Genomic DNA, 72,089 nt, shown 5'->3' with positions numbered 1-72,089 from the left:
AGATTCCCTATTAGGGCGAGGAGTGCTTAGGGCGTCCCTTCCTACATGCCAAATTGCATCAATATATAGGAATGTTTTGTTACCGAAATGCGGTCGCAAAACATATGCATTTTACCACCTTCTTCAGGTAGGTGGTAACTCATTCGCAATGGGAAGGGGTCCCTTGGTGAATGTCTGTAAAAGCATCTTTTAAGAGCAGGCATTGGTCCCACGGACTACTGCCTGCTCTAAAAAAATGAAAGGAAACCTTTCCATTTTTATTTTTGAAAAGCAACCCATTTTCCTCTGAGGAAAATGGGCTGCTTTACAAAAAGAATTGCTTTATTTAAAACTAGCAGCCCGTCCCGACCTTGTCCGGGAGCAATCAGGCTTCCCCGCCCGCCCCGACATTGTCCTGCAGCCTGGGACCCGCCTGCTCCCACATTGTCCAGCAGCCCGGGCCTCCGCCCGCCACGTCCCGCGCCTGCCCCGACCCCCGCCTGCCCCGACATTGTCCGTGGGTCCCCCGGAGCCTTACCTCAGCCGCCGCTCCTCCCCCGCGCTCCTCAGTTCACCGCTCCGCCGCTCCTCGCCGCTCCTCGCCGCTCCTCGCCGCTCCTCGCCGCTCCTCGCCGCTCCTCACCGCTCCTCCCGCCTGTCCACCGGTCCTCACCGCCTGTCCGCCGCTCGTCACAGCTCCTCCCCCGGCCATGTCCACCGCTCCTGGACGCCGCTCCTCCCCGTGCTCCTGACATCAGCACGCAGGTCGCGGCCGGCGCTACTTCGAAGGGACTACTTTTTTTTTATCTATAGGGATAGATAAAGACATTGAAGAGCAACTTATTATTTTAGTAAATGGTGTTCAAACAAAGAGTGGAAAATATAGCAAGAGTTAGTAAATGGTAATAGGTCAAATAGGTCAAAAAAGCAACATTTTACCTTGCAAAAGATAATGTTTACTATACAAATGTTGATGTTGCTGAAAATGTAACTTGCATACAGGACAATACATTAGTTTCATGCAGACATATTGAAAAAGTGGATTAATGTAGATCAGAACAAATTTATTAACACTACATCATCCAATCCCTGCATTCTAAAGCAATCACTGGTGATTCTATTCAGCTGTTTCAAATGAAACAAGCAAATCAAGTTCCCTTGAATGGATGGTAAAAACGTTTGAGCCTCGCTGTTTTCCCCCAACTGTTTCTCACTGGAGCAGGAGGCCGCAATGATGACCATGTTGTACACATAACAACAGCTGAATAATGCTCAACACGACTATACTCAGAGGATCCAAGATTTCGTCAGTGCATTTCACACATATTTCATCTTCTGTTTGAAAGTGACTTGTCTGGACTTTCATATGGTGTGAATCATATACTGAAGACAGGTGTTAATCTTCAAAATCTCTCTACAATGGAATTTGTTGATAAAGTACAAGAAAAAGATGAAAACTTAGAATACTATAATTTAATGGCTTGTCAACGTGGCACCGGCAAGTATTGGTATTGTTGACATGGGAAACTCAAATGTATGCTGTGAAACCTGGGTGAGCCAACTTTTTATATTTTTGCAGTTTTATATAGGACAAACTCGACCCGAAGGTAGCAGAAGAATTAAAGAAAAATTGTGCCATATTTACATATATTAATCATTAAATATATGGTGTTGGCCCTGCAGGCTGCAAACAGCTTGAAGTGCAAATAAAATGTGTTTTGAAAAATGAATTGAAAAATGAAGGCAAAAAAAGAATCTATCCAAGGATGAAAGATAAGCTCTCAAATCTTTGCAGGTGAACTCAGCTATCACCATCAAAGCCGCAGACAAAGGCAGGAAACATAGTGGTGATGGATAAAGAGAAATATATCAAATAAGCTAACAGACAATTAGGAGATGGGAACAGCCATGCCAAGCTCACTCATAATTATGGGTCCCAGTTTTACGGTATTTCGTTTTTGGACATTTCCATCTGTATTTATATATATTTACTTTTTGCTCATTTTTTCTGCATTTATCTATTTGTATTTTGAGTTTTCTGTACAAATTAAGCTGCAATGGGTATTTTTCCACATTTAATCAACTGATAAATGTATACTCACATTTGACTGTCCCAAAGGTTTCAGCAGTATACAGTGCAACAGTGTTATCCGAAAACACTTGCATTGTAGAAAAGCAGAAATAGCTGTACATCTGCACTTAATTAAGCTTAATTAGGAAATCTAGGGCCATATTATCAAGAAAGGGTGATACATTATCGCCGCTTTTATCGGAAACTTCCGCTAATGCGGCGATAATGGGCTTGATAATATGCCCTTGTGAATTCCCATAGAAGCTCAGGTTAACACCAGAACCTGGGCTTCTATGGGAATTCACAAGGGCATATTATCAAGCCCATTATCGCCGCTTTAGCGCCAGTTTCCTGCCGATAAAAGCGGCGATAATGTATCGCCCTTTCTTGATAATATGGCCCCTAGTGTCTTTTTCGATCTTCCTACCTTCCAATCTGAACACCTACTGACCTGCACTCATGGCTGCCAGTAGAAAACATTATTCAAAGAAGGGCTATTTCCATATTTTTCTGTATTTAAAAATAAACACAGACAGGAAAATATCAGTAAACACTGAAAATTGGGAGCCCTACTCATAACCCAATAATGGTGATCAAATGATGAGAAACTGAAAGAATTGCACACCAAATTACTTATCAATGACAATGAACTTAAGTTCCGTAAAGTGGATCTCCCCAGAATGCCTACCATCTATTTCCTTCCTAAAATCCATATGAGCCCAACCAACCCTCGAGGAAACCTATAGTATCTGATTGTGAGTCTCTGTTAAAACATGTCAAGATACATTGACCACTATCTTGCTCCTTTGATACGAGATTTAAGTTCTAATATCACAGAAACTGTAGACCAGCTGAGGATTCTTAATGTAATCACCAAGCAAGAGTAATAACATCTCGCACCTAGTGATGTGGTACCACTGTACACATTGATTGGACATGAAGTGGGCCTCCAGGTAAGTGCTTACTTTTTGAAGCAACGTAGGGTGAGGGAGTTGGAACATTCAAAGATGCTTTTGGAAATGGCGAAAATTTGCCTGAACAACAATGCATTTCTATTCGACAAACATGTGTAATAATAGAAGTGCAGGACAACCAAATGTGTGTCATTTTCTACCAGCTTTGAAAATTTAACTATGGACTGGTGGGAAAAGGAAATTGCCTAGGTGAACACCATCAACGTTACATGGACAAAGTGGTCCTATGGAGTAGATACATTCACCATTTATATATAATTTGGAACAAAACCATCTGAGAATTCAAGTCATTCTTCAAAACTTTAGATTCCAATGAAGTGGGCCTATGATTCGCACACACAATTGACAAGTATCAATGTTTGGGATGTTGCTATTTACATTGATAATGGGAACCTGCAAACTACTTTATACCGCGAAGTGACCTCCACTAATTCCACATTACATTGCTCATCACTGCTTTTTCATTCAACAGTATTCTATATGGGGAATTTCTGAGGCTCAAATTTGCTCAATGCTAGCAAATTTTGAGAACAGCAACATTTCTTGGCAAAGAATCCATCCAAGAGGATATCAACAACAACAAATCCAAAGGGGACGCTAATCACCAAGAAATAAAAATCGAGGGATAGGTTCATGGACCAAGAAATCAGGCTGATTCTAACTTACAATAAAGAAAGCATGCAGCTAATATGTTAATTATCTACTGGTGGTCGCCAGTAGGTAGTCATAGTTTCCATAGGAAAATATTTTTTGACATGCCTATATCTTTGCCGCCTGTTGACAAATCTTCACCAAGTTGTCCCAAAAAGTGCGCTGATGATTCTAGTTGTGCATGGAAAGTGTCTGGTGATACATTTAAGCAGGTGCCGAGCAAAAGTGGGATACAAAAAAAGTGCATTTCCATGTTAATTCCCAAAGGGATTTTTTAACACATCTACAGCCCGAACCGCGAACAGAATTGCACCTAATTGTCCAGAAAGCCTGCTCTTGGTCCAGAAAGAGTGTTTTTGTTATTTGGTGTAACTCCATTCAGTAGTTTTAGAGTTATTAAAAGAAAGCCTAATTTGTATCTCTAAAGGCATGGATCCGCCGAGGATTTGATGGTCCTTGTGCTGATATTTGCAGCAGAGTCCCCCAAATTTTTTTTAAAAAGATGAAAAGGGGGCAGGGTAGGAACACCCTGACCCTCCAGCCCAGGTCCTGGTGTCTCTTGTGGACCCTGGCAGGGCAAAACAGCATTTTATTTCAAAAATTCGCTGAAATTCCCAATGGATCTGCAACTCCAGCACTTGTTTTGAAAAGAGCTCCCGGGTAGACAAGGTCCCTGGGGCATTTTTTCTAAAAAGGAGAGGGGCACACGGGTCCCTCCTCCTAAGGCTGTTTGAGCCCTGGGGACTACCACCTTCCTCAGTTTTTAATTTTGCAAATGGAAGATGGCTACAGGGAAACCCCCTTCTCAAATTTGTAGAAGCAACTGGGACCACCTCCTCCCCATGGCTTCATTTTTAGAAATGGAGGGGGGGGCTTGCGGACCGCCCTCCTGAGCTTCGGAGAAGCTCCAGGGATCGCCTCCTCCGCAAATAATACATTGACCAATTAAAGGGGGGCCGTTGGGATCCACCGGGCCCAGAAGACCACCACCTCCCCAACAGGGCCAACCCAAGAACAGAGAGAGGGGGGCACTCAACACCCCTCCTGGAACCATTAATGACCCTGATGACCACCACCCCGCAGGGCAGGCTCCCTATGTCCTCGGGGGTCCACCTCAGTCATAGCTGTTTGCTCTGATATGGCAGGAGCTTTGACAGCTTCTTCCTAGTCAGAGCAAACACTAATTCTGCTCCCAGTAAGCTGGAGCTGTCGAACCACTCCCGCTTCCTGGGAGGGGAGTTTTCTCCAGTGTTCCTGCCGCTGTCAAGTGGGCAGGGAAAAAGATGAAAAGGTTGCTATCACACTGAGGAAGCTGCATGTTTAGCAGCTGCCTGTGTGTGGGAGAAATGCAGACTCCCACTAGAAGTGGGTAGCCAGCAGGAACTGCGTGCATATAGGCTCCCCTTGTGGTCCCCAATGGTGCATTTTGGGTGGCCTGGGTGGGCTCAAGGGCACAAAGCGTAACAAGGCTGGGCCCCAGGGCCAAAATCAGCCAAGGAAGGGGGACCATGTGGCCCCTCTCCAAATTGAATTGTGTATTTGGCCCTGGGGATGAGGTTCCTGGGAATAAAAAACGGCCAGGGGAGGTGGGCCGTGTAGCCCCCATTTTCTTTAGCAGTATGCAAAGGTCTTCCTGCTTTTTCTCATGTTGATGGACAGTTTAACAAAAAGCCCTGATTGTGTTTCCAGCCAATTTTGGTGACTCTTTATTGATGCAGAGGAATAGTAGAACATCTCTACCAAATATAGAAGCACTTACTTCATTTAGTTAAGAGGCAGTACCCCTGTTTAATGAAGATACACCACGTTGTAGTTTTCTGGTCTTCTCTTGACAAGGATTCACGTTATCACATATTTAGGGATGAAAACGCTTGAGGAACAATCACATTATTGAAATTACATGCACACAAGGTCACTGGAGACATCACTCCGTGGTCCTTCATGCAACTGTAGTGCAGAATATGCACAAGACATTTACCCAATGAGGTAGCACCTACTTATTAACCAGATGAAAGTACTCCAGTTGGGTATTCATTTTTGGAAAAACTGGCATTCTTCTTCGAAAGAATGAGGTTCCAGTCTCACCCAAGTGCTCAATTTACAGAAATTAAACCTCGAGAGGAAGCACTTACAAATATAGACATAGCAGGTGCCCCAGTTGAAACTCCACTTTAGTAAAGTGCAAACATTCATAATTTCTTGGAATTGGCGAAGACAAATCAAATGTGTTTCCTCTCATATTCCACGTTGAAAAACAATCTGAAATCATTAATGGAGGTGAAAGCAAAGTTGGTCTAATGGAGCGCAATCCGACCTGTAGTGAATGTGATAAGATGATTCTTTCTTGTTGTCTTGTGGTAAATAAATAATTACCCTGGCTGAATTTCTAGGCATTAACAATTAGCATGCATCAAGTGAGAGGCAGAGTCCGTGGTATCTGAGTTAAAATGGGCTTTATTCCAATAACTCGAGTCAAAGGGAGAATATGTTCCATCACCTCTGAGGTTCAGGAAGAGTCTTCTAACATTTAATAACAAAACATTATATTATATACTTTTCACTCCTTGTACATAGGAGCAGGCGCAAGACAGAAAATGAGATAAGAACATGTGGGTGTACATGAGGGTGTGTACTTTGATGAGTCATAGCGAGGTGATAGGTAGGTGTCATAGGTGGGTGGGTACTTAGAGGAGGAGTTGGCATGACCAGCTCGAACTGTGCCCTAATTGTGCAACTTTGAGCATGACGTGCAATTGACGTGTAACTGGGAGGAGGCTGACTTTCAACCTAGCAGAGAGATCTCTTATGTCAAAGCGACCAGCACATCTAGTACAACTGATATCTAGAGTCAGGGGATGTATTATCTGAAGAAAAGGTTGTTCGTCACTAAAAGACAGAGAGGGCATATTTATTCGTTCATTGCATGAGCTTTCTATGGGTGCAAGCACTGTAATTCACTTAAATGGAGACAGAATGGCTATCGGACGGGTCTGTTTACTTTTCATCATTGGGCAGGGATGCCACTCTGTACAGCAGACGGATAACTGTTATTCATAATACTGTCTTGGCAGACTTCTTGCTGACGTGACTGCAGCTCAGTATGCCAAGAGTCATGTAAACATTAATTCAGAAAGTGGTTTCAGGCTCAACCAGTACAATATTTATTTAAAAGAGCACAATGCAAAATGCAAATACATGGGCCTTCATTTTAGCTTAACGTTTGGGAGACTTGATGACTTGACTTGCAGGACATGTTTGCAGAGGCCTAGTGATTCAGGCCACTACGGGAAAATATGCATGGGTGACATGCACATGACATGTAACATAGGGTATATGTAGTGGACATATTTGGTCAGGCAAAATATCATTTTCCTCATTCCCTCCTTGTCACCTACATAACCCTTCAGGATACATCTATATTCATGAGACCGTATAGTTGATCATACAGCATCATTTCTTCATCTTTTATCCTTTGTTTACGTGGATGTGGAATACAGGCAGTAGCACACAAGCCGCAAATCACCGGACCACACTGCAGACAGAGACAGCAACCAAATACCATAAGTAGGGCCATTTCTAGGAAGGACATAACTTTCCATCCCCATGCAGATATTACACCCCAGAACCAACTGGACCAAGTCCATGTGCCTGGATCTTGATGTATGGCATTAGCAATTTTGTGGAGTCTTGTTATTGCTTCGTACACAGATGGTGCATTATCTGGGATGAAAATGCAACAACTAGATCGGATGACTCTACAAGCTCCGCCCCAATCCGCCAAGATGACGTCTAGAACGAGGCGTTTTTTTAAGAACGACAAGTCTAATAGCAGACTGTTCCTGGGTTAAGTTCGCCAGGGCAGATGCAGTTATATTTACAACTGTTTCAAGAGTCCTTGTTAACCTGCGTATCAGTTTACTGTTTTGGACGGGACCTATGAAGAAAAAGAATCCTCTGTTGAAATCTGTATATTGCTCCCAAGCTGTTTCAGTCTGATCGATACCTGCAGAATCTGTCTCTCTCTTTTGTCTAACATGTTCTAGTCGTGAATCTCTGTGATAATTTGATGGGGCTAGAAAAACGGGTGGCAATAAGAATGCTATATAACAAGTCCCACCCCAGTTTAAGGGCAGATGTACATAGGCTGTCTGACCGCAAATGAAATAGGTATGGCGTGATGTTTTGAAAGAAGATAGTCCGTTATCATCAAACTCTACTACAGTGTTACACTTGCTGTGTCCCATATGTACTGAGCCTTTCTTACTAACACATAAATCACCTTTTGCTGGCAGGACTGATATAAACGGTGGGCCTGTGTTTTGCTTGGGCTGAACATTTAACATTATAAAATTAACAGATGCATTTCCCTGTTCGTACTCTTCATTCTCTAAATCGGTTCCCTTTCTTTGGGGGAATCCGTCTTTGTCTGGAAAGCATGATTCATTCATTACTTTATTCAGGTTTCCATATATACAGCCACCTGGATAAGCTATGTACCTTCTATCTATTGATGTCATTAGAGCAAACCATGCTCCACACGAACCATTGTGTGAGAACGGTAAAGGGTAGAAGGGCAGAACTCCCTTCGTTTCTTGATAAGGAGGCAGTTGGCCACATACCCAGCAGTCAGTTGCATTGCTGGTCTGATGAGAATGGTGTAACATTCGAATAAATGTATTGTTACGCAGTGCAAGTCGATATGACAGTTCATGGGGAGGCAGGTCACTAAATGTATGCTCTATGGTACTGTTACTGGAAGAGTGTATATGTGAGGAAATGGGAAAGAAAACATGTAGCAATAAACTAACACCAATTATAACAATGCACAGAATAAAAAGGATGATCAAAGTAACTATACATCTACTGCGTAATACCTTGCAGTACTTTTCCTTCTTATCTCTCTTCTTGCTATTCTCATATGTGATCTTATACATGTCAGAATCGAGTCTAACCGATTCACCACCGGGTGGGCTTAAACAATTAAACTACGTCTGACTTACTAGTTCTTGATCTAAACCTATACTCTTGCTGAGGGGTATTTTCTAGCAAAGGTCAGTGTTCTTTATTAAAAGTTTCAATGTTCCAAAGTTCCAAAGTTCCAAAGTGTCTTTTGTAGTGATGAAGGTGAGTTCGGCCTTTACGTCCTTCCATCAACTTCGGCGTCTTCCAACGTGGCTCAAGGGGACTTGAACGATCAAAGATCCGGACACAAGTATAGAATCCTCTGGTGCTATGGCATGTTCCTTGACCTGGGTGTTGTCAGGGAAGGCAGCAGCAACCTGTGAATGGAAAGAGAGTAGTGCAGAAATCAAGGAAGCCAGGTAATCTGTCAGCATGTTACTGTCAACATCAGTAATTTTATTTGGCATAGGCGTACCTCACATATATACTCCATATAATTATGTGGTAAATAAAATATAGTTCATAAGGAGATAGGCCTGTTCTGGAATGAGCTACCATACGCATGTAAAAGAGGGCAACCGGCAAGGCCACCATCCAATCCACGCCTTTTTCTGTACAGATCTCAGCAACTTTTGTCTTAATTGTCTGATTTTGCCTTTCTACAAGGCCTGCGGCTTCTGGGTGTCTGACACAATGGAATATCCATGTATAACCTAACAGAAGGGGCACTTGTTTCATTAATTCAGAGGAGAATGGCTGATCGTTGTCTGAATAGATCACATGAGGTAGATCACATGAGGTGATTCATAGCTGGGGAAGTACTGCGCCCTAATTGTCTGGCTGTTGTAACAGCAGTATAATCTGGAACTGGATATGCTTCTGTCCATCTAGACAGTGCACACACAACTACTAGGACATACTTGTTAAACCTCTACATCTGTCCATTTGGATATAATCCGTCAGGAGAACTTCAAAGGGTGGTCAGGAGGATGAAATCCGCCTTGTTCCACCGGGATGCCTTTACCTGGATTGAACTGGCAATAGATCATACATGTTCGCTGCTTGTTAAACCAAATGTTCTGTAAGCTGTCTAGCATTGCCTTCTCTCCTAAGTGTGCGGGACTATGTGTTGTGTTTATGATTATTTGTATCATAGAATCTGAAAGAAACCATGTGCTTTTCCCTTAGTCATCCAACCTTGGTCAGTCTGGATCCCTCCTTGTTCAGTCCAATTCATTATCTCATCTGTTGTGGCATGTGTCTGTATGTCAAGTACATCTTGAGTGGGATCCCTGACTGTCATACTTTATATCAGTAATGGTACCTCTGTCCTTGTCGTGTCTGTTGGTGTCTGTAACTTTGGTATGAGCTTTATATTTCAGGATAGAAATGGCTGTAGGTAAATGTATGGCCTCTAACGGGGCCTGAATAAGCTGGCTGTGCTGAATCTTGGTCCCATGGGAGGTCTCAAGAAACCTCTCTCTTTCTCCTCAGAACCCCGAAATCATGAACAACGTCAAAAGCGTATTGTGAGTCAGTATAAATGTTTGCTTAGCTCTTATGCAGGCTTGTGTCAGAGCAATAAGCTCTGCTGCTTGAGCAGACAGTGTGTCTGATTTCTGTGTCTCTATGACTTCTGTGGTCACGGCATACGCTGCTACTAAGTCTCCTGTACTTGTTCTCATGCATGATCCATCTACATAGAGCGTCAGGTCTGGGTTTAGAAGTGCAATATCTGTCAGGTCTTGTCTTGGTTTGTTCATTACTTCCACACAGTCATGCGGTGATGCATTTACTGTACTTGAGGGCAAAAGTGTTGCAGGATTCAGAATGTTACAACGTCTGATCTCTATGTGTGGTTGAAATAATGTCAGTTCATGTCCTGTCAGTCTTGCTACAGTCAAGTGTAAAAATAAATAAAAATAAAAAAGCATAAAATGTTTACTGTAACATGGAGTCGCTTGACACTGGCGCTTGACATAATGCTCTTTTTAATTCCTCAAATGCCAAGGTGTGTTCTTGTGTCCTAGGGAGAACAGTCAAAATGGCTGCCTTCTGTGTAGTTAACTGTATGAGCGGTTTGCTAGATATGCATACTGGGGAATCCATTGCCTACAGTAAGAAGTGAGGCCAATAAAGGCACGTACTTCCTTTTGTGTCCTGGGCTGTGAAAGGTTAGTAATGAGCTGTATGATTCTTGTGTTAGCTGTCTACCGTGTTAGCTGTATACCTGGTGTACCCTCCTTGGAAAGCAAGTGTTGTACACCACTTGCTTTACACAGAAAGTATAAGACTGTCAGAGATGCAATGTCACAGTCTGGTTCTGATCTTGCTGTAATTAGAATGTCGCTCACTGTCATCAATCTAGCAAAAATAATTTACATAGAAAGAAATAAATAAAGAAAAATGAATTTTCAATTCAAAAGCTCTGCAGTTTACAAAAAAAAGAAAAATCCTACTCTAGAACTTGGGAACAGTATGACCATACTACCTACAACATGTTCTCTAAATGTATTTGAATAAAATCAAAGTATTCTTGTCATAGACAGAAGGCCTAGGGCCTCTGTGAGAAACAGCCCCTCTCTCTAGAATTATGTTCGCGCTCGGAGCTTTGAATCAATTCCAAGCCGGGCTACACTGTGATCTAAAATTGAATGACTGCCAGATGCTGAACTCATTGCAAGAGCAAGACTCCTGCCAATGATTCTGTTTACACTTTTTTAAACTATACATTTGCAAGCGTGACTTATCTGTAAGGAAGAGCAACTATTTGTACACAAGTCAGAGGGGCTGGGGAGGTAACTTTGCTACGAACTCACTCCTTGCTAACCTACCCCTCCCCTCAGAGCCAGGAGCTGGCTCAGTGTCAAACATCACTAAGAGGAGACAAGCCTCTCACTCGTCTCTGCTTCTCTAAAATTGGGTCGCTGCCAACGCTGAGCTCATTGAAAGAGCCAGGTGTCTGCCAAGTTTCTTAAAGAGTGAGCTGCAAGCCTCCTCCCTCCACATGCGAAGGAAGCTAGTGTAAGTCTGATGAGCAGTGGCCCTCCCTTCACATAAACAAAGGGATCGCGGAAAGAATTGGGTTATGGCCAACAAGACAGGCACTGCTCGCTCCAAGAGGGAGTAGCCCTCCCTTTACATAAACATTTACTGGGAGCCAGGCCATCTCGGTCTCGGACGGACTGTCTCAAGGTTAAAAACACATTCCTTGTACGTCATAACATATCTCTTCCCAGGCCAGAACCATTATTCTCTAACTAACTGAAGCGAACTTTAAAACGTGTTAAAAAGTAAATTAATAAAGACATATATTTTTCTGTAACTGAGTGACATGTTAGCATTTTAAAATAATTCTGTACTGCTACTAGCTGCAAGGGAAAAAATAAACAGAACAAAACAATCATGGCATGGAAACACACCATATTTTACTTTTTTGAAAATAACATGTCGAACTCCTTAATTCTGCATTGCATAACCTATATTTTCATAAGTAAGTGTGCAAGCTTTTCTATTCTATCTATTAAAAGGGCCAGATTCATACTTTTTCAAAAGGCCATGTTTTCTAATTTTAGTGGGGACTGTTCTCTGCACATATCAATTGAAGCAGCCTGTCAAAGTACATAGGTGAGCCTTGAAACTAAATGAATGCAAATCAAACTAATGTAGGGGACTCTTAGCAATGCACTAACATGGTAGTGTATTGTAGCTATCAAAAAGGGCCACGTTCATTAATTTACAAATAGCCACTTTCCTAAGTGAGTGGGATAACTGTCACACGCTATTCTAAAGGGCAGCTTGCATTGGGAAAAATATTCTGTAGAAACATTCCTATTAAAACAAAAAACACTGTTGCATTACACTAATTTAAAGCACATTCTCTAATGATCGGTCTGTTCTATAATTTCTTCTCTACCGTGAAAACATTAAAGCACTCTTCGTGGTGCAAACCCTTATCTCACATTTCAGAAATACGCCCATTGGATAACATGGCAAATCGCACCTCCACACAAAACATGCTTTTTCCACCACTTCCACAGCTCAGATCCTTTTCAAATTTTGCATCACAGTAGTCCAAGCTATTTTCTAAATCGTCACCAAAAAGCAACCAAATCCCTCCACTGGAACGGGTACGAATTTCCGCTCAAAAACACGCCCCCCCCCCGCAAACACCAAAAAAAAAACACCAAAATTCCTCAACACCTTGTTAAAACAAATACTGCCTTCTCAATAAAAGATATTAACTCTTTGGCAGCCGAAGCACAAACATTCCCCAATGACTGCAGTGCATGGGAAAGTCATGAACTCATCTCTCCACGTTATCACATAACACATACGCATATCTTCAAAACATTTTCTCTAAGCACTTGAAAGAGATCCAGCTCTCTCCTGACTAACGTAACGGCTAGGGACCTGATGATAACATGCTCTGCACAAGCCATAACTACATGGCGCTATTCACAAGCCATATTTACAAGAAACTCAACAAGTCACAAAAATGACACGCTATTCACAAGGCATATTTACAAGGAGCTATACTTAAGAAAATTCAACAAACTACTCACAAGTCTTAATCACAAGGCGCTATGTACAAGGAACTACAAGCCACTCACAAAGCGTTACACACATGGATGTAACAAACTTATTCACAAGTCTTAAGCACAAAGCGCAATTCACAAATAAACCAACTAGTTACTCACAAGGCACTTGCGCAGTCCAGAAGGGACTTGTCTAGATACAAGGAAATGAACTCTTCAGATGCTGTCGACTTATTTTACATACTCTAAAGGGTACAGGTGGTGGCGTTCTTTACCTACTGGGTCTTTCTGAGGTGGTCACTTTAGCTAGTTTTTCTGACAGAACGGGATAAATACCAGTTATGACGGAATTTCTTTCTCTAACAGTCTGTTCTGTCTTGACCTGTTCCCCCTTATCCCGTAGTTCTTTTTCTTTGGCTTTATTTTTTCTCTGCTTGTTTTAGTTCTCTCTGCTTTATTGAATTCTTTCTCTGTTCTCCTATGTCACTCTTTGCGCCATAACTCAATGGCATCTTTCTGAGAGGGTCTTGACTTCTTTCTCCAAATGGCGTTTAGCCCATGCTTATTATATATAAAATGACCAGGTGTGTCTCTAGGCCGGATATTAACTGTCTATTCTAGTAAACCTCTTCTGGTCCCTATCTGACGTAATTTTGAAAACAGAAACCAATACAATGGAAACACAATACACAAAAATAGACTGTAACAATCAACAATCATTCACACTAAAACAACATAACATTGAAACACTAAAACAGATAAAATTACAGAGAGTTAAACATGTACTTGAAAAACAGTTTTGTGCACTGAAAATACAGTGCAACCATACCGGTCTCAAAAATTGAGACACGTCTTTACCGGGCCCACTTTTTACTGTGGACACGTCTTGACCGTTCTCATTTAAAATGAGCCCGTCTTGAAACTAGATACATTCCCCATAGTGGTACTCACCGGGAAAGCAGAACTTGAAACTTGAAGGCCTCGGAAACTTGACTTGACTACGCTTGCGCCTTGGAACAGGTGGACCTCTGGAGACCTCGGACCTTGCTCTCTCACGGGCTGGGCCTCTGGTTGAGACGATCCGCGATTCTCACCGCCTCACATGGATGCCTGGTCGCAGTCCGTCCTCCTCCGTGGGCCTGAGGGAGTGGCAGGAAGTCCTGCTGGTGCGCTTTGAAGTCCGTCACGGCTGTAGAAGGGGGCAAAGACTAGACCGACAACTCCGGCGAGTGGGGAAAGGGATATGTCCCTGTAAGGGCGCCAAATTATGTGGTAAATAAATAATTACCCTTGCTGAATTTCTAGGCATTAACAATTAGCATGCATCAAGTGAGAGGCAGAGTCCGTGGTATCTGAGTTAAAATGGGCTTTATTCCAATAACTCGAGTCAAAGGGAGAATATGTTCCATCACCTCTGAGGTTCAGGAAGAGTCTTCTAACATTTAATAACAAAACATTATATTATATACTTTTCACTCCTTGTACATAGGAGCAGGCGCAAGACAGAAAATGAGATAAGAACATGTGGGTGTACATGAGGGTGTGTACTTTGATGAGTCATAGCGAGGTGATAGGTAGGTGTCATAGGTGGGTGGGTACTTAGAGGAGGAGTTGGCATGACCAGCTCGAACTGTGCCCTAATTGTGCAACTTTGAGCATGACGTGCAATTGACGTGTAACTGGGAGGAGGCTGACTTTCAACCTAGCAGAGAGATCTCTTATGTCAAGGCGACCAGCACATCTAGTACAACTGATATCTAGAGTCAGGGGATGTATTATCTGAAGAAAAGGTTGTTCGTCACTAAAAGACAGAGAGGGCATATTTATTCGTTCATTGCATGAGCTTTCTATGGGTGCAAGCACTGTAATTCACTTAAATGGAGACAGAATGGCTATCGGACGGGTCTGTTTACTTTTCCTCATCGGGCAGGGATGCCACTCTGTACAGCAGACGGATAACTGTTATTCATAATACTGTCTTGGCAGACTTCTTGCTGACGTGACTGCAGCTCAGTATGCCAAGAGTCATGTAAACATTAATTCAGAAAGTGGTTTCAGGCTCAACCAGTACGATATTTATTTAAAAGAGCACAATGCAAAATGCAAATACATGGGCCTTCATTTTAGCTTAACGTTTGGGAGACTTGATGACTTGACTTGCAGGACATGTTTGCAGAGGCCTAGTGATTCAGGCCACTACGGGAAAATATGCATGGGTGACATGCACATGACATGTAACATAGGGTATATGTAGTGGACATATTTGGTCAGGCAAAATATCATTTTCCTCAGTCTCCTGGTGACAGCAGAGTCCATGGTTCTCCCTTTTAAACACTCAAAGTAAGCAAATTCCCAAGATCCCTCACACACCCATTCTCAGTGAGGAAATTATTCTTTTTTTAAACGTTGAAATTCCCTGAAAAAAACTTAGGTTACAGGTACGTTATAGTAAGGAAGTAGAATTTAAAAACCTTAGTCATAAAAAAAAATCAAAGGTTACAGGGACATTATACTCCAATTCCGATATCACTTGTACAAAACCACTGAAATTCAGCAGTTAGAGTTACCTGAGCTAACTAGAACTTATGCCCCTGCGATGCACTGCTTATGACCTCAGATATTACATCACTCATGACATTTTCAGTGACATCACTGATAACATCTCACATTACATCACTGATGGGTGTATGGGTCTGTGAGTGGGTGCATAAGTAGTTGTGTGGATGTGTAACTGGTTTTGTGAGTGGCTGTATGGATTCTGTGAGTGGGTGTGTGATTGCCTGAAATGGGTCTTTGAAGGGGCTGTATTAGTCTGTAAATGGGTGTGTGAGGGGCTGTACGGATCTGTATGTGGCTGTGTGAGTCGCTGTATGGGTCAGTGAGTAGGAATGTGACTGGTTATGTGGGTGTGTCAGTAAGTGTGTGAGTGGCTTATGGATCTTTGAGTGGGTATGTTCGTTGTTTTTTGGGTGTGTGAGTCGCTGTATGGGTGTGTGTGTGTTTGGGTGTGTTTGTGGTTTTGTGGGTGTGTGATTTTATGTGAGAGTAGCTGAATGGGTATGTGAGCTGGTGTCTGAGTGTCTGTGTGAGTGTGTCATTAACTGTGTGAGTGACTGGGCCAGAAATGAACCTCGCTTGCCCCTTTATCCGACCAGAGTCCACAGTTTTGCACAAAATGTCTACCCAACTGGAGTACTTTCTACTGCTTGAGGAGTCTTCTGAAAGCCAGTAGGTCCTGGGTCTGCCGTATGTCGGTGGGGAGTGTGTTCCAGGTCTTGGCGGCGAGGTAGGAGAAGGATCTGCCTCTTGCTGTGGTTTTTTGGGATGTGTGGAACTATGGTGAGGGCGAGGTTGGCAGAGCGGAGGCTGCGAGTGGGGGTGTCGAAGCTGAGTCGGTCATTGAGGTAAGCTGGTCCGGCATTGTGTAGGGGCTTTGTGTGAATGGATGAGGAGTTTGAAGATGATGCTCTTGTTGACGGGGAGCCAGTGCAGGCCTCTCAGGTGGGGTGTGATGTGGCTGTGTTGGGGGACGTCGAGGATCAGTCGTGCTGAGGCGTTTTGGATGCAGCCATCTCAGGTGCTTGGTTGTTGTTCCTGCATAGAGGGCGTTCCCGTAGTCCAGTCTGCTGGTGACGAGGGCCTGGGTGACGGTTTTTCTCGTATCAGAGGGGATCCATTTGAAGATCCTGCGGAGCATTCGGAGGGTGGTGAAGCAGGATGTGGAGATGGCGTTAACTTGCTTGGTCATGGAGAGGGCGGAGTCGAGGATGACCCCCAGGTTGCGAGCATGGTCGGTGGGTTCTCGGGCTGTCCCTACCGATGTTGGCCACCAGGAGTCATCCCAGGCTGATGGGGTAGGGCCGAGGATGAGGACCTCCGTCTTGTCTGAGTTCAGCTACAGCCTGCTGTCCTTCATCCATTCAGCGATGGCCTTCATTCCTCTGTGGAGGTTGGCTTGGGCAGTGTCGGGGTCTTCGGTGAGGGATATGATCAGCTGGGTGTCGTTGGTCTAGGAGATGATGTTGAGGCTGTGTTGTCATGCGACGTGGGCGAGTGGTGCCATGTAGATATTGAACAGCGTCGGGCTGAGGGAGGATCCCTGTGGAATGCCGCAGATGATTTCGGTGGTCTTGGAGCGAAGGGGGGGAGGCGGACGCTCTGGGTTCTGCTGGAGAGGAAGGATGTGGTTCAGGCCACAGCCTTCTCTTGGATTCCGGCATCATGGAGGCGTGCTGTTAGGGTGCAGTGGCAGACCGTGTCGAAGACTGCTGATAGGTCAAGGAGGATGAGTGCGGGTGTTACTCCTTTGTCCATCAGGATCCTGGTGTCGTCGGTGGCGGCGATGAGGGTGGTCTCGGTACTGCGGTTGCTGCGGAATCTGGACTGGGATGGGTCCCGGATGTTGTTGTCTTCGAGGTAGCGAGTCAGCTGGGTGGGTATCGTGACGTGCTGTTTGAGTTCGAGGTTGGCGAGGTTGTCGATCAGGGCAGTGGAGTTGGCGTCGTTGTTGTACATGAGGTGGAAGTTCAGGTCCCCGAGGAGGATGTAGTCCATGGAGGCGAGGGCGTGGGTGCTGATGAGGTTAGCAATGGTGTCGATGAACTGTGGTCGGGGTCCGGGTGGTCTGTAGACGAGTGTTCCTCTGAGGGTGGTGTTGGGGTCGGTGTGGATCTGGAAGTGCATGTGCTCGGCGGTGGTGAGGGTGTCGTCGGTGTTGGTCGAAACTCTGAGGGTGTCCTTGTGGATGTTGGCGATTCCCCCTCCCACTCAGTTGGTGCGGTCTCTGCTGGAGATCTTGTAGCCCTCTGGGATGGCTATGGCGATGTCCGGTGCCGAGTTGGCGTTTAGCCATGTCTCTGTCAGGAAGGCGTCGTCGGGGGTGGTTGAGTCTAGGAAGTCCCAGAGTCCGATGGCGTGCTTGCGCGCAGAGCGGGTGTTGAGGAGGATGCATCGGTGGTGGTTGGGTTCTCTGGTTGATGGTTTGGCTGGCCAGAAGCTAGTGAAGCTGCAGTTCCGGCAGGTGAAGGGCCCTTGAGTGCGCTTCGGGATGGCCTGGTAGCAGGGGTGATCTCGTCCGGGGTTGAGAGCATGGAGGGTGCTGGAGTCGTAGCGCAGTCTGGTGCAGTGGCGGCTTCGGGGTCCAGGGGTTCTGGCGCTGGGCGTAGTCCAGGCGCGCAGTCGGCGCACCCGCTGAGCGCGTCCACTGCGCGTCCGGGCAGCGATCGCCATTTAAGGCGGAGAGGGAGGGAGGAGCAGCTGGGAGGCAGGAGCAGGGCGGCGAAGGGGCGTGTCCGCAGGAGGCAGCAGCGGGGAAACCGATGGGGTACGGAGGGCAAACAGGAGGATTAGAAGGAGGCACAAAAAGTCAAAACATTGAAAAGACAAGGCAAGCACTTAAACAACAATCAGGGGGACTCTGGCAGATCTGGTCAGAAGCGTACTCAGCGGCCTCAAACTCGCGCAGGTGGGCAGCGGCGAGATGAGGTCAGGAGGAGCTGAGAGGCGGCAGGGGAGGCAACCTGGCACGCGGGCGGGTCAGGTCAGGTCTCACGAGCGCTCCCCCGCAGCGGTCAGCTTTTGTAGGGGAGGGGAGGGATGCTCAGCTGGGAGGCGGGAAAACGGGCAAATATAAATACAAGTCAGAGCAAGAATTTGGCAGAAATATGGCAGAAGCTCACAGCAGCCTTGAACCCACGAGGCAGGGAACCAGGGGCAGCAGCGGCTCACTGAAGCTGTCGGGGGAGAGCGGGACTGTGACCGAGGTCAGGTCTCACGAGCGCTCCCCCGCAGCGGTCTGCTTTTGTAGGGGAGGGGAGGGATGATCAGCTGGGAGGTCGGAAAACGGGCAGGAGAGCGGGCACAAGGAGTGGGGAGGGGCTGGGAGACCAGAGCGAGACAATGGGGTAAAATGGCAGAAGTAAGCAAGAACAGGGCACAAAATAAATGTAGAAAAAGATAAATACAAGTCAGAGCAAGAATTTGGCAGAAATATGGCAGTAGCTCACAGCAGCCTCAAACCCACGAGGCAGGGGACCAGGGGCAGCAGTGGCTCACTGAAGCTGTCGGGGGAGAGAGTGACTGTGACCGAGGTCAGGTCTCACCTGGAATTCACAGAGATGTACTCCACGGAATTCTGCTGAGTTACTTAAAAACTCCATGAGATTCTGCGAATTCCGCCGACCCCTGAAAATAAGTCCTTGTCCCCAAAAAATGATTGCCTGTGTGCCCCACCTGCAACCTTCATAATTCCACATGGCAGATGTGTGAGGTGAAGCTCGAAGGAGCTCTGTGCAATGCATAAAATGATTAATGAAAAGTTCCTGTCTCTGTTTCTTGCATAGAAGCCTTGAGAATGTGAAGAGAGACCCAGCGAAACTCAAATCATGGGCCCAAAAATAGAATACACTTCGCGTGAACACGAGCCATTCTAATCAAGATGAAGCACAACAGAAGCCTTAAAACACGTTTGTACAATTTGATTTTAACTGAAAGCACATGCGAGTAAGGCCACCACACTCAGAGAGAGTAAGCATCACGCTTGTGCACCCTCAGGCAACACGGGCCAAAACAGACCTTGTGTGTTTTCTGTGGGTGAGTAGACTCGAGTCATTTACCAAATGGATTCTGCATCCCAGATGAAGCTGATCGAGGAACATACTCATTTAGAGCAGCTGCAAGAAGTGATGCAGCTCTGATTAAAGAGGAACTTGTGGCTTTATCTTCCTCAATAACAAGCCATCCACCGGACATGTTTAATGACCTATCTACTCAGATGAGGGTATCCCTGTTAGCAGTCGGTGCAGGGTGGGGAGGGCTCCCAAACTGAAAGTAAGAGCGAACAAAGCTAGGGGTTGTGCTTTACCCAGGGACTTGATGGAGACCTGATGGCACCGAGAACCCAGACTGAAAGAAAAGGGTAGTTGTGTGCACAGTTAACCTGACAAATATGTAATAACTCTAAACAGCTGATGCACTTTTAGCCTGTGAAAATGAAATAGCAGCTTGCTATATAAAATACCTTTCAGAGTTTATAAAAAGTCATGGATATATGTTTATTAACCTCATGAAATGGAAAAATGAGAGTGAAACCACATGTAGTAGTATGAGCTTTATTCGATACATAAAATATCATAAAAGCATGTAAAAAAAATTTAAAAGTTAAAATATGAAAAAAATATATAACAATTTAAGATACGACTTGCATCATACTATACTATACACTTGTAATTTACATATTAAAATCCATTCATTTAAAAGGTGCAAACAACTAGACCATTTTATAAGCTGGAACACTATAGCAGAAACATAGCAGCAGTTAGGTTAAACATATGGCACTCTAAGCCCAAACTCTATTCTCATGGCGTGACAGAACTGGTAGGGTATAGTGTCTTTTTTGCCAACATCTTATTTCTTATCAGCCATGCACAGCCTAAAAACTTAGCCACCCCGCAAATCAGTGTCAATGAAGATGTATCTGTATACAGGATGCGGAGTGCGGCACGATGGTTCATTGGGCCAATCAATTGACAGACCGGTTTGAGCCACTTGGCTCTGGCTGATCTGTAGGCTGGACAGGCAAATAAAAGGTGCGCAGTTGACTCAGTTTGGTAGGCGCAACCTGGACAGGGTATAGGTGTCGTCACACTGTTGGTGGCAAGAGTCCCTAATCTCAGCTTCACATACAGTGCCCTATCCCTTGGGACCTGCATGAAGTCCAGGTAGGGTTCCAGTCTACAGATAGATTTATGTTTAAAGAACCCCTCAGTAAGTTTCCCTATTTTGGAGTTCAAAATCTCATGTGTCTGGATCCAATCCCAGTAGGCCCGCTTCAAATCCTGCCTTGTGGGGGGGACCTGGCTGGCTCAGGCCTCCCTAAGACCTATATCTGTTAAGAGCTGTCAGAGGTCAGTTATCCATTTAATTCTGCTCCCTGTGTCAGCTAATATCAGTTCATCAAGGGCTGCCACATAGTTGGGCAATTCAGCGTTCCTTCTTATATGTGCCCAGAAAATGAGGGGAGGCAGTCGTCCAATGTCCTGGATGGAACGCCTTCCCACATCATAAAATAAATGTTTCAAGGGGGTCGAGACCGGGAGGGAAATGAGATCTCTCATGAACGTATTTTCAGATTTGGCAAGCTCACTGACGTTCTCGAAGCCCCAGAGTTCGGACCCATTTACGGCCGAAGGGAGTGCTTTGTCGTCATGGACTGCGAGCGCAGGCGCTACTGGCCTACTCCTGGATAGATGTTGCTCTCTAACGATGGCCCCAGAGACCTGCTTGTGGCTTAAGAGCATCTTGGCTAGATGGGAGCCCCACCTCATATTCTTAGAGACGCGGATTCCCAGGTAGTCAAAAGACTCAACAGTGTCCAAAGGGGAATCATTCAGGGTAATGCTGTTTCTAAAACGTTTAGATGGGTTGATACTCATAAGTTTTGTTTTAGTCGTATTAATTATCAACCCCCGGGATTACAGAAGTTGCCAAACCCGTTCAGAAGTTTCTGGAGTCCCCCGGTGATTTAGAGATCAAAAGAGTATCGTCTGCGAACAGGAGGGTAGGTGTCTTCTCCCCCGCCAAGATGGGAGCGTCAGCTGGTTCTTGCCTTAAAAAATCAACCACCCCGTTGATGTATAAAGAAAACAGGGTGGGTGCCAGCACGCATCCTTGGCGGACCCCCCTGTTCACCGCAATCCTCTCTGTCAATTGCCCCTGTGATCCCCACCTGATTTTTGCATAGTTGTCGTTATGCAAGCGTTGTATAATATCAAGAACCAGGGGGGGAAAAACCTAGTTGTTGAAGTACATGCCAGAGTTTTTCCTGGGGTACCAGGTCAAACGCGGTCTTCAGATCTATAAAGGCCAGGTACAAACTACCTTTCCCTAAAATTACTGTTTTCCAGTAGATCATGAAGAATCTGAACACCTGGTCCATTGTTCCCACCTTTTGTCTAAACCCCGCTTGAAAATGGGACAAGACACTGCCGTCCTCCATCCATGTTCCAATCCTAGCGAGGAGGGCCCTGCCAACCACCTTCTGTATCACATCGATTAAACTAATCGGCCGATAGTTGGCAGGGTCCTCCCTGTTCCCCTTTTTTGAAGATTGGAACAACCTCAGCTCCTTTCCTAGAGTCTGGGACAGTTGATCCCCTCGCTATTAAATTCATTATCAATAAAATGCATGAAATATGGAATTGCAGACACTGAACTATACCGCTACATTCAAATCCGGCACGCGCTACAAAGTGCGATTCCACCAGGCACTAAACTAGCTGACTCATCTCCCCTTGAAGATAGACTACTCACTGATTATCTGGACAAGAAAGCTATCTCACAAACATATCGTAAACTAGTGAACAATCTCCCAGACCCTATGGTTGTCCTACGTAGTAAATGGGAAGCAGAGCTGGGTGACATAGAGGACTCGGACTGGATGGAAGCACTAGCTTCGGCTAGAGAGGCGGCTATCCCCTCACGGCTGAAATTAATTCAACTCAAAGTGCTGCATCGCGTATATTACTCGCGCACCTTACTCCACAAGTTGGGACGGCACCAGATCCACTCTGTCTCAGAGGTTGCGGCCTGGCGGGGACATATTTTCACACTATATGGGAATGTCCTAAAATACAAACATACTGGGAGCACATACTGACCGAAATATCAATGGTGGGTGAAGCGGATGTACAGCTAGACCCCGGGTGGTGTCTACTAAATATTTGGCCCCCTGCAGACTTCAGCCTGGGACTACAGACCTGGGCGACGCTCGGATTGGCCATCGCGAAGAGGAACATTGCTAAAAATTGGGGTTCCGGGATAGTGCCCAAGCAGACTCAGTGGGAAAACTATATGGATGTGGCAATGATGGCAGAAAGAGCGGTCTATACCCATAGGGGATGTCCTAAGAAATGGTCCAAAATTTGGGAGAAATGGAATGAATCCAGGGGACACATTTGTGACCCACCGCAGTTGTCGACTGACCATGAGACTAGCCCATGAACTCCCAACATGCGTGTAGTGAATAACTAAGATAGTAGGGAAATGCTGCAAGGGGATGGATAGATGTACCGACATCTGTAATAGCATGTTGTATACATACACCTGTTTGGGATATTAACATGTATCATAGCGTAGAACCCTGTGGTATAAATGTTACGCAATGATAGGATGTGGTGCGGAGGAGTGGGGGGTGAGAGAGCATTATTTACGTTGCCAGACGTGACTTGCAATGAATCATCCTGTACACAGAGAACTATATGATGTCTTTCTAGGTGTGCAATGAAGAGCAATGTTGTTTACTTGTTACTCTTTGAGACAATATGTGATTCTGATGCACAAATACTAATACATTTTTATAAAAAAATAAAATGCATGAGCCCAAGGCTTTGGATCATACAGAAGCAGGTTTCCGGGAAGGCCGTCAGGACCCGCCCCCTTACCGGGAGCAATGCTGTTTATTGCTAACTTCACCTCTTGACGCTCTAAGCAGTCTAAGTTGTGAACGGGACCAATGGAAATTAAGGGGAGGTCAGATGCAAGAGGCAGAGGGCATTCATCATCACCCGAATAAAGTTTGGAAAAATGGTCCTGTCATTGTCGGGACTTAATATGGTTGGGGATTGGAGCAGAGCTACTTCTGGTCCTACTGTTAATTAAGTCCCAGAAGTATTTTGAGTCCCTCTGCTTAGAGGCATGTTTTAATTCCTGCCAATGGTTCTCTTCCCAATTTCGTTTGGCTTCCACCTGTGCCCTAGAATACTTCTTCCTTGCTATTCTGATTGCTGAGGAATCTTTTCTCCTAACTGCAAGAGATAGGGCCACCCTCTTTTCCCTGCAGTCCTGGGAATGCCAGGGGTTAGAGGGCGTTGCCTGGTCACGTCTTGAGCCCACTTGCCCTCAACAATAAAAAATGAGCTCAGTTTATCAATTGATTCTTGGTAAATTAAATGGAGGTTGGACTGAGCCTGCATTTCCCTAGAAAGCTCCGCAAGTTCCTTGTTCTTAACCTCTAAAAATCCCTTAATGCTTTCCAGTTTATGTTCCTGCTTGGAAACTTTAAGCCATTTGAGGCATCTATTACAATTAGTGGGAGTTACCTCCCTAGTGGACATGACAGGGCGGCTACAAGCCTCTGCACCAGGAGACCACCAGACATTATTAATTTCTAAGCATAGGGGATTGTGGTCACTATCTAAGGAGGATTTGACTTCCATGTCTAACAGGTCTCTCCATAGTCGGACATTGATGAGAATGTAGTCTATTCTCGATGGGGAGCTTATCCTATTGAAGGTATTTTCCCCATGTGAATCTGAGCCTGTTCTCCCGTTTACAGCTCTTAGATTGAATTCCAGAGTGAGGTCATTAATTTGGATGGCCCTCTGAGACCACTTCTTAATGGGGACTAAGTTAAGAGTAGGAATATCCCATTTTCCATCCTCTTCAGCAGTACCCAGGAAATCCTCAGCACTACGCGGTTTGAACGTGCAGTTAAGGTCCCCACCCCTACAATGATGTTGTAATGGGGCGGGGTGCAAGATAGCATGCTTTCCAAAGATGTTACAGTCGGCGAAAGCTGAGCACACGCGGAACCCCTTGCGTAGATGTTAAAAAGTTCTAGTGCTTTGCTGTTAGGTGCACCTCTAGCAGTTAGATGCAAGATGTCCCGTGAAATGCACTTATGGGCAGTAATTGTCCTGGTCAAATTAATGCTGACCCATATTTGATGCCCCCCAGAGGGGCGGCCCTTGCCTGAACTAATAGCCGGGCTGAAGTAGGTAAAGTAGCCTGATTTGTAAATGGGGGTTAGACTCCACGTCTCCTGGAATAGACAAATCTCAAACTTTTCGACAAGTCTATTCCATTCAGGGAGCAATCATTTTTTCGCTAGCCCTGCTACTTTCCAGGAAAGGAGGTTACGTTTGTTCATATTAGTTGCGGCCGCTACAACTGTAACAACTAAACCATTACAAGATGCCCACCTTCCTTTGACCACCTGACTCTGAGCACTTGAGGGTCCTAGAAAACAAGGAGCAACTGGGGCATTATTCTCACTACAACTAGATGGTAGTAAAGCAGTATTACAATTTTCAGTTGAGCCTAGTATTAGTCAATCTACCCTATTCAGACTCCAGATCTCCCCGGGATTTCATGACCACTCACCCCCCTTGGTGCCCAAAGGGGTGAGCCCCTAATCTGGATAGCAGAAAACTCTGGGGAAGAGGTGCGAAATTCTAGGGCTAATAGATTCTCTGCAAGAATAGCATCGGCTAGCTGCAACTCGATGCAGTGTAGCTCAGAATTATATGATACAATCCTCCTTGCACTAACAATGACCTCCCGAATTATGGATCTGCAGCCCCTGACATGGCGCAGCCAGTGTATGGCCTTATTACGGAGAGATTCACTGCCTTCATACCCCTGGCTGGAAGAACATTTTGGGACTTTCACCATATAAACTGTGGCCCTAGTGTTTGTCATCCTACCAATACGGTGATGTCCCTGTGGCCCCATGTTGTTGAGAGTATCATTACAAGCCCCTGAGTGGTGACCCTGTGGCCCACTGATGTTGTGAACAGTCCCATGAACTCCAGGGGTTTTCAATGTCTCGACATAAGTCTTCTTGGAACTGAAGGAAGGGGCTATACAGGAGGAAGGAGTTCCTTGGTTACGTGTCCCAGGAGGGCCCCTGCGGACTCCCTTGGGGGGAGAGCCAGTCGGAAGCCTAGTCCTGAGTGGGACAGCTATGGAAGAGGTAGGTTTGGGCCACAGAGCGTGACAAGGAGGAGAGCAATTAGTCCTAAGATTTATCGCCTCAACAATTTTCCTCTGGGAGTCTACCTCTCTTTGGAGAGTTTCCACTTTTTGCAATAGCCCCTCATGGGAGTCTCTGCAAGTACATGGACTCACTGGGGCCACTGCACTGGTGGTGCTGCCTACCCTCCCAACTGTGGTTACTAATCCCTCTTCCAAACAGTCAAGCACTGTGAATCGATTAGAGCAGGGGATTAATGGCGAGGGCTTGTCAGCAGTTCTCTTGTCACTTAAACCCCCCATATCAGTTGGATTCAAGGGAGGCACTGGGAAAATAAATGCAGAAGTCACCCCGATACCTTCTAACAATGAGCTATGACATTTGGGTTTAGGCTGTTGGGTCAGCTTTTTTTTTAAACATAGATGGAATTACCCTTTGATGATTAATACCCAGCCCCGCCTTCTGGTGCTCACCACCCACATTGGCTCCTAAATTATCACCTCCGAGGATTTCTTCACATTCATTTACTATACTCTCTATTCTATTGAGAACAAAAGTTACTGGCTGCATGTCTGTTTTTTTTACCTTTTTGCCCTTTTTATGTCCTGCAACCACCTCACCCTCCATTGCCTTCCTTTTGCCCATTTAATAGCAGTATGTATCCGGATAGGACTTCAATGGCAGTGCCCAGTCAGTGTTTAAATTGCTCCCTGCAGTTTACCGCCGGATAATGATGCAATAATAGCAAGCCCCTTAGAAATATTCACAAGAGGTCGTGCGGCGATGTTAGGGGGGCCTGTCCTGCCTCTTCCTGGCGATGACGGGCTAGGACGGGCCCACCCTTGGCCCGAGCTTCGCCAGGCGTGCGCCCGCGAGGCGGGAGTGGCAAGATAGCTAAATCCTCCCGTTGGTGGTGAGGGAGGTGCTGCGAGACGGCTCTCTGCCCCGCCGACTCCTGGCCGTGTAGTCCTGCCAAAATGCCCCCACTGCAACCACGAATTGTCTCCCGTGAAGCTGGAGGCGTGAGAAGTTTTTGAAGGTCCCGTGGTGGTGAGGGAGGGGCTGCGAGACGGCTCTCTTCCCCGCTGACTTCTGGAGCGTGTAGTCCTGCCAAAAGGCCCCTGCTGCAACCACGAAATGTCTCCCCATGTACTGCTATCTACACTGACTGGAAAGCACAGAATACACCACACAGCATCTCTGGGGCCTGGCAGCATTTTGCAGGGTGGACTTGCAGTTCCCCTGCCTGGGCTGATTTGGGCTTTGGAGAAACCATTCCTCTGTGGCTCTGCAACATTTCTATGGGGAGGGGGTACACAGCCACCTCCCCAGGCCGCTTTCAGACCCAGGTACCTCATCCCACAAGGCCCAGAAACATTTTTAAGGGAAGGGGCATGGTGGAACAAAGGACCCCATCCCCTGGCCCAGCAACATTTTTATGGGAAGGGGGCGTGGCGTAACAAAAAGTGGGTGCCCTGGTGCCCACCCAGGTCACCCAGCATACTGTCATTGGGGGCTGCACTAGCCAGTACCCACATAAAGCGGGAGCTGACATTACTCCCACCCGCAGGGAGCAGCTAATAATGTCGCTCCCTGGGAGTGGCCGGTAATGATCTTTTGATCTGTTTCCCTGTCTGCATCACTGTAGACAAGGAAACAGATCAAAAGTCCATACCCAGTGGGCAGGATTATTGTTTATGCTCCTGCCAGCTAGGAGTGGACTTGGTGTTTGCTCCCACTTGGCAGGAGATTTGAAAATGCTATTGCCAAGCGAGATCAAACACAGGATTCTCTACCCGCATCACTGGTGGAAGGAAAACCGTTATGTTCCAGGGTGGGGCAACATATACTCTGAGCCGGCTTTGTGGGATGGGGTCCCCAGGGCCATTAGTGGCTCAGGGAGGAGGGCTGCATGGCCCTCCTACCTTAAAGTAGTCAGCCATGCGAATGGGCACCCTGGGGCCTTTTGGGGCACAGGAAGGGGGAAGTATGCAGCCCCTCTCCCGACTTTGTAAAGTTTTGACCCCTGGGGTGGACTCCTCGAAGCCTTTGGAGGCACGGGGAGGGGGTTGGCATGGATCCTCCTCCCAGTGTGGCTCCTCCTCCCTATATAAACACATTTTGGGCCTGGCAGTGGGCTCCCTGATGCCTCTGCAGGCACGGGGAGGGGCCTGTGCCGCCCCCTTGCCATATAAGGTAATTTTACTTTTGCTTTATTTTTTTATTTTCAATCCTGCGAGCATCATGCAGGATCGCCACATTTTTTGTTGTCTTTTTCTTCATGGGGCCCCAGGGGGGTCCCTCTGGGTCCCTTCCATGGGGCCTAAGGGTCGGGGCATTCCTACCTTCCCCCTTATAGTGCTTTTTTTAAAGTTCAGGACAGGTGACTAAGTTCCAGAGTCCTGTAATGGCTGCCAGCAACATTTTTCTCATGTTGCCAGCCAATTAGAGCGCTTGCTCTCGCAGGAGTCTGACTCCAGCATGAGCAAGATGGATGAAGGGAAATAAAGCTCCCTGGGCCAATTAGAATTTTCCAATTTTAAATTGCCACTCCTGTGAGTCTCTCAAGACCCTTTTTACCCTAATTTCTCAAAGAATACTGAATGGATTTACATCAAATCACCAAAAGCAGTCTGCAGACCAAGATCTAGCTTCCAGCCAAGTATGATGTAATTTTGTTCAGTGGTTTTTCCTATAACCTTGTCTAAACAAGCCTCTTGAAAATGCATGGGGATTTTGCGTTTTGGAACCCCTTTTTTTCTCAGCCTCAGCTTGCTGATGGATCACCCAAAATCTTTCCAGGAAGCATGAACTTGTGTTTGGGAAAGTTCTGTGAAGATGTGAAGAGTCTTCAAACAGGGCCAAAAATATTAGTACACCAAAAACTGCTCTTTTTATGGAAAAGCAGACCTAACTATAGCTACCTAGCAGCAATCACAACTAGGTAATATACATCATGAGTGATGTCACTGACCATGTCATGAGTGATGTAATATGTGACGTCATCAGCAGTGCATTGCACGCGCAAGTTATAGTGAGTCCAATTAACTATAACGTGGGAATTTCAATGGTTTTATGCGAGTAAAACTTCCAGCTAACTATAACTGGTGTGAAACCTATGGTTTTTTCAGTGAATTTAATAGGTTTTTTAAATGCTAATTCCTAACTATAACTGGTGTGAAACCTATGTTTTTTTCAGTGAATTTCAATGGTTTTTTAATAGCAAATCTCTATAGGTATGAAAAGTAATATTTTTTATAACGAATTTTATACTGTATAATTATGTAAACAAAAATTATTATTATTTTTTTTAAATATTTTTTGCCCGGAGCGCTCCCGGGGCGCGTACCGGTGAACGCACGGGTAAGCACAATGTTCTGGCGTGCCCCGGGGCGCGTACCGGTGAGCGTCCCGATAGCGCTATTGCTGCGAACGAAAACAACATCGTGACGTATCGCGCAGCCGCGTGATGCGTCATATGACGTACTGCGTAAGCGCACCCAGAAACACGCGATCGCATACGATCGCGCAACGTCTCGACTCGCTTATGCTGTAGCGTAAGCGCGTCGGGTAATGTGATCTGAAAATAACACTTTTCATTGGTGCAGATCAGTTTTGGTTTCCAAATGATGAACGCCTGGATCATGTGACTTGAAAATAACACTTTTCATTGGTCCAGAACAGTTTTGTTTTCCAAATGATGAAAGACCCCACCTTTTTTCCTTATTCTGACTTTGTCCTTTGACTGAGGAAGACCTGTTTTGAGTTCTATCTCTACTCTTTACTAGTATAAAATGGCTACAGTAGCAGCAACAGCTGGAGCATCTGCCCCACCACCACCACCACCACCACCATCTAAAAGACCACGAGAAGATTACATTGGTGGTCAAGAGGAAGAGGAGGAGGATGATGAAGAGGAGGCACAGACAAGGCAGTTCCTGCCTGAAGATAAACAGCCCTACAAACCTAAAGAGCACTTTGTATGGGAGTTCTACAAAATCCCTAGGGGTTTTAAAAAAGTCAACGCTGCAAAGGTAACTTGCTTGATTTGTGGTGCTGAGCTGTCTAGGGGGAACCCTAACAAAAAATATTCCTTCGGGAATCATACAATGATTCGCCACATGATGCGTTGGCATCCAAACAATTACTCTAATGCAGAGTAAAGGGACCTCTGCAGTAAACTACCCCCATCAACGTCTAGACCCTCAACATCAAAACAACCCACTCCATCGGGTCCGGGGGCAAGAGACACATTGGCTACTATTCAACCTAAGTTTGCCGATTACAAAATCGTGTGCAAATATTGTAACAAGACACTTTGCTATGGTGAGCAAAGTATCGAACTTATCATGGTTGCTGGTGATAACCATAAGTGTACAAGAAAACCCTAATTTTTCCTGATTTTTTTTTTGCTCCAGTTGAGCCATTTACAATTCCCTTATTTTTGTTTCTCCCCATAAAAAATACAAAAAAAATATAAAAGTGTTCAGAAAAGCCAAAAAAGTACAAAATGTTCAAAAAAACATTAAAAAAATATAAAACAACAAAAAGAAGAAAAAAACTGTTCTTTTTAGAACTACCTTTACTTTTATTAAAATAAACCTATATTTTTAAAGAATCTCTGTCAATCTTTTTTCACCAAAGTACGCTCCCCGGTACGCTCCCCGGTGCGCGTACCGGGCGCTCCCCCCGCGAAAATCGAAAAAAAAAATTAAAAAAATGTTTGTCCCGCGGGACCCTTTCATGGCCCCCACATCAAACCTAGGGGGTCAGGGGGGGTGTACCCTGCCCCCTTTTGGTCATTTCCCCCTTTGTTTTATGCCACCTCTTGTATCTCGATCCTACCGAGACACAAGATGGCGGCCACTGCGGACTGTTTCGAATGTTTACAGACACCCGAGAGCCAATCAGCTTTCCATGGGCAAGTCGCTTAGCGCGCCCGGTGTGCTCCCCGGTACGCGTACCGGGGCGCGCTTATAGATATATATATTTTTTTGAACCTAAATTACTCAAAATCCTCTGGAGCACATATCTTGAGACATAGCAAAGGCACATCGGGCTACCAGTCCCTACAATGTTGCCAAGTTTGGTGGAAATCCATTCAACCGTTGGAGCTGAAAGTGAGTTTGACCGCCCAATGGAAATTAACATGGGGAAAACACGTTTTGGGACCCCCCTTTTATCTCGGCCCCCGCTTGACAAATGCCCCCCAAACTTTCAGGGAAGGAGCGGAGCGCCGTGAGGCAAAGTTGAGGAAAATTTCAGGCAGATTCGTCCACCGGCGCCAAAGTTATTCCCAATAGAATGTTACGATTTCCCTATGGAAATCAATCCTAACTATAACTAATATATATATATATATATATTCACTGAAAAAACCATAGGTTATAGACCATATATAGTTAGGAATTAGCATTTAAAAAACCTTATTTTACTCACACAAAACCATTGAAATTCCATATATAGTTAGTTGCACTAACTATATATCGCGCACCCGCAATCCACTGCTGATCATGTCACATATTACATCATTCATGACATGGTCAGTGACATCACTGATGACATCACTGATGACATCTCAAATGACATCACTGATGACATCACTGATGACATCTCAAATGACATCACTGATGAGATCACTGATGACGTCATCCAGTGACTGTATAATTCTGTTAAGGTAAAATATGTCTTACATATTGAAGAATGAATGGATGTATAAGTGTCTTGATGAAGGATTTAGTAGGGGCATGGCTGACTGTATGAGTGACTGATTAAATGTGTCTCACTGAGTGCATGGGTTAGTGACTAAACTGTCTTAATTTGTGCATCATTATGTCTGTTGTTCTGTAAACTGCTGCATGTGTTGATCCTTAGCTATATGATTAACTGTATGGGTTATTGATTGGTTGCCCAAGCATTTGTATGGGAGACTGAGTGTGTGTGTGGGTGGCTGGGAGGTGTATCACTCTCTGCATAGATGTGTGAGCAGTTGATTGACTGGATGTATGGGTTCAAAAGTGCATGTGGAAACAGCTGTATGGGCGGTTGACTGTGTGCATGAGTGTATTGGTGAGTGAATGGATATCTCAGTGCTACATGTCAAAGTAAGTACATATGTAAAACACAGTACATGTGAGAGTTACCATATATAAATAACTGTGCATAAGAGCCAGTGAATGTGTGAGTGGCTGTATGGATCATTGTGAACTTGTATCCAGGATTGTATAAGTGAGTAAATATGTTTTAGTATATGTTTGAATAAGTAAGGTGTGTATAACTGTATAGTTGAGGAAATGGAGGTGTGATTGATTCTTTGCATGACTGACTAAGTGTCTGAGTAACTCCATGGATGAGTGACAGTCTATGAGTGTCTGTTTACACTGAGTGTATCTAAGGTTATATTAGAGTCTGAAGAGGTTTATCGTATTATCACATGAATGATGTCATCAGTGATGTGATCAGTAATGTCAAATGAGATGTCATCAGTGATGTCATCAGTGATGTCATTTGAGATGTCATCAGTGATGTCATCAGTGATGTCATTTGAGATGTCATCAGTGATGTCATCAGTGATGTCATTTGAGATGTCATCAGTGATGTCATCAGTGATGTCACTGACCATGTCATGAATGATGTAATATGTGACATGATCAGCAGTGGATTGCGGGTGCGCGATATATAGTTAGTGCAACTAACTATATATGGAATTTCAATGGTTTTGTGTGAGTAAAATAGGGTTTTTTAAATGCTAATTCCTAACTATATATGGTCTATAACCTATGGTTTTTTCAGTGAATTTTCAAGGTTTTGTAAATGCTAATTCCTAACTATATATGGTCTATAACCTATGGTTTTTTCAGTGAATTTTCAAGGTTTTGTAAATGCTAATTCCTAACTATATATGGTCCATAACCTATGGTTTTTTCTGTGAATTTCATTGGTTTTTTAACAGCTAATATCTGTAGCTGTAAAATGTATTCTTCTTTAAATCCAAAAATATATTTTATATGTTTATGAATAATTTTTTTTTAAAATATTTTTTTTTCTTCGTTCCCGCTTCGCAAATCGGGAAGCTTCCCGTTAGCTGACCTTGATGCCGCGAAATAGACCGCGAGCCGGTAAACGTTTCTTTACCGCAAGTGCCGCGTTACAAAACAACATCGTGACGCCTCCCGTCCGCATGACGTTTCACGTTGTCGCGTGATACGTCATATGACGTACTACGTTAGCGAACTGGTACGCGAAGCGAGTCGCAAAGCGCAGGTTTCTGGAAGCAAACCGGGAGGCCCTGCAAAGCGCTTAACGTAAACACAGCAAGTCATGTGACTTGGTAATAACACTTTTCATTGGTTCATTTCACTTTTGGTTTCCTAATGATGTAAGACTAGGTCATATAATCTAAAATGAACACTTTTGATTGGTTGAGAACTCTTGTTTTTCCCAAATGATGAAAATCCCTCTTTCTTTCCTCACTCTGACTTTCATCATTGTGAGAGAAAGACCCTTTGTGATCACTGAGCAATGGCTTCTTTAGTAGCTTCAGCTGGTGCTTCCCCACCACCTCCACCACATCCAAGGAAGAGTGGACCACCTGCTCAAGTTATAATTCAACAAGAAGAAGAAGAAGAGGAACAGGAGGACGAGCACGAAGAGAGGCAGTTTTTGCCTGAGCAGCCCAGGACGTCTCACCGGAAAGAAAACTTCATTTGGCAATTTTTTAAAATTCCCAAAGGTCAGAAAAAAGTAAATGCAAGATACGTAACTTGCCTTATATGTCAAGATAGACTGTCCAGAGGGACCGACAAAAAATACAGTTTCGGAAACTACACAATGCATCGCCATATGACTAGGTGGCATCCTAACAACTACAGTGCTGCACAGTTTCGGAACGACCTAGATAATCTCCCTATTATGGCCAGAAGATCTGTTGTACCGGAAGTAACGGGACCAGAGGGCAGGGAGATGGTGCCAAATATACAAATGAGATTTGGTGATGTAAAACACATCTGCGTATTTTGCGATGGATTCATTTCCTACGGAGAAAAAAGCATCACTCTGATCAACAGAGCTATTGACTATCATATGCAAGTTTGTACGAAACGCCCAAAATAATAAATACTTCTTTTTTTTGTTTTGTTGCTCCTGTTGAGCCCTTTACAATGAATCGTTTTCATTGCCCCCTCCAAGAAAAACCCCAAAAAATATAAAACTGTTCCGAAAAATTCAAAAACAGTAAAAAAAATGTTCAGAAAAAAAAAAAAAAGTTCTTTTCAGAACTACCTCCCCGTTATTAAAAAATTGGTACAATATTTGGAACTGTGCCAACCTCTATTTCTCTTAGTTCGCTTCCCAGTTCGCTCGCCGGTACGCGAACCGGAAGCGAACCAAAAACAGTAAGTATAAGGGAAGGAAACAGACACTTATGTTAAAAGAAAGACAGCTATAGGGGAGTAAACTAGAGATACTATTACCCGTAATCCACTGCTGATGATGTCACATATTACATCATTCATGACATGCTCAGTGACATCATCAGCAGAGGATTGCGGGTTTTTTGGCAACATGCCTTATCCACGGTTTAATAACGCTGCCTTTTGCTTTATATAAGTTTTCAAATTGTATGAAATATATACCAATAGGTCGTTATGAACCTTTAGGTAGTGCTTTTCTTCATGAGGTCTGGTCGCTTCCATACACATACAGATGTTTCAAAGATGATCAAGAAGTTTATCTGAATGGAGAGGAATGCACTGAGACGCCAGATCATTCACTAATGTGTAGGCACATACAGTTACACGGTTCATGCAACAAACACCGACCAAATATGGCTAGCGTGTTGCAAGGCACGCCAGTTACTGCTATCATCCCCACGTTCAAGTTGTTGGAAAATGGTACTTATTTGATGCTCAATAATGAAGATTGTTCTGAGTTAATTAAAAGTATTCCTTTTATCGTAACAGTAAGTGAACGGGTTATTTGCTGCAGAAATGTTCTATTTCCTCCCACACATGAACATAGGGAGTTTTCAATCTGGCCACAAATACCAACCTTGGGACACGTTTCAACGGCATGGCAAGAATAAGAGCTCTTTTGTCTCAGAGAGAGGTGGCCTTGAGTTCGGCCCGTGAAACTTTCGTACTTCACATAGCGAACACCCGTACAGAGGTGCACACCCTTTTCAATTAAGATTTGCCTTTCAATTTCAGCAACATGTTTCCGACTATCTTTAACGCATCCTCCACAAAGTCCCTGGCGCACTTTTTTAAAGTTGTTACCAGTGGTCTCGTGACTTCATTTGAGAAAATCTTTGGAGTCATCCCTGCTTCCTTTCATTCTATTTTCTCCACTCTGGTTCGTGGATTGGCATTTTTACTTGCATTACCAGCGGACGCTCTTGTGCTTTTTTACATTTTTAAATATGGATGTCCCTCCTATGCAACCTCCCACCCTGCAGCTGCTGACACTGTTCCGCAATCGCATGCTAGAATATTATGGCACAATGCCGTTGGCGATATTAAGCACGGCATATGGATTATCTTTTCGATTCTCCTACTTCACCTGTGTCCAGCCTGTATTTCACTGCCTGACCTGTGATTTCGATTGGGCCATTGATTTGTGTCTCTGCGGACCGGTTTCTCCTGACGTCGACTTTAATCAGCTGATGACTCCTATCATTACTCACGAGTTGGTTTGTCCTGGCGAAAGGATTATGGCTGTGGCATTGATGCATGGACTACTTGGTCCCTGGAATTTACTGGCGGCAGCACAGTCTTTCTTGGAACAGAGCTTTCTTGAAAACCCACCGAGCTGTCCTCTGATGGTGATAGAGGATCCGGTGCTGGGAGAGCACGTATGTTCTTTTCCGCTTTTAAATTGGATGGCTGAACTGTTTTCGGATGAAGACGGTGACTTCCTATTGGAGGCTGTTGCAGCTTATTTTGCATACACAGTTATGTCATAGACCTTTTTCATGTTTGATATGCTGAGTACTAGCATTTCATTGACAATTCATTGACTTATTTGTCAAGTTTTTATTATTTACCTTGCCTATTGGCTTAAGACTCGATAAAGTACTTGGCTGTTTTATTTTTCTTTAGCATTAAATTTTCCTAGTTTTTAATGCTTTACCTTGCGGACCGTCCACATATAAACTTGCAATCTGCTCTCATGAGATGGCACTTCTATTATCTTATTCAGTTCGTTTCCGGATCATGGGGAGGTGTCATCTAGGTCCTGGATATCTTTACACCGTGTTAAGTTAGCATGGGCTCATTACCGGTTTAAACGCCATTTTTCCTTTTTTGCAACTTCTGCACACGACACTTAGTTGTTGCTTTAGCTTTCCACCTAGTAGTTCATCGTGGTTTACATGAGAATAATATGTTATTGCTCTACTATCTGCTTTGCTTGTTAAACTATATCTGTACAGCGAGTGCTAAAGTTTCAAGAACAACACGATACAGAATTGTTATGAGGTCTGATCTCCACGACTTCATACTCATAACATAAGTGCAACTTCTGCCAATTCTGGGCATGAGGCGGGTTTTATATTGCTTTGCCGAACACACATACACAACAGTTGATGCGGTTCACATGAAGAGAGAGCTGGTGTATGCTGATGTGATTCCTTCAAATCTAAGACACTAAAGTATGGGCACGCCCTAAACCAACACAAAGAGACCTTCTTAGCAAATAATATAATATGTGTATTAGGGAGGGTGAGATATAAGCAGCCGCGGGCCGTGGAGGAAGTTACGATGGTGCAGGGAGGCGGGGAGGGGGAGAAGCAGGGTGGAGCCCTCTCTACCTTGCCCCTCCCCCTCCCCGCCTCCCTGCCCCACCGTAACTCCCTCCACGGCCCACGGCTGCTTATAAGTGTTGCTAACTCTTATTCATTTACAGCATGTTAACATACTGTCACCATTCGCTTTTTATGTACTAGTAACTATGCTGGTAATTTTGCTACTGATAATATGTGTACTTGTATTCTCCACCCTGCCCCTCCCCCTCCCCGCCTCCCTGCCTCACCGTAACTCCCTCCACGGCCCGCGGCTGCTTATAAGTGTTGCTAACTCTTATTCATTTACAGCATGTTAACATACTATCACCATTCACTTTTTATGTACTAGTAACTATGCTGGTAATTTTGCTACTGATAATATGTGTACTTTTATTATCTAAGGTACTACGCCTGAGAAGACGGCATTAGTAAATAAACATTTCAAATACACATCTGTTCTTCTTAACTCCATGTTCTGGTTTCTAAGAAATCTATAACGACCGACTGTTCATGAGTTCCACGTATCCTGAGGTACTATAAGTTCATATTCTGGATTGTCTAAACATTGAGAGTTTGTTATATCCAATGTGACACTGTACCTAGCTTGCTAAGGAGTTTTTCATTACTAACGTGAGTTTTGGGACACCCTAATTCGCCGAGGTTCCAATCCTCTGTCCACAGTTCTGTGTGAGAACAGAAACCCTGCGACAGGGGCACCCCCAACCCTTGCTGGAGCTTCATCACACTTGAGATACAACTCCAGCAATGCATTCGCCGAGGTTCCAATCCTCTGTCCACAGTTCTGTGTGAGAACAGAAACCCTGCGACAGGGGCACCCCCGACCCTTGCTGGAGCTTCATCACACTTGCGATACAACTCCAGCAATGCGCCACCTTTACGGCACAGATACATCACGCATCTGTGCTGTTTTTGCCCCATGATGCGCCGCATTGTAAATGCAGCACACCATAGGTGACGGAACAGCGGCACAGAATGACTAACACATCCCTGGTGATGCGCCAGTCATCATAAATGTATCCCTATGCTTCTTATCTTGTTAGAGATGAACCGCCATATGTATCATCAAAGTTTTTTGCATTTCCTAAATAGCGAACTTTAAGGAATAAATAGCGATTCTTTACCATTCCTAGTTTGCGATGAGCTATTTGCTAATTAGCCGAATGTAGCCCAATGAAGCCCAATGTAGCCCAATGTAGCCCAAAGATGGCCGCCAGACACACAAAAAAACAAATGTAGCCCAAATATCAGCCAGATGTAGCCCAACTATAGCCCAGTGACAGAATGACCAATCAGCTTCGCAAACCTCCGTTACGCGAAGCGGAGCGCTGTTACAGATATATATCTTTTTTTGAACGTTAATTTCTCAAAATCCACTGGAGCACATATATTGAGACCTAGCAAAGGCACATCGGGCTACCAGTCCCTAATATTTTGCCAAGTTTCGTGCAAATCCATTCAGCCGTTCGATTATTATTATTATTATTTTTTTTTGCCCCGCGGGGCCCTTTTAAAACCTCCACATCAAACCTAGGGGGTCAGCGAGGATCTACTATGCCCCCTTATAGTTATTTCCCCCTTTGTTTTGACCTCCTCTTGTCTCTCGATCCTACCGAGAGACAAGATGGCGGCCGCTACGGACTGTTTGGAATGTTGACAGACGCCGGAGAACCAATCAGCTTCGCTTCACAAAGCTCCGTTGCGCGACAAGTACGCGTCCTGGGCCGCTGACCAGTCCGCTGTTACAGATATATATCTTTTTTTAAACGTTAATTTCTCAAAATCCACTGGAGCACATATATTGAGACCTACAAAAGGCACATCGGGCTACCAGTCCCTACAATTTTGCCAAGTTTCGTGCAAATCCATTCAGCCGTTCGGGCTAAAAGTGAGGCCAACCGCCCTATGGAAATTAACATGGGAAAAATGCGTTTTGGGACCCCCCTTTTTTCTCGGCCCCCCCTTGACGAACCCCCCCAAAATTTTCAGGGGCTGCTCAGAAACAAAATGTGCCATTTTCCAGAAAATTTCAGCCAATTCCGTCCACAAACGCCAACGTTATTAGACATAGAATTTTCAAAAAACCCATAGAGAAAAAATCCTAACTATATATACCTACTGGCGACCGCCAGTAGGTAATATATATATATATATATATATATATATATATATATATATGTGTGTGTGTGTGTGCGTGTGTGTGTGTGTGTAAGTGTGTGTGTGGAAAGGGAGAGAGCACGTGACTGTGGACTGTAAGCATCTGTGTGCATGTTTGTTTACACCTGTGACCTGTAAACTGTAGGTGGTTATTCAACTGCATCCTTTAGAAGCCCAGAAAATTCATTGTTTCCTAACATTAACACTCACAAACTGCACCAAGAGAGAGTTGAATGTGTATTAACACTGATGCTTGGTCGCTGTTACTACTATTGCAGTGATATAATTTATGTCAATCATTGATCAGCATCTTCCTAATACATTTCATCGCTGCCATGTCTTGATAATTCCATTTGCAAATCTCCCAGCAAAATGGCAGCTCCATTTTTAAAACATTCCCCAGTGTTCTGTTCTCATGGAGACATAAAGCCTGTGTATATAACTCTCACGTCTATGGCTTTCTTTCTACTGCGTTCCTGAAATATTTCGGAACATCTGCGGCTCACATGGCAGCAGGTTTGTGTTTACTTATTTTTAAGACGTTTAAGTGCTGGAATACTGATCCTAGCTCTCCTGGGATTGTGCATGCAATCAGGCCTATACGGTTCGTGCTCACCACACGTTCTCTAATGGATGTGTTTTCCAATAACAGTGTATATTCAATATGCTTATTTGAGTTTACTGTCGAATCCGTGACTGGGCACTACTCTCCTACACCGCTTCGCACCATCCACATTTATAAAAACAAGTTATGCTTCTCTCTCACTAACCAAAGCATATAGTAACTCTTTGAGTCCTCTCCTGAGTACCATCCATCTGTCCATCATCATAAATGATAAAATAAATCTTAGCTTTAGCTAAAGGTCCTAAAACTAAGGGCCGATGTATCTATGCTTGTCCAAAGTGACAACAAAGTGAAGCAAACTGGTGCAAAGTTTCGATAAAATATTTACTTTCCAGTATAAAACTTTTTTGCACTGGAAAGCAGCCCTGGAGTAGAGCAAAAGATGTGCACTGTTTTGCATTACTTTATGTCTATGAGGCGTCTCGTGGGTGACGCATGCTACCTACCACCCAAGGCTTTTAAAGTCCTAACAATGGTAGACAGGGTGTTATGCAAAAGAATCCTTGAGACAGGAACTAACAAGGAATGGTGGTTTTATTTTTCCTAATGTTTCCCACATTTCATGTGAGCTACAATGTGCAGCATACAGATAATATATTAAAAGTTTTAAGGTATGTATGTCTAAGCATGGTATTTCGTTAAGAAGGCTAACCTTCAAGGGCACAATCTTTGCCAGACATCGAACACACACCTTTGATCTACCTCCTTGCTGCGTTGCATTGGTTTAGAAAATAGTAAATCTTCCTATAAGTCCTGTATTATCTTTCCAAACCAGAGCCGGCCTTTGAAACCTGCTGGCACCTACTGGGGGTTGTTTCCTCACATACTGGTAGTTAACTTTGACACTAATATCTTGCATTGTAAACCAATACCTTTAGCTTCTCTGCATGGAATAACAGGGATTACATTTACCCCAATTGTAGTTAAGTTGCAAAACTGTGTCACCAGCTTTTGTATATCATGGGTTATTTATACAGTGTTCGACTGTCAAAATCTGATTCAAAGCACAAAGGGACACTTAACGGTGTTATTGTAAGATAATGTTATTATTTTATGATAATGGTGTTGCAGTGTTTAAGTCCAGCTGAAAGATATATTTACGTGTTCCATTTTCCCTGTTCACACTGCACAGTCCCGGTTCCGCTGCATAATTGCTGCTTTAGCTGTAATTGTAAGTGTAAACTTTATTGTTTAGTTGATTAAAACCATTACAATAGATAAGATCTGCAGGGAATAAAACAGTTGTCATATAAAATTCTTAAAAACATGTGCAAATAGAATAACTTTGGAGAATCGATCAGTGCATTGCGGCACGTTTGCTGGAGTATAACTAAAAAGTCATGGGGCTGTGAAGGGCGAATAGCGCCTTGTTTCTAATATTTGAAATGTAAGCATTTAAAATTTGCTGAAGCAGCTAGTGCATTCCAGAATGCTGCAGCCTGCGCACAGACTGTACAATGAGATTGGACTGTTTTGTTTGAATATGCCCTTCCTTACTGGCCGTGGCGCATCTTGCCAGGACTCAAGGGGCCGAGTGTGAAAAACAAATGCTGGAAGCTTACAGGCATGTTCGAGACCCGAGGGCCAGGCATACTTGTTTAATTAGTTTGTCTTCTCTGAAGTTCTCAAGAGGGGCAGCAACGGGAAACATTGATTACAACGCACGTGTTACATCGTGTGTCATTAGGAATGTTTTACAACACGAAATCCATCACAACACATGTGAGAGAGCACAAGTTTGAAAAAATGTATAAGTACGCCATATTTACAAGCACGTAGTTAGTTTAAACATGTTTTGCACACGAGTGTTTTATATCTAGGAGTGAAAATATACAGAGTGTCTTATATTCAGTAGCGAAATGTATAGAATGTTAAGTAGAGTAACTATAATTATAACGGTGTGAGATAATGTAGAAATGTTAGAATATATGTGAAAACCTCATGTTCTCATGTTAAAAGAATCATGTCCGAATTAAATGTAACTTTGAAATCCAGTATAATGTGTAGGCCTTAGGGCAATTCACAGCAAACCTGAACGTGCTGCTAAAATAATGTGAGATAAGGTTGACATGGTTCTTCCAAATGTACTATTGAACTTAGGGTTAAAAGTATATGCTTTATAGATGTGTTATTTTAGAAACGTATGCTAGTTAAGAATGTTTGCTGTTTAAATCAAGTTAACGTTTTAAGAGTGCAGGGACCTGCTGCATGTAAATCAAGTAGGCCAGAGCAGATAATGTCATGTCGTTTAAATTGCCATGTGCTCGTTAGAGAAGAGGTCGTGAGGTGTCCAGCACAGAGCTTTGAGAGTGTTTTACGACTAAAGATATGGTGGAGTCTGGAATTTGAGGCCCACTGCAGGACGAGCTGTATGCAGGTGCGAGGGTCCTAATCAGCTCGAATGAAAGGGACTTTGTTCAGTGGCGCCTTGCGCAGGCCTGTAGGAGTTTCCAGGAATTTAGGGGGTATCGGCGCATTGGAGAAGAAGCCTGGGAACCAAGGTCAACTTTAACGAGGGTCTTCAAGAGTACCATCATGGAGTTTGCCGCGCACAGAGATACCACGTGAGGGGCGTCCCAAGGGGCGTTCCTATCAGAAATGTGATTTGGTATTAGGGAAAGAGACCCGGGAGGAGAGCAGAGCAGATGATTTTGGGAGCCTAAGGAAGCGGATGGGTAGGCAGATAGGCTGATCAGGAGAGACCCATTATCAGAGAAGAGACAAAGAGAAGTGCTTGATCTTCTTAGGAAGTCACCACGGCTGACACCTAGAGGGTTAAGATCTTGCTAAGTAGGGATGTCACTTAGTATAGTGTAGGGACAGACTAACCTTAATTTTCTTTTCTGTAATGACTTTGAGATTGCAACTTATATCTATTTTGACAACCCTTATGGTTTTTGAGCTTGTACTTATTATTTTGTTTTTCAGACTTAGATTACTCAAGAAGTTCATGTTTATAGTGATACCAATTTACCTTTTGAATCTCATTTTGAGAAGTTTGTATCTTCAGTTATCTTTGACTTTATATTAAATCTTTAAAACTTAAATTTGGTCGGTGGTCATTTAGAGTGGTGTAAGTTCTTAAATTGATTGACTTATTGTGAGATTACCTTTTACTCAACGACAGGTACCAACGATTCAGTCGACATAGTTTGGGATTTGGTAAGATAATTAGTAACCAGTAATCCCGCGTTAGCAGTTGGTAGCAGAGTGAGGATGGTTATCTTCTTGAGGAAGGTAATCTAGAGAGGTTAGTTTACCCCAAGGCCCCTAGACGTCGAGAGACGAGCAGCGGAAGAATCGTGTGCCGAAAGGTGCAGACGGTGCGAGAAAAGCAGCAGTATCGGAGAGTGAGTATAAAAAGGGTCATGCGTGAACAGATTGCGGTGTTTTGTGTTGTATTTGTATTGTAATGTCTTGCGGAGTTGAATGCCTGTAGTGTGAATGAGAGAAGGTTGTGAGCGCGCGCAACCTGGTAAACTGGTAACCTGGTAAACGGGTGAACTGGTGAAATCTTAAGTTCAGGCCAGAGCTTAAGTGGTTTTGGGTGTATCGAACATCCAGGGTAGTTGTCGACCATAGTACGGAGGTCACGAGGTACCATTGACCGCCGTGGATCCAAGATAGGGGGAGTGTAAGAGTGAGTGTATGAGTAACGGACGCTGGTCGAAAGTTACTGTGTGTGAGTAACCTATCGGAGAAGGCGATTGTCTGGAAGTAAACGGAAAGACATATCGCCAAGTTAAGGTGACAACTACAGAAAGACTGTGGGCGTACAGTCAAGAAAGGTGATCGCTTGGACGGAAGTAATCATTTTTCAGAGTATGAATGGGACGCGTGCATGACCGAGGAGACGAGCTGAGAAAGGAGGGGAACTGCTGCGAAGGGGGACGGGTGACGTCGGCTAGAGCCGCGCTGTGATTGAGCGGTTGGTGTGACGTTAGCTAGAGCCGCGCTCTGGTTGGGCGGCTAGAGTGACGTCGAAGGAAAGTCGCGTACGGATAGGCCAGTTCGTGAGAACGGCGCTGAGATTGGTGGAGTGTCATCAGGAAGTAAACAAACGTAGAGAAAACAGAAATCATGAAGTGTTTTAAGTGTTTGAAAGGGATTTTTAAACGTAAACGAAGTGAACATTATTACGGGGAAGAGGCTCCGCCAGAGGGTACAGCAGCTCATTATATGGCAACGAATGTTGGGCTGCATACGATATTATGGATTGGGGCTTGGAATAAGCTTACGGAAGGGAATGAGGAAATGCAGTTCCCGAGGTACGGGACGTTTAAATTAGAGGTGTTACATCGGCTAAAAGCAACCATGTCCTCATTGAAACCCTCGCCCAGACCAACACAGTTTGAGGCCCTTAATGCATGGATTAAGGCTGCACACGACCGAAATTTGAACAGGCGTCAACAAAGGCTGACGCGATCGGTAAGGGCAGTGCGAGATTCCAAATGGGATGAGGAGGAAAAGCGTTGGAGGGTACAGGCTATTGAGGTGGAGAAAATGTATCCGATGAGGGAGGTGGCAGGAGGAGGAGGAAACCTCATGGAAGAAGACGAGGAAAGCGAGTCGGAGGACAATCTGATAAACAGATTGTTAATGGATAGACCACCTCCGAGAGTGGGGTTAATAGAAGATAGAGGGCTCGCAAGGGAAGATGGGAATGACATAGAGGGATATACACCACTCCCTATATCGGAATGGACACCTATCAAAGGCGGAGAAACACCTCCAAACAACACTGTACAGAGTGTAGTGGGAAGGTTTGTAGTGCAGAAAACGCCAACCACCGAAAGGGCTGAGTCTGTGGGATTACCAGACGCTCTTCAAGTGCCTGTTACCATAGGACCCATAGTTTCGATCTATAACCCTGAGAGAGATAGAGGGGAACAACAAAGGCAATTGGATAGGGAAAGGATTGAGATGGAAAGGAGGAATAATGTGACAAATGCATGGAAACAATTGCCAGGATCAGTAACATGGAATACCCCATTAGACATAACTGTCGGTCCCAATTCAGAACAGGGAGGTCCGAGAGGACCAATGGATCTAAGGGGACCACGGCCAAGATCCTATTCAGAGTTAAGAGCTGATTTGAGGGAATGGGACGGGTCCATAGTATCTCCGAGTAACAGGACAAGAACGGAACCAGAGTGGGAAAGCAGGGGTAACGGGACTGTATCTCATTGCGGGGCCAGCGAAAGCAGTCAGGGCCGGGAAGGCCAAAGTCAAGAGAATAGAGGGGATGCATGTCCTACAAATCAGAGAGAACAGCCGGAACAAAATACTAGGATTGTAGAATGTGAGGAAATGTCCCGTCTCTGGGGGAAAGGAGGAGATGAGGCGGTACGGGCTTTTCAGAATAGGTTTAGGTGCCTTCATCATACACTCGGGGAAGACGTTCAACATTGGAGAAAGGAGAACAGCGATAGGTCCCGCCACGCCTCGAATAATCAGGAATCACAGGGAAGTAGTGAAGAAAAAGGGAGTAATGGAACATCTTACCCTGCATCCCGTGAAATTAGCCAGAATGGGGAGAGAGGGGCTATGAGGCGTGAAGGAGTGTTTCACCACCCACCCCGAGAAGATGGAAAGGCATGGGACCTAGAGAGATGGGAACAGGGGAGGACTCCCTATAACTCACCAATACCTAAACGTAGATCTCGGAGCTGGGATGGGAGAGATGCGGATGGAGGAGCTAAATTGAGTGTCTTAAAAGCTGAAATTAAGGCAAAAAGGCTTGATGTTACTAGTTTAAAATCAGATGTTGATGAGATAATAGATGGAACATTGCCTTTGGAAAGGATAGAATTGTATGAACAGGATGAGTTATTGTTCATGGCAAAGGATATTACTAGGAAAGCTAGAGCGTTTCATGAGAAACTGACTGATTTGGCAGATAGATATGCCGTGGATTTGTCTAGGACAAGGGCATTGCAGAGTAACCACAGATTACAGTACGCAGACCAGGATCTAGATGAGAAGAGAACTACTGGATTAAAAACACACATAAGAGAGCTGGTATCAGGGATAAGAGTGTGGAGGGAACTGGATAAATGGGAAGAAAGGTGGTCGAAAAAGGGCACGGTTAGACGAAGTACAAATGTGATGACCCCCGAGGGAAGGGTAATGCATATGGAGGCATTCCCTTTGCGAGAAATATCAAATGGAAATTATGTACATGTGCCCTGGAGTAGAGGAGACTTAGCTGCATTCACCAACTCATTTCCGAAGTTGCGGGACAATCCAGTAGAGTGGTATAAGCAGGTAGAGAGGTTTGTTAAAATTTCGAAGGTATTGTGGATTGATTTGAACACGTTGTTTGACATCGTGGTCCCATCTGATCTGTGGACCCCTTGTAAGACTAGTGTTGAATGGCCAAATACTGAACCAGTGAGGGATGCTCGGACTAATGGACCGTCCGAGATTGTCATGCGAAAGTATGAAAGGGTAATAGCATGGCTGAAAGATAAGGTACCACCACAGGACATAGATTGGGTAAAAATAGACCGAACAAGGCAGGAACCCAAGGAGACAGTTCACGAGTTTTATGAAAGATTATTGAAAACATTCAAGCAATACAGTGGACTAGATGTAATGGATCCCAAAGATATAGGGCAGTTTGTGTCAAAGTTTGTCTTGGGGTTGAGACCTGATATTTGTTTGATGATACAGCAACATTTAATCTGTTGGCAGAACAAACCACTAGATGAGATTTTACGTTATGCGAGGTACTGCAGTGACGAGATAGATTCTAAAGCCAAGAATCTAAAGGAGAAATTGATGGTGGTGCAAATGCAGTCCGCTGGGAAGGGTGGCCAGCAGAAGCAGGGGATGGGACGAAAACCAAACGGTCAGAATAAGGACAATGAGGAAGGGCAGAGACCTAGGATAGACTTTGCCACTTTAAAGAAAACGACAAAGTGCCATCAGTGTCACCAGGTGGGGCATTGGCGACGCGAGTGTCCCTTTAACCCTGAAAATGGAGAGCTAGAAGTAGAAGAGCAGGTCCAAGAAGTCCCAGTGCAAAAGGTGACAGTCCCAAGTAGTAAGGTGGCCAAAGGGGGGACTTCGGCTCCACGGGCCCAATTCCCACAGCCACCGAAGATAGCAGCTGGGGGAAAGGTCTTTAAACAAATGCCTCTGTTTATCGAGGAAGAAAAGTGTTATTACATTGATCCATTGACAGGACAACGGGTGAGCAGTGAAGAGGACTGTACCCTTGGGGCAGTCCTAGAAGTGGATCAGAGAGGGCCATTTGTTGAGGCAGAAGTGGCAGGGTGTCCCACTACGTTCTTAGTGGACACTGGGGCTACTCGTTCGACTCTGAGATCAGCGGTGGTTCCAGACTTGCCAATGTCAGGGGAAACAATTCAGGTGGTAGGAGTCGCAAATAAAAGAATGACTAGTCCTTTGACAGAACCAGTGTCTGTGAAAATTGGAAACCACATGAACGAACATCAGTTTGTGGTTTGTGACTCAAGTCCGGTATGTCTGTTAGGAAGGGATTTGTTGTGCAAATTGAACTGCACCATATACTGCACCCCGCAAGGAGTGGAGGTACAGACTACCGACGAAGATGCTACTTTTAAGGTGGCCAATTCAAAATCTTGTGTAGAACTATATCCTACTCTGACAATAGAAGATCTTCCCCAAGACCTACGAGATGCAGTGGCGTCAGAGGTATGGGATTTCACAGGAGAAGAAATAGGATTGATTAAGGGGGTAGAGCCGGTAAAAATTTTGGTAAAACCAAATGTTGAGTTTCCAAGAACGCCTCAATACAAATTGTCCCAGGAAACGATTGCGGGAATAAAACCTGTGATCGAGTCAATGATACAACAGGGAATACTGAAAGAAATCGTGGGTAGTCCTTGTAACTCCCCGATTATGGGTTTGCAGAAACCTAGCGGGAAGTTTAGGATAGTTCAGGATTTACGAAAGATTAACAACATAGTTGTTTCATGTTGTCCCGTGGTACCGAATCCATCAGTGATACTGTTTCAAATACCATGTCAAGCAGAATGGTTCACAGTGATAGATCTTTGTCAGGCTTTCTTTTCAATCCCATTGGATGAAGAGAGCAGGTATCTTTTTGCTTTTAAAATGGAAGATCGCGTTTTAACATGGTGTCGAATCCCACAAGGATTCACAGACAGCCCATCCATCTTTAATCAGTTGTTGAAGAAGAATCTTGAGAATCTAGTACTGCCACAGAACTCGGTTCTGGTACAGTACATAGATGACCTACTTGTTGCGTCAGAGACAGAGGAAGCCTGTAAAACAGATTCAATTGCCTTACTGAATCATTTAGCTGAAAATGGACATAAGGTATCTCCGAGCAAGTTGCAGTATTGTCTGACAGAAGTACAGTATCTAGGGCACAGGTTAGAAAAAGGGAAACGTAAGGTGTCCCCAGAGAGGATTGAGGCGATAATGAAAATGAATGCGCCTACAACACAGAGAGAAGTTAGAATGTTCCTAGGAATGGTGGGTTACTGCCGACAGTGGATAGTTAACTTCTCACTGAAAGCAAAGCCCTTACAGAAACTGACGCACAAGGAGGTGAGTGATCCGGTACCATGGGATGAAGAATGTCTGGTGGCGTTTTTACAGCTGAGAGACGATTTATGTCGTGCTCCGGCTCTGGGAATGCCAGATTACGAAAAGTCATTTTCACTCTATTGCTGTGAGAGAGAGGGATGTGCTTTGTCAGTCTTGGCACAGACCCACGGAAATGCCCGTAGACCAGTTGCATATTTTTCGGCTACATTAGATCCAGTAGCCGCAGCGTTGCCCGGATGTCTCAAATCCGTTGCTGCAACGGGTGTCAGCATTGAAAGGAGCGAAAGTATTGTGATGGGACATCCAGTAGTGGTGTATGTACCACATTCAGTTGAATTGTTAATGACCAGGACGAAGACGCAGCATCTGACCAATAGTAGGCTCACGCGCTACGAGCAAGTTATTCTTGCCGCAGAGAACGTGACTCTCAGGAGATGCTCTGTCTTGAATCCTGCTACTTTGATGCCATTACCCACTGTAATAGAAGGCGAAGGATGTGAAGACCACGATTGCCTTGATGTGACTGAACTATGCACGAAACCCAGACCAGATATTGTGGATGAGCCATTGTCTGACCCCGATGAAATTTACTTTGTTGATGGCTCATGTTTAAGAGACGATACTGGTCGGTTGAGAGCAGCTTATGCTGTTTGTACCATTACTGGAGTTGTGGAAGCCGCTTGCCTGGAAGGAGTACATTCCGCACAGGTAGCAGAAATTATTGCCCTAACTCGTGCCTGCATAGCAGGAAACGGAAAGAGAGTCACCATCTACACGGACAGCCAATATGGTTTCGGTGTGGTTCATGATTTCGGGCAGTTGTGGTCTCAGAGGGGTTACATGACCTCCTCTGGTTCGCCCATTCGAAATGGAGAATTTGTGCGGCTGTTGTTAGAAGCATTGCAAGGTCCAGTTGACATCGCAATAGTAAAATGTGTAGCTCATACTAAGAATACAGATTTTGTGTCACAAGGCAACAGATACGCTGATGAAGTCGCACGCTATTGTGCGGAACAAAATTATTCTTTCTCAAAGGTGGAAATAGAAGGTGCAGAAGAAAAGACTGAATTAAGTATGATGTTAGAAACTGTAGGCACTTGGGAGGATTTAAGAATAATGCAGGAGAACGCACCTGAAACAGAGAAAAAGGCATGGGAAATAGCAGGTTGTGTGCGAAGTGAAATGGATTTTTGGGTTTCAGCAGATGGGAGAGCTGTGTTACCTGAAGAATTAGCTAATCCCATGGCGAGAGAAATACATGGTCCAGTACATCTAGGAAGGGATGCTATGATGAGAGTGTTTAGGCAAACTTGGTATTGCCCTAAATTTAGAATAGCAGCAGAATCAGTATGTAAGCGATGTGTTACCTGCCAACAACTGAACGTAGGCAAACGAACACCAGTCACACTGAGTCACATTGGGAGGTCAGGGGGGCCTTTCAATAGAATGCAACTAGATTTGATCGGAATGCCAAGAGTTAATCGCCTTCGGTATGTGTTGGTGATTGTATGCGTATTTTCCAGATGGGTTGAAGCGTACCCTACACGTAGGTGCGATACACTCACAGTGGCTAAATTGTTGCTCAGGGAGTTGATACCGCGCTTCGGGGTGCCTGCCTCTTTGGAATCTGACAGAGGAAAACATTTTAACAGCGAAATAGTGAAGATGTTGTGCTCCACACTGAATATCGACCAAAAGCTGCATTGTAGTTATCGACCAGAAGCTTCAGGAATTGTGGAACAAGTGAACGGCACGTTGAAGAATAGATTGGCTAAAGTAGTGGCATCCACATCTTTGAGTTGGCCAGATGCTCTTCCTTTAGTGCTCATGAGCATGCGCAGCACCCCTGACAGGAGGACAGGTCTTTCTCCCCACGAGATCCTGATGGGGAGGGCCATGAGACTTCCTACAGTTCCAACTACTGCCCTATTGAATATTACAGATGATCTGATCTTGGATTATTGTAAAGGACTGTCTGACGCCATCCATTCTGTGTCCCTTCAGGTGCATGCGGCTGAAGTTCCAGCATCGAGGAACCTGTGTCATGATCTGAACCCAGGGGACTGGGTCTTGGTTAAAAAACACGTCCGGAAGAACTGCCTAGATGTTCGCTGGCGTGGGCCCTTTCAGGTAATCCTGATAACGAACACCGCGGTGAAGTGCGGGGGGCTGCCAAATTGGATCCATGCTTCCCATACTCGAAGAGTTCCAGCACCTCTAGAAGGAACAGCTCCCATCCCAGACGAAAGCCCGGAAGTGGAAGAAGAGTTGCAAGAAGGGATTGAGGCAGCTGAGGGGGTGTCGGAAGAAGTTGGGAACGCAACGGATTCAGAAGAAGAGCGAAGGCAGGACGGCAGTGAGACAGAAGACGCAACTGAAGGAGAGAGCAGAAGTGAATACGACTCAGACTCAGATCCGTATCAGAGCGACCAAGAACCAAGTGAGAGGACAAGGAATAGGAGAATAAGGCTTGGAGCTGCCACTTGGCCAGCAAGGAGAAGAAGGCTAAGTTTGAGGTCGGCCCAAGAAGAAACGCTTGCTCCTATATCCGAAGACTCAGATCCAGAAGAAGATGTCCAGGATCAAGCCGAGGAGGGTCTTAGAAGATCAAGAAGGGTGCGAGTGCCTAGCAGAAGATACTCTACTCCCGACTGGACCTACCTTGTTGCAGATGTCTGGGAGACACAGAACAGGGAGGATCAGGGAAGTGGAACTGATCAGAACTGACCCGATCATCACAGTGCAAATAAGGTTTCTACTGCCAGGAGCGGAGACCGAAAGGTTGCTGACACTTAACATCGTTCATCCTGCTCTCCTGAGTGGAATAAGAAAATTGATTTTAGAGACAGTTGAGTTTCCAGTTTGCTGTTCACGATATCCAATATTGGAGGGAACTCTTCTTCGTTTGGAAATGCTTGAGCGAGTAGTGGAAATGCTAGGAGCGCTTATTGTTGTGGATTAATACCATATTACGAATGTCTTCAAAGGGGCGCAGAACTGGAAAGGTGAAGAAAGTGATCCTGATTAGAACGGACCCCTTTGTAATTGTGGATGTAGAACTGATAGTACCAGGAGTAGAAATTGAAAAAACGTTAACTCTCAATTTCGTCCGTCCACTTGTCTTGAGCGAAATAAGGAGAATAATCCTAGAAAAAGTTGACTTTCCATGTTGTGGTACGAACTGCCCAGAACCTGAGGGAATGATACTTCGGATGGACATTTATGAAGACGTAGTGTCACTCCTTGAGCCATATATAACTTTAGATGAAAATAAGACTTTTGAAGAGAAATTGTAAACTTGTTGCAAGATAACCTAGCGCCGAGTGGAAGAAGAAAAGTGATAGGGGTTTCCTTTTAGTGGATGGAGAAGGGCTAGGGTTGTCTAATTTCTACGGGACTTTGAACTGTTTTGCGGAAACAAATTGTCAAGCTTCCAAGTGTTCAAAAGAGAGACATTGCAAGAGAGAAAGACTTTGTTTGAAAACGGGGAAGAAGTTGATGCGAGAAGAACGTCCAAAGAGACACTGTTTGAGAACATGGAGGCTGGCAACCCGAACCGCAGGGCAAAATGTATAGCTGTTACACTCTTAGGAGTAGTGGTTTCTCTTATAATTTTAGTGGTAACTGTTTCATTCCTAGTGGGACACGAAGGGGATGAAACCGCAGTCAAGGAGGATAAGGGAGTATCAACACCGAAAACTACCATTATTAAGGAGAAGGGAAACATCAATGAGAAAGACAAAGCGTTGTTAGATGCAGAAATAAAAAGGCTTCACACAGATGAGTCACAGGGAAATTACAAGTCAAATGCTTATGCTAAATTGCTTTATGAATATGTTGATGCCATGGAAGTGAAGGATTGTTACGTTTGTATGCAATTACCAGCTTCAGTGGAGGAGGGTACCAGATACCATCATCTTCCGTTGACATATGGAATAACGTGCAGTTTATTGTTGAGCATGTTTTATGGACGAGAAGGATTCGAGTATTATTTCTCGAATTTCGACTCGACATTGCCAGAGGTTCCGAATTTCAAGCATTTGAACAAATGGGACTACTACAAAAGCGAAGACAGATTACACAAATGGTTTATTCCATGGAAAACGTTAGATACTTCACATGCTCGAAGAAACAATCTGACTTGTCAAATATCAGAAGTTGAGAAAAAGTTTATAGCACAGGTAGATACTAGATACAGGAGGCAGAAGATTTTGAAGGCATCAGGACAATGGGAAACAGATTGGACCAAGGAGGAAAGGGCACATCAAAGAAAAGGTAGTATTGGTCCAATTGCTTTGGATAAGGAGAAACGGGGGAAACTGTGCATTCACAGGAGTTACTCCTATTATGAAAACTTTTATGTAGGTCAAGTCAATTGTGAACATGCCTTTCAATTGGAGTACTATTCTAAGGACTTTTTGAAGGGGATGCAAGCAATACCAAATGTATATTTTGAATGTGGAAGAAATGCCTATGTGAAGTTACCAGATAATTGGTACGGATCATGCTATCTGGCTGTTGTCTTCCCTAAAATATATCATGTTGAGAATTTAGACACGCCAAAGAAAGAAATACCAACTAGATGGAAGAGAGGGCTGGGTGCAGCAGAAGTAGTTGGAGATGTACTCGGTGCTGCATTCCCTTTCTTAGGACTGATATTGAATGACATTAAGATCAGGAGGTTAGCTACAGTCATAGATAGACTATCTGCCAGTACTGCAAGATCCTTGATGCTGATAGAAGGGGAGATGCAATCGATTAGGGCAATGGTTCTTCAGAACCGACTTGCTTTAGACGTTCTGTTAGCTAAAGAGGGAGGAGTCTGTAAGGCCTTGAAGGTCCAGGAATGCTGTACTTACATTCCAGACAATTCAAAACCTCTAGAGAAGTATATACGAAACATCACTGCCATACACTACGAAATTGAGGACCTGGCAAAAGTAAATGTGTGGGAAAAAGTAGGTCATGGAATGGGTAAAGTTGGAGGTTGGTTTGCCAACTTAGGAAAGGGTATTGTTTGGTACATATTGAAACCCATCATCATAATTGTGATTTGTGTAATCACTTTGTGGGGATTGGTGCGTTTGTATCAATGTTATAGAGCAAATAGGTTGCAGAGAGCTATGAAGAAACAGGAAGAAGAGTTGACAGCGATGCAGGACACTCAATATAAGAGTCTGAAAGCATTAGAGAGTATGAAAAGAAGTGGCACAGCCATGACTTCACTTTGAAGGGTTCTACATTTTTGGTGTCTTGGTGATGATGACCCCTGAAGGTCATCAAAGGGGGGACTGAGAGAGCACAAGTTTGAAAAAATGTATAAGTACGCCATATTTACAAGCACGTAGTTAGTTTAAACATGTTTTGCACACGAGTGTTTTATATCTAGGAGTGAAAATATACAGAGTGTCTTATATTCAGTAGCGAAATGTATAGAATGTTAAGTAGAGTAACTATAATTATAACGGTGTGAGATAATGTAGAAATGTTAGAATATATGTGAAAACCTCATGTTCTCATGTTAAAAGAATCATGTCCGAATTAAATGTAACTTTGAAATCCAGTATAATGTGTAGGCCTTAGGGCAATTCACAGCAAACCTGAACGTGCTGCTAAAATAATGTGAGATAAGGTTGACATGGTTCTTCCAAATGTACTATTGAACTTAGGGTTAAAAGTATATGCTTTATAGATGTGTTATTTTAGAAACGTATGCTAGTTAAGAATGTTTGCTGTTTAAATCAAGTTAACGTTTTAAGAGTGCAGGGACCTGCTGCATGTAAATCAAGTAGGCCAGAGCAGATAATGTCATGTCGTTTAAATTGCCATGTGCTCGTTAGAGAAGAGGTCGTGAGGTGTCCAGCACAGAGCTTTGAGAGTGTTTTACGACTAAAGATATGGTGGAGTCTGGAATTTGAGGCCCACTGCAGGACGAGCTGTATGCAGGTGCGAGGGTCCTAATCAGCTCGAATGAAAGGGACTTTGTTCAGTGGCGCCTTGCGCAGGCCTGTATGAGTTTCCAGGAATTTAGGGGGTATCGGCGCATTGGAGAAGAAGCCTGGGAACCAAGGTCAACTTTAACGAGGGTCTTCAAGAGTACCATCATGGAGTTTGCCGCGCACAGAGATACCACGTGAGGGGCGTCCCAAGGGGCGTTCCTATCAGAAATGTGATTTGGTATTAGGGAAAGAGACCCGGGAGGAGAGCAGAGCAGATGATTTTGGGAGCCTAAGGAAGCGGATGGGTAGGCAGATAGGCTGATCAGGAGAGACCCATTATCAGAGAAGAGACAAAGAGAAGTGCGTGATCTTCTTAGGAAGTCACCACGGCTGACACCTAGAGGGTTAAGATCTTGCTAAGTAGGGATGTCACTTAGTATAGTGTAGGGACAGACTAACCTTAATTTTCTTTTCTGTAATGACTTTGATATTGCAACTTATATCTATTTTGACAACCCTTATGGTTTTTGAGCTTGTACTTATTATTTTGTTTTTCAGACTTAGATTACTCAAGAAGTTCATGTTTATAGTGATACCAATTTACCTTTTGAATCTCATTTTGAGAAGTTTGTATCTTCAGTTATCTTTGACTTTATATTAAATCTTTAAAACTTAAATTTGGTCGGTGGTCATTTAGAGTGGTGTAAGTTCTTAAATTGATTGACTTATTGTGAGATTACCTTTTACTCAACGACAGGTACCAACGATTCAGTCGACATAGTTTGGGATTTGGTAAGATAATTAGTAACCAGTAATCCCGCGTTAGCACATGTCATTACATCGCATAATCCATTACAACGCATTCCCCAAAGTAACGCCCCAGGCGAGTTAGAATACTATTTGCGTTTTAATTGATTATGCGTTGTAACGACATGCATTGTAATGTCATGGATTTTGCGATGTAAAAAATTTGTTGTAATGACATGCGTTGTAAAGTGTCATATTCGGCAGCAACATAGAAGTTGTAACCCTGATTCTTTTAGAAAAGAGCAAAGCCTGCAAACTCTTTTGCCTCTGTGGTTAGCCCAAGGGGGACTGAAATACTCGATTGATAGAGCTAGTGATCTCATATAAAAGATCTTTCAGTGAGATTCTGCATACATGGCTCCCCGTAGATATGGCTGTAGAGTCCCAACTAGGTATGAAGCGTTTATTGCCTATGCCACTTTAGAGTCCCTGAGGGTCAGCCGATCTTGGTCCCTCGAGGTAGCCTTTAATTTCCTAATAATTGTAATTTTTCCAGGTGGTAAATGGAACGATTCCCACCTGGTGGATGGCGCCTTTTATCTGGAATGACCACACTCCCTTAGGTACTTGTTTAAACCAAGTATTGTCTCGGGTTTCAGAGACATATTTTATACGGCTATTTACCAGTCATGTGTCTGCCATCCTAACCCTAATATAATACTTCAGCATGGCTACTTGACAATCTAAAGTCTGAGACATCAAGCAAAATTCCACCCTTAGCCTTGAGTGGCAAACAAAGCGAGGTTGTTGGAAGATTTTCTTACATGCCCTACAGTGAGCTTGATACAAGTCTTCATCTAAGGTTCCATGATACGAAAAGTGGCCATATTGCACTGCCCTAAGAAACATCACCTTCATAACTCTTAATATTGGTGCTGCCGAAGCGCTCCTTAATTGTCGGTTAAGTTGATCAATCCCACATATAATGGAAATGCCTTTTTTTTATTACATTTACTTCTGCCACAGTTGTCCTACTTTCTGTGAACCACCCGCCAAGGTAGTTATAATTCCTAGCCATGAAAGAGCAAGGGAGCAAAGACACAACCCTATTTTAGGCCCCAATGTGTTTCTATTTTCCGGGTGGTCAAGCACGGGCCTGTAGTCATGTGGACCCATGATTCCGAAAACAATTACATTATATTGCTTAACAAAAATGCGGGTAATATCCCATGCGTTCAACTTCCTCAGTAGGGTTTCCCTATCTACCCTGTCAAATACCACTCTATAAACGACAAAGCAGTAAAATAAGGGCAAGTTGCTATATTTGGTGTCTTGGTGCCTTAGAAAGGATAATGCTAGAAAGTTGTCCACTGTTAATGCCTCGCTCTGAAGCCCAATTGGAAAAACTGTAGTATTTGTTTGTCATAGGCCTAAAACTCCAGTTGTCCCAGCAGAGTACAATCATACGTTTTGGCCTCCAATAAGTGCAATTAAGCGGTAATTTGATGGTACTGACTGACCACGCCTTAGTGGTAAAGATCCAAATCTAAATTGCATATAAAGCTTTCTAGCCAAGTTGGATTCAATTTCATATAGAAACTGCTCAGCTTTGTAGTGATCTTTAAGCCGTATGAAAGGCCAGGATGGACTTGCCATATGGAGACCTAATCTAAAGTTCTCAAAACTCCTTTTGAGGTCTGTTTTGCTAATTAAAGACTTACCATAAGGAGACTTAATCTAAAGTTCTCAAAACTCTTTTTAAGGTATGTTTGTTAACTAAAATACCACCTCCTCCTCCCTCCCCCGAATCTTCCCAAAGCCTTTCTTTCTCCATACTTCTCAGAGTGTCTCTAACATATTTTATCCATGGGAGATTGCCTGCCCCAGCATACCAAGTATCTCTTCCAACTTTCAGCGATCAGAAAGCAGCCCAAGAGTGACCCAGACTCTTCCCCAGTACAATATTGGTCTAACGGCAATCCCTTTAGAAATCGGCCTAAGCCCCACATCCAGTCTTGAAGGGACCAGAGGGGTACTGACAGAGTGGCCCATGAACGGCCTCAAAAATGAATTCTATGCAGCTTCTAGACAGCCTCATGTCTCCAAAGCTCCACACTGCACATTGTGGAACATTGTGCTTGGTATTAGTAAATTTGTATTGCCGGAGAGACAGGTTTCTACAATTTTCCCTGGTAGACCTTATACAGTCCACAAATATGTTGCTCCATTTTAAGACTTCGTTTGGTAATGTGCGCTGTCAAGTCTTTCCACTCATTAATGGTAATCCCAAGACACTCAAAGATTTGTACAGAATCTAATAGAGTGCCATTCAAGATGGAATTGGGTCACATTGAGCGACTTGGATAAAAGGAGAGTTTCATCCACAAACATTAGGGAATGGACTTTCATATTAGCTAGTCTAGGAGCATCATTAACGCCCATATTCATGCAGGCAACCAAATCATAAACATACAACATAAAAAGTGTTGAGGCGAGGACACATCCCTGTCTAACTGAAAGTGGTTCTGTCACTTCTCCCAACTGGGCACATCTGACCTGTGCCAAGTTCTGATCATGGAGTCTTTCCATAGCTACATGAAGGTAGGTTAGGACTCCCAGGTCAGTCACTATTTGCCACAAACATTTTCTAGGGACCAGGTCAAAGACAAATCTCAAATCTAAGAATGCTATATGTAGCCTACCACCCTCAAGGACAACAGTGTTCCAATATAATAGCTGCCGCCTGAATACTTGATCAACAGTGGGCCTACAATTAGGAAAACCTGTTTGCAAGGGACTTAGAATAGCCTCTTTCCACTATTTCAATCTTTTCCAGGACAACTCTACTAAACAATGTGTTTGTAGTTGGTTGGCAACAGAGGGGAGCCCTATTTATGAACTGGAATTATTTCAGCCCCCACCCAGGATGGAGGAATATGCATCCCTTCCATAATAGTGTTAAACAATAGTGCAAAGTATGGACCCCAACCATCAGGCTCAGCCAAAAACAAGCCACCATGTATCTTATCGATACCTAGTACTTTGTGAGAAACACTCTTCTTAATGGCCGAGATCACTTCCTTACATGTAATGATGGGATGCGCTTCACTTGCAGACTCTTCTCCTGTGCCTGCCATGGGCAGGTTCCTTGCTGATATTAAATGGTGCACTATCCCCTGACATCATGGAGTATATGCTTGAACGATGCGTTCCCTACATCTGCAGCAATGTTGTGATCATGGTAACATCTCCCTCTTTATTCCCTGTGCCTACTAAATTCCAAAAAGTGGTTTGAGTCCTTTCTTTAGCAGCAACAAGTAAGGCCTCCCATTTCCCTCGGTCCCACTCCTTCTTGGAATTTCTAGCAGTGTTTGTTATGGGCCACTCTCTTAGCTTGGATTGCATTTCTGTCCTGTTGCTTGATCAAAGTGATTAATGCAAGCGTGGCCTCCCTACAATGGCTATTGAACTACCAGGTCAGATTCCTCCTGGTTCCCACATTTGTATCTTCTTCATAATTTAGGACCCTCAAACTATTGATTACGAATCTTTCTGATCTTTGCTATAGATACTTCATGGTCCAAAAGGGGTCCAGGTTACTCAAGTCCCTTCGACTCCTCTCTACCAATTTATAAGTGGACTTGACTGATTGCTGTGAGCAGGCTACAATGCTCCATTTAATTCTGTGCCTATTAGTTTTTTAATTGGTGCCTACAATCAAGGGGTTCCAGTCTCTTTGCTGAAAGGGAGATCCATGTCAAGGGCATTAGGTTCCCTATCATACCTTGATATGATTACCATATCTATAAGACAGGCCAGAGTCTAACAGTGATTAGTATACAGTCTATTAGACTAGTGCTTTTGGGGCCGGATGTACGACCCTTACAATTTGCGAGTCGCAAATTGAGTCGGTTTGCGAATTGCAATTTGCGACTTGGAAAATGTAATTTACAACAGTGTCTCAGGCACTGTTTGCGATTCCTAATGGGGTTACGAATTGCATAACTCATTCCTATTCATGAGGCAGGTGAAATTTGCAGCCCCATTGGGACTGGCTAGCTTTCCCAGTGACGGTGGCCTACTGGGGTCAGCAGACCACCATATCTGCGACTGCTTTTTAAATTAAGCAGTTTTTTTTAAATGCCCTGTTTTCCTTAAAGAAAAATGGGATGCATTTAAAAAAGAAAAATGAAGCTTTTCCGTAAAAATTTTTAAGAGTAGGCAATAGTCCATGGGACCACTGCACTTAAAAAATATTTTTGCATCCCTACCCGTTTGCGAGTGGCTTACTACCTACTTGAAGTAGGTGATAAACTTCAGTGTTTTGTGACTGCATTTGCAGTAGCAAAACAATCGGACATTGAAGTGTGAGTCGCTATTAGGATGGGACGTCCTTGGCATGCCCCTTCCTAATAGCGAGTCACAAACCCTATTTTGCAGATGGGGCAGACCCACTTTCTGGTCGCAAACGGGCCAATTTCCCATTTGCGACTGCAAGAAACGGTCGTGCATCTGACCCTTGGTCCGGTTGAAAGAATGCCTCCCCTCCCTATCTAAAGGATTACATGCATGTACACACTGATTTGGCTTGGCAGTTAGGCTGGACTATTCCCATGAGGCACAGGATCAAGACTGAATTGCATATGGCCATGTCTGAACTGGGGTGGCGTGGTGAGCAAAATAACGATGGATTAAACCCAGACTTCTGACTGGGGTTGACTGTTTTGCCAATGTGCAACATTCCGTCCATCATCTTGTGTGTTTTGCTGTTCGCCCTATGTGGGAAGGGTATGCCCAGACATGGGTCCCATGCTCACTCCGCCACTGGAGTCAAGCTATCCTGGCCGATGACGGCTGATAGCCAGAAACTGGTCCTAGGATGCTTGATTCCGGTCCAGGGAAGACATGGCTTGGCAGTTCAGGCTGGACTGTTCCCACGAGGCACAGGGTCAAGACTGATTTGCATATGGCCATGTCTAAACTGGGGTGGCGTGGTGAGCAAAATAACAATGGATTAAACCCAGATCTGTGACTGGGGGTGAATGTTTTGCCAATGTGCAACACTCCGTCCATCATCTTGTGTGTTTCACACTGATTTAAAGTCAGGGCATTTACTTGTAGGGACAGTGGAGACTACTTCTTTATGGGGTGGATTGTCGGGCTGGAATAGACCAGAGCCTACCCTCCTACTGCTCGATGTCATTAAAGCTCTCATACAAAGGCTCGAAAAGACAATTTAAGTCACAACCCACTACTTTTTAGGTGCCCTCCGGCATGGCCACCTGTCAGGATTAACCAGTCTAGGCCCAGACATCATTATGCAGTGGGTGGATTCCCTTGTTACCTGTGTTCCAGGCGTCGAAGATCAATTACTGTGAGACTGGTGGCCTTGTGATTCAGGTTACTGTCTTCGCGGAATTGAAAGTGAATGGTTGGCAGTCTAGTGTTGCGGCAGGGGAGAGCTTCTCAGCTGCTGTCGCACACGTTTGATAACAACACTGCACTCTTTAACTGGAATTCACACTGAGGTAGGCAGCATTTCTCTTTGCTGCTACTTTTTTGGGCAATTATCTGGCGGTCTTTATTGCACTCCAGTTTGCGTAGAGACAAAGAAAGAATTCAGAAGTCCAATGAAGGAGAGAAAGTATTGAGCACTTTTCTGGAGGTTAGTCAGACGCTCCAGTGAACTAGCAGACAAGCGGAGTTTTGGTACATACGCAGCGCTTGAGAAGTTTAGAATCTTCAGCAGACGGTTAGTAGAATTGGCTGAGAGAGGTATTTGAAGGCAGTCAAAGAAACTCAAATAAGTCTCTTAGGGCTAGATGTAGGTAATTCATATTTACCGACTCTAAATACCGAATTTTACCGATTCGGTATTTAAGAGTCGGTAAATATGAAGGGGGGAGATGTAGGTATTACAGATTATGTAAATACCGAATCGTTAAGATTCAGTATTTACCGAATCTGTAAATACCGAATCGGTATTGCCCATTGATCACTATGGCCCTTGAAGCCCATAGGAATCAATGGGCAATACCGATTCTGTAATTACAGAATCGGTAAATACCGATTTTAGCAAGGGTGCAGGGGTTGTCACTTTGACACCCTCTAACTCCCCAAAGACGGGCAGGTGTGCCATGTGGCACACAGACATGCCCTAAGGGCATGTCTGTCTGTCACATGGCTAGGTGTGCATGCACACATGTGCATGCACACCTGGAATCGGTATTTTACCACCCAATTGAATTGGGTGGTAAAATACCGATTCTTAAAGCCCTGTGGCACTCTGACATGTGCCAGCTACATCTGCATTTACAGAATCGGTATTTTACCGAGTCTGTATTTACCGATTCGGTAATTTTACCGAATCGGTAAATACAGAATCGGTAAAATACCGATTCTGTAAATGCATGCCCTACATCTGAAAACCCTAATACAGGTCGGAAACGGCCAAAATCGGCCATTTCCGACCGGTATAAGGGCTCCTACATCTGGCCCTTAATTCTTAATACGCTTGGATTTAAGTTGACCATAGACTAAGGAACAGTTCTTTGCCACCAATTGAAGTTCATGGAAACTATAGACAAGGACAGTAAATTTCACTAAGAACTAAGCTGAGTAGGTGAAGTTACGAGGAAAATAATCAAGTTAAACACCTCGGCAAGTGGAATATAACAGAAGCAAGAGGAAGAAGTACATTGCAACCTTTATCTATTCGCTTGGCAGTTACAATAGAGTCCTAATACAAGTAAATATAGTTGTATAATAAATATATATATATATATATAGATGCGTATAATTGTACTTACCAATAATAGAGGACAGAGACCTGAAAGACAAAGAAAGAGAAGAATATTAGACATCATCTAAATACAGAAAAGCAGTAATACAGAACAATTGATCAGTTTAAGACTGGAAATACAGGTAACAGGGATACACTTTACTGGGATATCCTTTTAGTTAGCTACAGAAGTTACAAGTGTGTTTTTCTTTGCAGGATATCAACAGTAATTGTACTACCACATAGTAAGGGTGCAGGACAATCCGACTTTCCCCAAATTCATCACAACAGAGAGCAGCTAGGCACTGCATATTGACAGGTATACAAGGAAGGTTTTAGTAATTGTTGTTTAGTGCTTTTGCAGAAGTTACATGATGTTTTTGGGTTACAGGATATCATGAGGACTACAACTCGAGACCAGTCAAGAAGAAGAGAAGCAGTGGCAGTCTCTCTTTTTTCTTCCAGCTCCCCTTTCCCCCTCTTCGCTACTGGTGAGCCTTTGACTTCGTCGTAGTGGGGTAGGGGATTGAGGAACTTACATCCGCTCCTGTGGAACATCAAGTTCAGGTTTCGGTACTTGACACCACCAAGCAAGCAATGAGCAATTTGATGATTGGTGATTCCTTTCTTTTGTCCATAGGTCTTAAATATATGTTGCAGGCGTAAAGAACTAGCTTGGGTGGAAATGTTAGGTTTACACATAAGATGTCTTCCGATGCTATCTCTAACTCTTCGCAGTGCACCCAAGAAGAGTGCTGACCCAGGTCATCAAACCCCCAGAGGGTCTACCCTTGCCCCCAGCTGTCGTCTCTTTACTATAGCTAGCAAAGCCTGTATGTTGCACCTTCGTGGTTAGCCAGGTTTATTGAAAGAGGCAAAGGTTGAAATGGGCAATAAAAAAACACCCCATGTAACCTATTTAGAGCCTAAGCCTGCAACATTTAATGAAAGGACCATGCGTGGGGTAAGAGATTGAACAACTTCTAGCATCTCCATAGTCCCATCTTGAGTTGCCATATCTTTCACAATCAGAGTGACTGAGTCAAATAAGTGGCCCCTGACTTTGGGCTCTCCATTTCTACTAGAATTGCTGGGTTTCTTAGCGCTAGGTTCATAGTTAGTAGTGAACCAACTATGACTCCCGGCCCAATATCCACAGGGTCTGGTTTAGTGCACATGGCTGAGATGAAGGGGTGGGATAGACAGTAACAATGAACTTCTATAGTGGGTCTTGGTATAGAATTAATATGAGAGAGCATGTGTGGCTTGACTTTGGGCCTATTTTTGGCCATCTGATCAGTGGATTTTACAGTGCTTCCACCCCCCTGTTTGCAAGTTCCAATATTATAACAGCCTTCCCAACTCCCTACAAAAGGGAGGGTACACTTAGTGCCTTCTTTGTCAATAAGTCAATCAACTTCCTCCAGTACGACAAAATAATTGGTGCCAGAAATGCTACAACTCCCATTCTAACACTGTGGACCGTTCATGACTGATTTTACGATGGGCTGATACTACTGGCAACAACAAAGAGGGGGTGTGCTTAGCAAGGGAACTACATTTATAAAAATAATCCAGGGGTAAAAGATCAATTTTAGACTCCCCTTCTGTATATGCACTCCATCAAAAAGCATCTTTAGAACCATGTAAGGGCCTTTAAAAGAGAAAATTACGCAATCCCCCATGCGATCCACCCCACCCAATCCTCCCCACCCTGCATGTGAAAAGTACAATAAATGCCATTGTGACAGGAAGTATTTTAACTTTCACAAGCCAGTTCAGGCCTTTATTTACAAGGTCCTCATGCGTTTCTCTCTGGCCCTCTCTCAACTCTGTGACTCCAGAGATAACTATCACATAGGGGCAGCCTGCATGGTGTAAATTAATAAATGAGAGCCTAAATATATGTACAGTGCCAACGTTACAGTGTCGCCCATTGCTTCTGTACTTCTGAATGGATAGTTCCCCTCTAACGGTTAGAGATGATAACTTAGATGTGGATGATGGTCGTGGTGCAAAAGGAGGGGGGCCTCTGTTAGCACAACTCGTAGTAGTGCACCTATATGATGATGTGAAAATGCTAGACAGAGCCCCTGCTCCCTCCGGGTCAACTGCACCTGTGGCCTGTTGGGGTTTAGGGTGTATTTTTACAGTATATTTGAGAATTTGCTCAATCACTAAAAGTCGCGCCAAAATTGGTGTGAGTTCTATGCATAGGATACCCATGACTCTGTCCACTAATTTCTCCACCCGTTGAGCCATCCAACTTGGTTGCATATCAGAACGCCTTCCAGCAGTTAAGCCACGGAGCTGCACCACCACAGAGGCATTAGATGAAGTATTAACTTGGGTGCTTGGCTGATGGTGTTTATTTCATACTATCCCCCTCGATCTTTTTACTGTTTTTTGGCACTCAATAGGACATGCAGCAGAAGGAAGTGACCCAATAGGTGCGCTGGGCAATTGATTAAAAGCCCCATCGGTCACACTAGTAGCAGCCTCAGGAGTACCAATGGCAGCAACTGAATCCAATGGGATGATTGATGATTGTGAATTTACCCCTGCACCCAGGGACAATCTTCTCTCTGTCAATTTAATATTTTTTGGTACAAACCCTAATGCCCTCTGCAGCATCCGATCTATTGATGTGGTTTTGAGGGGTGGAGGAGTGACAACCAGAGGCCCTCTAGCACACTTTTGCTTTTCCATATGTCCCAGGCTATAAAAAGAATCACTCGCGAAGAAGAAACAGGTTTATAACAACAGCATTATTATAAATAGGCGCATGCATTAGATGCAAGTGGTAGTTAGGGAAGGCCACTGAAGACTGTCTGGACAGCAGTCTAGCGAGTGTGAGTAAAATGCTGATCAGTTGAATAAAAGCACACTCACCCAGGTTCCAGAAGAGAGATGTTTGGGGGAGGCCCAGTCTCATCCGGCCATGGATGGGTGCAGACGGGCCCACCCTTGGCCCAGGCTTTGCCCAGGCAAAGCCTGCATGCGTCCCTCACAGCAGGAGCAGCAAACCCGCTATATAGCGCTGATTGGTGTGAGTTGGCAGGCAGATGACTCCTTGGCCCTCGAGTCAGCTGGGACTCGTAGTCCCTCTCCTCAAGTACTGGGTCTCTAACAAGCAGCTCAAGTCACCCTCACAGAGGGAGCAGCAAACACACTATATGGTGCTGAGTGGTGTCAGGTGGCAGGCAGGTGACAGGGCCCTCCCTACGAGTCCGCTGGGACTCGTAGTTTCTATCCTCATTTGCTGGTGCTCTCACAAGCAGCTCAAATCCACATATACATAAGCTGCCTACTTTTTGGATTAACAGTGCCTTTTGTAAGGTTGGTCCTTTGGGACTCTTGGGTTGGCTTCATGGGATGCCCTCTAGCGGCATAACAGTGTCCAACTACTTTGGGCCTTGTAACTTATTGATAACGTCCATACAGAACTAATTGCGTTATTCACAGTACCTCTTGTAGGATGGCCTTTTGCTGTACTTTGTAAAAACCATCAGCTAATGCCTTGATGGCTTAATTTGTATTCCATTGGGGATGTTCCTGTGTCCCTCCTAGCATTTTGAGACTTATAGGACATACCAATAATGACAATAGGGAAATTAAGATCCTCAGAAGTACTGTAGCCTGAAAAACCTGATTAGCTGGTGAAATGCATGATTATCTAACAATCACCCTCATCACTTGGGACCAGTTGACAACTCATGAAAACAGACTCTAGAACCCAGTTCCCAAAGCCATGGTACATTACCTATCAAACAGGCTCTGTGCATTAAGGGGCAGATTTACAAGCCCCTTGTGCCCCTTGCGCCCCTTTTACGCCGCTGTTGCATCACTTTTGTGACGCAGCGGCAGCGCAAAAGATGCGCCATGGTGCGGGGTACTTACAACGTGACGCATCTGCGCCAGAAGGAGGCGTTCCTGCGAAGGGGGGGTCGTTTCGGCGCAGGAACGCCTCCTAAAAGTGGCTGAGTGAAATCTACAAGATTTCACTCAGTCACTTTTGGGGCCATGGTGCGTCAAAACCCTGCGCCTGCTTGAAGCAGGCATAAGGATTGACGCAGCATTGTAAGAATAGGGCCCCCTAGACCATGTGCTGTTTTTGCCCCATGGTGCGCCACATTGTAAATGGTGGCGGAGGCATGGCGCACAATAACTGGCGCATCCGTGCTGATATGCAGGGATGCGCCAGTTATTGTAAATCAGCCCCTAAGTGTATTTGGCGATGTCACTAGCTATGAAGAATGTCAATACTGAATCAATGCTATAATGGAGCACTAGTTGAGTTAAGCTCAGTGTTACATTTTCACACTAATCAAAGTAAACTGTGCTGGCAATACCTCTAGTCATTTTCAGGCCGGAGGAAAAATGTGCGCCTACCCTCAAACTAAAAGCTAGTAGTAGGCCTTTGTGTTTTGAGAAGAGAGTTGGGCCTTCACTCCCTGGGCAGTTCAATAATTTTAAGAGACATCATTTTAAGTCCAAATTCTCACCTTGATTAGTGCTGCAAAACTGATGAGACAGTACTTTGTTGGGTTCACAGGCTGCCAGTGAACCGTACAGCAGCCTTCTGTACCTTGAAAAATAGGCCAATGAACACACATGGAGGATTAAACATGTTTTCGGAGGTACATTCAACATAGTAGTGACTGTTAGCAACTGAGTTTATGGTTGGCAGAGGTATGTACCCTGTCCAAGCAGGAATCACAATCTTAGTCAGGGTTTGTGTACTACACACTAAGGGCTAGATGTAGGTAATTTGATTTTACCGATTCTTAAATACCGAATTTTACTGATTCGGTATTCAAAAATCGGTAATTGAGATGTAGAGGAAAAATCGGTATTTTTTACCGATTCGGTAAAATTCGGTATCGGACTTTCGGAAAATACCGAATCGGTATTTACCAAATCGGTATTTACCGATCGGTATTTCCAATGCATTCCTATGGGCCAAAAGGCCCATAGAAATGCATTGGAAATACCGATCGGTAAATACCGATCGTTAAATTCCGATCGGTAAATACCGAATCGGTATTTTCCGATTCGGACAGCAAACAAAAGTAAAACTTAACACAACAGTCAATCAGGTGCAACCACCCTCCCCCTTCCTACCAGGAAGTGGCTACACAGGCAGCTGCAACTAATTAGAAGGTTCTGGAAAGGCAGTTGGAGCAGAGAGACTGGGAGCAGCAGCAGAAGACAGAGCTTGTGTTTTTTGAAAACTTTAACATGGCAAGCAGCAGGGACACTGAGCAGGCTGAAAGGAAAAGAAAGCTAAAATTCAGTAGCATGGAGCTACAGGTCCTTGTTGAGGAGGTGGTAAAGGTACACCACAGACTTTTTGGAAAGCAGTCCCTTCCTGTGCCAGAATCAGCAAAAAGGAAGATTTGGCTGGAAATCTTAGAGAAAGTAAATGCAGTGGGAGTGACCACCAGAGTCACTGAAGATTTTAAAAAGAGGTTCTATGACCTAAGGAGCCTCACAAAGAAAAAATTGGCTGACCACCACAAACAGGCCTCGAAAACAGGTGGAGGAAAGAAAACTGCACCCCCCCTCACCGACCTGGAGGAGCTGGTAGCCACAACCCTGGAGGCTGAAAGCGTCCATGGACTGGGAGAAGTGGACAGCTCGGCGAAATCTGCAACTAAAAAGGGTAAGATGCATGCACAGCAATCCCCCTCACACCCCCATCCATCCCTCACCCCTTGCAGCTAAGTTACCCCAGTTCCAGGGTGTCTGTGCAAAACTGTAGCAATGCATCATGGTACACGTAGTCAGTTATTGAAAGACCATGTCACACAGCACTGTAACCAACAAGTCATTTAAATGAATGCAGACAAAATGAAGGGCAGGCAGCATGTACAAAGTGCAATGTCATATGTTTAATTGTAGTGGCTGTGACACATTTGCACCTAGCTGATATGTGCTCATATGTCCACAGGTCACACATCCAGAAGGCAGTTTGAGGAGGCAGAAGGCACGGCACCCGAGAGGGATGACAGTCAGGAGCCAGGGCCCAGTGCATCACAGGACACAGGTGTTCCGAGTGGGCAGCCACCCTCCCAAGAAACTGACTTCAGTGAACAAATGCAGGGCTCCCCAATTCCTTCACAGTCACCACTATTGGTCTCATCACCCGAAATGCCTGCATCCCTTGTAGTAAAAACACCTGCTGCACACCCTAGCAGGAGGCATGTTGTTTCCCCACTGCTGGAAATGGAGACAGCTGCTGATGAAATGGTGGGTGAAGACTCACAGAACTTGTCTCAAGCTGACATCACTGCCACACTGCAGCCCAGCACAGAGCCTGTACCAAGTACCACTAGACGCCGCACAGTACAAGGGAGGAGTGTAGGTGCACGTGGGGAGGGGTCCAGCGTCTTCCAGGGCCTGGAGGGAACCATGGTCAGGATTCAGAGGATGCAGGGCAAGGGCATCATGTCCTGTCAAAGACAAATGCGTAACCTGAACATCAACATGCAGGAAATTGGCAAGGGCATCAGGGAGCTGGTGGAGGTTAATAAAAGCATGGCAACAGGCATACATGACATGTCCCAATCCATGGAGCAACTGTGCTCAAAACTGGACTCTGAAATCACATCAAGGCGCAGGGAGAAGCAGCGCGCACAGAGAACAGAGAAATCTATCCACCGCCTGGCAACAGCCACATCCCTGCTATGCAGGCGAAGCATCAATAGTCAGAAAGTCCTGACTCATAACAGCAACCAGTTGACAAGGGGCATAGCCGGAATGAACGGTGCGCTGGAGGCCCTACTCAATGCTCAAAGTGCACAAAGTTGTGCTATTGACGTGCCGGACACTGAAGCTAGCACCAGTAGGAGCAGCACAGCAAGCCACCATGGCGTAGAGCCAAGGAGGAGCAGCAGGCGACAGGGTGAGGCTACAGGCCAAACGCCCAGTGAACAGGCTGAGCCACATACACCTGCCAGTGCAAAGCGTGGCCGAAAATGAACAGTTGTAACTATGGCCGACTGCCACTGGACATTTGAATCATAGTTAATAAAGTTTTATTTGCACATTTGTGCCATTTCAACCTGCCTAGTGACAATATACAACTGCGGTGGGTGGATTCAACACCTGTCTGTGTGTGTTTGCTCACTGTGAGCATTGCTGTCAAATGCTTACTGTTGCACTTTTGTTCTTTAACATATCTTGAAATAATCTAATTAAACAGAAGCTTGTGCTTTCAATATAGCTCTCAGTGTCATCACTTACTCAGAAATAGTTGCGTGTTATTTCCTCACGTCTGTATCTGCCATCACTTGGTGTTGACACTCCAGCAGGTTGTCTTTCAGGCACAGCAATGTCGTCGTCATTATCCTCATAGTCTGATAACTCCACCTCAGTCCCCCTCTTAACAGCAAGATTGTGCAACATAGCACAGGCAGCAATTATCTTACAGCAGGTGATGGGGGTATACTGCCTTGCACCTCCGCTCTTGTGCAAGCATCTAAACCTGCTTTTCCAGATACCAAATGTTCGCTCTACAACATTGCTTGTGCTCTTGTGTGCCCGGTTATATCTCCTTTGGCTGGGTGTTGAGGGGTTAAGGTAGGGGGTGAGTATGAAGGAGCGGAGGGCATATGCACTGTCTCCTAAATCGAAAAGGGAATAATTTACTCACATGCATACATGTACTGCTTATTGCAATAGGTGTAATAGGTGTCGCACACTGTGTCTTACCTAGGAGGTAGCCTTCACCAAATTCCCCTGCAGTCAGCCGTGCATAGATGCCACTGTTTTGAAATATATAGGAGTCGTGGGTACTCCCAGGGAATTTTGCCACAAGGTAAGTGATGGCAAACTTTGCATTGCCGATCACCTGCACATTGATGGTGTGGGTAGACTTCCTATTCCTGTATATATATTCGGTGGCAGCAGGGGGACAAATGGGAATGTGCGTGCCATCAATGCAGCCAATTATATTGGGGAAATGTGCCATCTGGTAGAAGTCTGATTTTGTTTGGACCAGTTCAGCATGGGTTGCAGGAAAAGATATGTAATGCTCCATCCTGTGTAACATGGCGTCAAGGAATTTGTGGAAAAACCTTGACAGGCTGCTCTGTGTCACCCCACCTACCGCAGCAACCACGCTCTGGTAGCTCCCAGACGCAAGCAGGTGGAGGCTGCACAGCACCTGCACGTGGGGTGGAATGGCGTGTGCCCTTGGGGTAGTGTGCTCCAGCAGTGGGTGGAGGTCCCTGATGAGGTCCAAGATGATGTCTGGGGCCAACATGTACCTCTGCAGTATCTCTGCCTCTGTGAGCATGAACAGGGTTATCCTCTGTCTCTAGACCTGCTCCTCTCTCTGCCATTCCCTCTCTCCTTCCTCCTGTAGCCGTAGCTGTCTTGCAATGACATAAAATGCCGCCATTGTGCAAGAAGAATTGCATTTTGGGTCCATTTTTATAGGTTGCATCTGTTTACCACCTGATTCCAATCCATGGTAAATACCGACTCTTAAATACCGAATTTCAAGCAAATTCGGTATTTCAGTGCTTCCCTACATCTCAAAATCCATTTTTACCACTTCTTATTTACCGAATCGGTAAAATACCGATTCGGTAAATTTACCGATTCGGTAAATTTACCGATTCGCTACCCGTTGCGAATCGGTAAATTTACTGATTCTGTAAATTTTCCGATTCGGTATTTTACCGATTCGGTAACTTTACCGATTCGGTAAATTTACCGATTCGGCCGATTTTCTGTCTCCTACATCCAGAAAGCTCAATACCGGTCGGTAACGGCAGACAATACCGATTTTCGGCCGTTACCGACCGGTAAAGGGCTTCCTACATCTGGCCCTAAATGTTTACCTGTGCTCTCCCTCTGGTAGCTTGGCACAGAGTAGTCAGGCAAACTAAAGAGGCACTGTGTAAAGTATTTTAACAGAAACACAGGGAAAACCCAACAAAAGTACTCCACACCAGTTTAGAAAAATAGCCAACATTTAACTGAGTAAAACAAGACAAGAATGAAAAGAATACAACATACACAAGTCAAGGTATGAATTTTGCAAGACTAAATCAAAATGCAGGGCTTAGAAATCAATAGCTCCAACTGGGGCTATCTGGTCACGCTTAACCGGGGCAAATCCAAAAAGTTCAGTCCGACCCCAATGAACCCACTTACAATACCCTGGATGCGTCAATGCCCGGGCTTGAGGCATTGAAAAAATGTGATGATGCTTCACTGTCTCAGGCAATTTGTTGGTTCCGAAGTCAGGCAAAGTCATTGATGCGTCGACACCATGAGCACCGCACATCGGTTCCGAGGCGTCAATGTTGAACCACAGTGGCTTAAGGCAATACATTGTGGCAAAGCCACGCAGGGCCAGGAACCCGTCAGAGTCGGGGAAGGGGCATCATAGGCGCCGGCGATGCATTATCTGAAAATTACGCAGCAGAAGTGGTTTGGAGGCGCTGCATTGGCAAAGTCGGACTAAATTGTAAGTCAAGGTTTTTCCAGCGTGCACTCAGCGAGCGGGGTCCACAGCTTGGGTGCAGGCAGCGGCAATGCGTCGATTTTGCAGGGAATGCTCCGGTTCCAAATGATGCTTCAGTGTGGATGCATTGCTTTCTTGGGTTGCAGCACACAACATTCACTTCCAAGGGCTGGATTTGGCACCCCTTGGCAGAGAAGGACTCGCAGCAGAGGAGTCCACATGCTGTTAGCAAGATGCAGGTGAAGTTTTTGATATACCTGAAACTTCATAAACATGAGGCCCTTGGAGAAACTTTGGAGATGCAAGATGTAGAGACTTAAGGCCAGACCTCTAACTCCTAGGCAAGAAGCAGCAGGTAGCAGGCCATCACAGCTAATCAAGCAGCAACATGGCAGTCCTTCCTGGCAGTACAACAGCTCTTCTTCCTGGTAGAATATCCTCAGTTCACGAAGTGTTCTGAGTATATGGTGTCAGAGGTCCAGTACTTATACCCATTTTAGCCTTTGGAGTAGAACGCCTTCGAAGAAAAGTCTTTGTAGTGCACAAGACAAAGTCCTTACTAGACTTAGCTTCAGACACACTACATGTGGTATGCAGGTCTTTGTGTTGGGACAGGCACATCCCTATTTGGGTGCAAGTGTCAGCGCCTCCCTCTTACTCTAGCTCACGAAGACCCAGCAGCATGGTGATGGACTATCAGGATATGTAGGGCACATTTCAGCTTCTTTTGTGTGTGACTGTCTAGAGGGAATGCACAAAGCCCAGATGTCATCCAACCCAGATGTGTATTCGAGGGAAAAACAGAGGCACAGAATGGACAAAGTAGGAATATGCCAACTTTCCAAAAGAGGTAATTTCAGACCTGCAATTTAAAAAACAACTTTACTAAAAGGTGTGTGTTTTGGATTGTGAGTCTAGAGACATCAAACTTTCTCTTTCTATATTACCTAATTGGAAGTTACACTTGTAAAGTGTTACAAGACAGCCCCAAAGCTAACCGATGGGAGAGATAGGCCTTCCTTTAGTGAAAATCAAATAAAGCAGTGTGTCCCTACAAGAACATGTACAGCTCTCAAGTGCATATCCTTTCTTTTAAATACACTGCACCCTGCCCATGGGGCTACATAGGG

The sequence above is a fragment of the Lissotriton helveticus genome, chromosome 9 (assembly GCF_964261635.1).
Source record: "Lissotriton helveticus chromosome 9, aLisHel1.1, whole genome shotgun sequence".
NCBI lineage: Eukaryota > Metazoa > Chordata > Amphibia > Caudata > Salamandridae > Lissotriton > Lissotriton helveticus.
Note: the sequence above shows the minus strand (reverse complement) of the source record.